Below are 63,008 nucleotides of genomic sequence, written 5' to 3' on the forward strand. Positions count from 1 at the left end.
CTAAATAGTAAAAAGCTGAAGATAAAGATGAATTTACACTTTCAGCATGACAACAACCCAAAGCATACCTCCACATCAGCAATCTGTGGGTGACCTAACAAGGGCTGTGCACAAGTTTGGAGCGCTTTTGCAAGAAAGAGTGGGCAAAGATCGACAAGTCAAGATGTGCTATGCTGATAAGACTCCTACCCAAAGAGAATAAATGTTGTCACAAGATGCTTTAACAAAGTATTAGTTTATAGTTGTGTGTATTTATGCAACCACATTTTAATGTAAGGTTTGTATTTTAATTTTCTTTCTTAAAGATTTTAGTTTGTTTTTCAATTGAATTGTACATATTGTAAGGTCACCTAAAGGTGGAAAAAGTATTGGTCTAATTATTTTACATCACAAACACCTGGCTTTTTAATAGGGATATGTATGTTTTTTTGATAAAAACTGTACACAAATGTACCTTCTTATGTAAAAATATGCACAAATGTATACAATAAGTACTCATGAGGGTAGCAAACCAGCTACAAGTACGGCATTTCAGTACATTCATTTCTTTAATAGTGTCAAAAGATGACAGCAATAATACCAAGTCATGCCTTAGCTGCCATGACAACCGCATAAATTATGACATCACTGTCTTTGAATGAGTCATACAGTGCAGGTCTGTGCAAAAATATGCTGCCCTGTGTGTGTGTGTGTGTGTGTGTGTGTGTGTGTATGTGTTAGAAAGCAAAAGAGAGAAAGCTGAAAAAACACTGATTAAAAGATACTGAATAGGAGGTGACGTATGTTACAAAACAATCATAAAATAAGCCACTGAAATGATGTAGCCACCCACAAATTTATTTTTCTATGTACCAAAAATAACACATCTTTTTAAATAAAGCTTTACAATTACAGTAATGAAAAGTAAAACACTACAGAAAATTAAACATTAGAGACATTAGAGAAAAACATAGCACATAAACTTAACAATAGTAAAATAAAATAGAAGCATATTGCACAACTGGTTCACAATTTTTTCCATTTAAGTATGCTGGCATATACAGTACATTTTACCCTCAAAACTGTCTTATTGTGTTATATATTTATTCAGAAAGTTATGTGTTAAGGATTAATAATCAAACTTAATGTATTACTTGATGCCAGGGTGGCACGGTGGCTATATGAGTAGCACTGTCGCCTCACAGCAAGAAGGTCCCGGGTTCGATCCCCAGGTGTGGTGGTCTGGGTCCTTTCTGTGTGGAGTTTGCATGTTCTCCCCGTGTCTGCGTGGGTTTCCTCCGGGTGCTCCGGTTTTCTCCCACAGTCCAAAGACATGCAAGTGAGGTGAATTGAAGATACAAAATTGTCTATGACTGTGTTCGATATAACCTTGTGAACTGATAAACCTTGTGTAATGAGTAACTACTGTTCCTGTCATGAATGTAATCAAAGTGTAAAACATGACGTTAAAATCCTAATAAACAAACTTGATGCCAATTTTCATGCACTGAACATGACAAGATTAGCAAGTGCTTTCTTTAAAACTAATGAGGCCTGCTATTATTTACTTCTGAGCTGCAGCTCACACAACAACACTAGGCAAGTCAAGGGACAGAGGGTACTAACAACCCCCTTTTGTACACATAAGGTTACAGATGTTCGAGATTGGATAGGAATGTCATAACTCCCAACAAGAAAGCCGGGCAGGCTTCTGGACCTACAGAACTAGAGGGTTATGGCATGTTTGGAAACTAAATTCATGATCTTTCAAATATAGTGTGATTAGGTTGAGAGGTTTGTAGATGTGTTTTATTGCTGAAGTATTATTCCACCAAAGCTGTAAAGAATATTCAGTTATAATCTGTGTAAATGTTAAAGCCCAATCAGAATAAAAATCACAGAAATAAGCAATATTTGAATACAAGCACAGGACTGTGGTCACTTGTTAGGTTTTGGTCTATTATTGAATCTTTTTGTCCTGTTGGCACTGACTGGGTTAACAATGTTATAATATTTACCACTGTGTGGCAGTATAACACAGGAGATACATGCTACTATTTAATGCAACGATATTCTAATATGTATCGTGGAGTGAGTATTGCAAAAACAATTCGACACTTCACATTGATTATACAAGAGAGTAAAAGCAAAGAAAGACCTTTAGACTTGAGCACTAAGGCAGACTGTAAGACTTTTTGACTAAGAACAACACCAGTGACAACAAAATGTTTTAATACTTTATGAACTGGTGTGAACTGCTTCTACAACAAAAAGCACAAAGACCTGGGTTGATTCCCACACATCTGTACACATCTGCTCTGTTATTCGAACACATTTACACTTGTATGCATGTGTAGACACAAAAACAAAACACGTCTGTACATAATAGACCAACAACAAAATAAAGAAAACATACCCACTCTGAGCTTACACATAATGAGACAGATATTGTTATAGAATGTATTTGTTTATACACAAATCCAGCAATGTTATGATAAAAAAGTGAATCTAGTAAAACATGTACATTTTACTACTTATACACATATTCTTGCTTTTCACTCGAGCAAAATTCCATTACAACTATACACCGATCAGGCATGACATTATGACCACCTCCTTGCTTCTACACTCACTGTCCAACAGCTCCACTTACCATATAGAAGCACTTCTACAATTACTTTCATACTTTTATGATGTTCTTCAATGGTCATGACCCCCACAGAGCAGGTATTTTTTGGGTGGTGGTTCATTCTCAGCACTGCAGTGACACTGACATGGTGATGGTGTGTTAGTGTCTTAGTGGATAAGACACAGCAATGCTGATGGAGTTTTTAAACCCATCACTGTCACTGCTGGACTGAGAATAGTCCACCAACCAAAATTATCCAGCCAACAGCGCTCCGTGGAAGGCGTCCTGTGACCACTGATGAAGGTCTAGAAGATGACCAACTCAAACAGCAGCAATAGATGCGCGATCATCTCTGACTTCTACAAGGTGCACCAACTAGGTAGGAGTGTCTAATAGAGTGGACAGTGAGTGGACACGGTATTTATCAGCGCTGCTGTGTCTGATCCACTCATACCAGCACAACACACACTAACACACCACCACCATGTCATTGTCACAGTAATTGTAAAACTACAAAGTGCTTCTATATGGTAAGTGGAGCTGATCAAATGGACAGTGAGTGTGGAAACAAGGAGGTGGTTTTAATGTTATGGCTGATCGGTGTACACTCTTCATTTGTTCCAGCAAGCTAAAACAACAGTGATAAATTTTTTAAACTTATGTCTTGGTGCTCTATACAAATGGAAGCATAATTTGCCAATATAACACAAATGTACTGCTAATTTATTTGGGTGATGTGTTTGGTCTTATTTGTGATCAGAAATGACACTGCCTGCACTGTAGGGAGTGTTAAACGCTAAACAAATGTAACGTTTCAGTACATATTGCCATATCTACAACAATAAGAATTGTTTTAGTTACAGAAATCAAACATGCAAACACATCAGTGGGCTATGTTGTCACTGCGGGTATAAAAGTCATAATAAGATTTATGATATTAGTTTATCAATTCAGTGTGATGTCCAGTAGCAAAATATAGCTAATGATTTAGCACATCCTTCCCTTTAGCCTTCACTCCTATTGCCACAGTTACTATGATGTCATGTCAACAAGACAGAGGCTGTGTTTCAATTCTGCCCATCCTCACTAGAATGGCACACTTGGGTAACAGATGTGGTATGACATCAGTGGAGGGAACAAGGGTGTAAGCATATGTTTTTAATATGCTTTCAAACTATTTGTGTTCAAGTCAACAGTACTAAGCTGTATTTGATTTATTGAAGTGTGTATCACATTGAGACACATTAAGATGAAACGACAACAAATAATAATTGGTATAATTACAACTTAGGATACTTGCATTAGCATTGACGTGTAACGTGATAGACATGGCATTAAAATCTGCCATATTAGGAGTGCCAACTTGTATCAACCACCCACCCCTTAACTTTTATTGCAATTTTTTGTTTTAAAAAGGGTTGTCCCATTCCTTACAACCCAATTTTGTGGATTTTACACCATTTGAAAATAAATAAGCTGCTTCACCCAGTCATTGCCTAAATGCAAAGTACTCGATTGTGAGTAACAACTCACTTGGCACTCCCTTACTCTTCAAACATCACATCATTGGGAAATAAATACATACGATCTTTAAGTAACAAAACAGACAAAAATATACTAGATGTCAGCTGGCCAGTTATTATTCTACTAAAATATCAATGTGAAATAAATAAGTTAAAGCATAAATAAGTAAAATGTCAGGTCGCAAAGCAACAGCACACATTCACATTATCTTTGTAAAATTAATAGAAGAAATAATTTAATAAGATTTTACTGCAGAACAGCTAAGCCCATCTCTTGATATATATTAATTTACTTCAATCTCCTTTTTACAATTGCACCATGTTTGTTAGCCTTAATTTTAAGATAAATAAGGCTTTTGGTCTCAGCCCAGCTGCTGAAGTCTTTAAATATATATTAATCTCAAACATTAGATAACAGGTTACTGAATATTACCTATTTTAATATTTACAACACTGCAGACTTCTTTACCCTCCCACATAGTCTACAGCACTTGTGTTTTTTATCAACAATACATTCTATAATGCACAATATTTCTAAGCATTTCTAATGATTGATGCTTTACTGGTAAGGAAAGCATATTGGCAATTGCACGAATAAATATAAAATAGACTTAATAGAACACACTTAGAATTTAGCATGAATTTAGCTGCCAAGGTTTAAAGGAACTGTGAATGAAAGTGTGTATTCATTGTTGTGTATCAAAGTTCCAATGAGTGTCCATTATGAAAAAGCATATTTTTAACATTACTTTGGCTCCCTAAAATAATTCTCAATTGCTTGTTCACCTAATTACCACATTTGCAGTGTACAAGTGATTACCACAGACAATTTTTTTATCACATTTCTATTCTGGAAAAAATACTAAAAGCGGTTTACTACAGTATATACTTAATTATTATAGAAGTCTAAGTGCAGTAGTTGGGCATATTTTAGTATGCTTTCATGATGTTTTCCTAAGGCTTTATATATGTAAAATGGGTGGCACAAAATTTCAGAAGAAACGATGTGTGATTATACATTAGTCATAACTGCATTTTGCTGTATTGCTTGACATTGTTTGATTAACACTGGAGAAACACTATTCATATGCTCGCTAGGGGTTGGAACTTAATCAAATGAATTAAAATTATTGTTTGGGTAATCACACATATGTTACAGTTTACTTAAATAAATATTAGATTAGAAAAATCTACAGTACTAATTTAATATTTTTGGGCTTTGGACTGAAAGCAACAATAACATGATATGACTGTCTGAATAGTGGAGGGATAATGACCTTCATCACTCTCCTCTGATCCTGCCCTGTTCTGTTCCTCCACCTTTTTGTCTTAGACCTAAAAGCTTTAAACTCTCACAACCTAATAGTTTTACTATATTTACATCTTGAAACACATCTACTTTTAATAACCTACTATCTAATAGTCTGTACATATTTTAACACCTCACCTTTCCCAATACATAGCTACACCCCCCACACATCTCCTTTTTGCTTTATTTTTGCATGTCACACTGCAGTAGAAGAACAATGGAAGGGTCACTCTTGGCTGCCTCTTTAAACTCCTCCAGCGTGATCTCATCATTGTGGTCTTTGTCCATCTTGCTGAAGATCTTGTCCACGCGCTGCTGAGGTGTCAAGCCGTCTTCATTCATGCGCATCATAATCACTGTACCAACCATCTTATAGATTGCCTAGAAGCCATGCCAATGTAAATAAAGAAGAAGTAATTATCTGGAGGTCAGATAATAAGAAGTTTTACATTAATACTTAAAACTAGTATTGGTAATTAAAACCTATGACCTTAATCTGTGACCTTATCATGAAAATTTATGTCTGAAGTATGCAACATCAAGATTAGGCATCAGTATTTTAGTAAATAGTGCTGTAAACTTTGGCCAAAATAACCAGAGAAATGTTTAGAATAGATGAAAAACACCTAAGCATATGGATGACTATATTGTGTTTTGGGCTCTCAGTGACACAGAAACATTGCACAGGTAGATGGAAGAATGGATTTCATTATATTTCGCGAAACAAGTGACGTCACGAACAAGATAACTCCGACCGTCTCTCTCTATATACAGTTGTGCTCATAAGTTTACATACCCTGGCAGAATTTGTGATTTTTTTGGCCATTTCTCTGAGAATATGAATGATAATACAAAATAAATTATTTTATTCATGGTTAGTGGTTGGGTGAAGACATTTATTATCAAACAATAGTGTTTGCCCTTTTTAAATCATAATGACAACAGAAACTACCCAAATGACCCTGATCAAAAGTTTACATAGTTTTGGCATGATAACATACACACAAATTGACACACACAGGTTTAAATGGCTACTAAAGGTACCAATCCTCACCTGTGATCTGTTTGCTTGTAATTCGTGTGTGTGTATAAAAAGAGTTTATGGGCTCCTGACAGACCCCTGCATGTTTCATCCAGTGCTGCCACTGATGTTGTTGGATTACAAGCTTGAGGAAAGCAAAATAATTATCAAAGGATCCGCAGGAGAACTATAGTTGAACTTTATAAAACAGGAAAAGGATATAAAAAGATATCCAAGGAATTGAGAATGCCAATCAGCAGTGTTCAAACTCTAATTAAGAAGGTGGAAAATGAGGGATTCTGTTGAAACCAAGCCAAGGTCAGGTAGACCAACAAAAATTTCAGCCAAAACTGCCAGGAAAATTGTTCGGGATGGAAAGAAAAACCCACAAATAATGTCAGCTGACATACAGGACTCTCTGAAAAAAAGTGGTGTAGATGCAAAATAAGGAGGCACATGAAGAAAAATGGGCTGCATGTTCGAGTTGCCAGAAGAAAGTCGTTACTACACCAATGCCACAAAGCAGCCCGCTTACAATATGCTAAACAGCACAGACACAAACCTCAACATTTCTGGAACAGTTATTGAACTTTTTGGCCACAACCATAATTGCTACATTTGGAGAGGAGTCAACAAAGCCTATGATGAAAAGTGCACCATCCCTACTGTGAAACACGGAGGTGGATCGCTGATGTTTTGGGGATGTGTGAGCTACACAGGCACAGGGAACTTGGTCAAAATTGATGGCAAGATGAATGCAGTATTTTATCAGAAAATATTGGAGGAAAACTTGCACTCATCAGCCCGGAAGCTGCGCATGGGACGCACTTGGATGCTCCTACATGACAATGATTCAAAACACAAGGCCAAGTTGACCTGTCATTGGCTACAGCAGAAAAAAGTGAAGGTTCTGGAGTGGCCATCTCAGTCCCCTGACCTCAATATCATGGAGCAACTTTGGGGAGATCTCAACTGTGCAGTTCATGCAAGACGGCCCAAGAATTTACAGGAAATGGAGGCATTTTGCCAAGAAGAATGTGCAGCTTTACCATCTGAGAAAATTAAGGGCCTCATCCACAACTACCACAAAAGACTTCAAGCTGTCATTGATGATAAAGGAGGCAATACAGGGTATTAAGAACTAGGGTATGTAAACTTTTGATCAGGGTCATTTGGGTAGTTTCTGTTGTCATTATGATTTAAAAAGGGCAAACACTATTGTTTGATAATAAATGTCTTCACCCAACCACTAACCATGAATAAAATATATATTTTTTGTATTATCATTCATATTCTCAGAGAAATGGCCAAACAATCACAAATTCTGCCAGGGTATGTAAACTTTTGAGCACAACTGTATATATATACAGTGAGTGGACAGAGGTTGGTGTTTTTTTTTTGGTGTTTTCTTTATATTTTGTAAAATTCAAAATTAAAATGGCCTCAAAGAAGTTGCGGAGGAAGCGTAGAGCTGAGAAAATGAATCTATTACATTTGTTGTTGTATAATTACTCCTGCCAGTAGATGTCACTGTGTATCAGACAGAGGGGACAGTAAGTGAGAGAGAAGAAGGAAGTCGCTGAGTAAAGTATTCTTTCTTTCGTGCAATTACACCTACAAAATACAACACTATTGAAATAAAGAAGGAAATAATAGATAAATATGTGTTATTGTTGTTTCTGGTAGATAAATTTTATAAAAAAAGAAGGAAATTTATTATGGTGTATAGTAAAGCACACGTACTGTACTGAAATGTGATGTGTATTTTATGTACAGTACTACTGTGTATTGTTGTTTATTATTGTTTATTACAGGAATGTCTATTCTATAATTTAAGATTTAAGGGAAAATATACAAAAAAGACCATTTAAGACAATAGAAAGGTTAGGTAAGGGGGGTTTGGGAGGTCTGGCACAGATTAATTCCATTTACATTATTTCTTATGGGAAAAATAGGTTTACCTAACGAATATTTTGACTTAAGAACAGCCCTTCGGAACCAATTAAATTCGTAAGTCAAGGGTCTACTGTAGTTTGGATTTAGCGCCATCTGATTTCCACCTTTTAGAATGGCTCCCACAGCCTTATATATTTCCACCCCTCAAATAAGTATGGTGTACCTTAATTATAAGCAAACAGACAGTATATCTTACAGTTTACCTCACATTTGTCTAAACATTGTTCATTCTCATGAATGAATAGATTAACTATTGACAATTACACATTTTTATTTACTTTTTAAACTGTGTAATAAAAAATCTTACCTCTATAATTTCAAGCATCTCCACGCGTGTAATCTTGCCATCTCCATCTAGGTCATACATATTGAAGGCCCAGTTAAGTTTCTGCTCAAAGCTTCCCCTTGAGGTGATAGACAGGGCACAGATAAACTCCCTGAAGTCAATTGTGCCATCGCCGTTCTTGTCAAAGGTGCGGAAGGCATGCTGAGCAAATTTGGAGGCATCACCGTATGGGAAGAACTATAACACGACAAAATCACCAGCATTAGTTATTTTTGACATATCAGCTGAGTCAGCATCTCTGCATTTCACTAGACTCTTAGCGAAGTTTATTACTTTCACGTGTAGTAAATTAAATTCTACAATGCTTCAATAGCTTTTTCCTGACCTTGACGTATAGCTGCTGGAACTCCTCCAGGTTAAGTATGCCAGAAGGACAGTCCTTCAGGAAGCCCTTATACCACTGCTTTAGCTCTGCCTCGTTAAACTCTGTGCTCTTGGTCAGGTCATCCAGAACTTCTGGAGCAAGCTTGCTGTTATGTTTTCCCATCTTTATAACCTCTCTGTGCACAAAAAGCAGAGGCATACTGTAAAAACAGCATTAAACAGCATTAAAAAACACAGAGAACCGAACCAAGGTTACTATGAAACAGTGGTTAATCATTCATTCATTATTCATTTATTGTTTGTTTGAACACCGCTTTATCCCAGTCAGAGTTGCAGTGGCAAAAGGCAGGAAACAACCATGACAGGTCCAACTGACCTGACTGCATGTCTTTGGACTTCTGGGAAGAAACCGGAGCACCTGGAAGAAACCCACACAGGCACACAAAAGGACCCTGGCCACCCGGCCGTGGGGAATTTAACCCAGGCCATTCTTGCTGCGAGGTGACAATGCTACCCACTGTGCCACCCTGTATAAAAACATCTTTTATACTGATACTGACCTTTGAGGATAGAACAGAAAATGACTATTCAAAAAATGTCATTTATCCAAAATACCACCCCCTACTATGTACACATACAAAGCTCACTTACGGCACAAGGTTTTGTTTGTTTGCTTTGTTTTCTTTAATAAATGTGTCACATTTCTAGTAGTACCAAGTACCATGATAGTTACAAAGCATTCAGAAACACAATTTACTTTTTCCCCCCCAATTTTCCTCCCAATCTAGTCGTATCCAATTACCTGATTGCATTATGCTTCCTCTCTACTGATGTTGATCTCCACTCCTGGTTGAGGAGAGCCGTGACTAACACACGCCCCCTCCTATACGTGCGCAGTAGCTGACTGCATCTTTTCACCTGCACGAGTCAAGTTTATAAGCGGATCAGCTTTTGTGTATGGAGAGCCACACCCTGATCAAGGCATTATTCCTCGACTCTGTGCCAGCCAGCAGAGGTCGTAATTGCATCGTAATTGCATGAGGTACCGGCTCTTGGAGATCTGCTTATGTTAAAATTGTGTTGGCTGGTTGATAAATCAAGAGCAGCCACCCACTGGTGACCATGCATTTCGCTTTATCCATCACTTTATCCTTCTCATGTTTTTTCTGAGTATGCCTCACATGGGTTATTTTATAATCAGGGCCAAAAGTAAACCAAAACATTCTAAACATGCAGAAGGCAACTAAGGCAACTGATAACATAAATGCTGTTTATTTACTATTTTGCATTATTATATGTCTATAGGCTTTAAATGAAAATGAAGCACAGATATACTTTATTTCAGGTGGTCTCATGCCATCAAAAGGTTCTGATTATCAACTTTAATTTCTACTACATAAATGCTACTAATTGTGGGTAGTACAGTGGCACAACAGGTAGTTTGGATGCTCTACAGCTCCAAGATCCCGGGGAACCGGATACAATCTACACTAGTCAATGTCTTTTAGATTCTCCTTTTGTGGCCATGTCAATTTTTTTATCTGAGTACTCCAGTTTCCTCTCACCTCGTAAAAAAATTGGACTGACTACATTAAATTACCAAAATGTAATGGTCTTATTATTAAGAATCGGAGGTAACACAATAAAAGAAAATGAATAAAACAATGTGATAAAACCACATTTTCTTATGAACAGCACCTACAACAGGTATTATCTAGCTTCTTCAGATCTTTCTTGATAGTCTGATAATAGACACACTTTACCCTTCCCCCATCCCCCAATTTACTGCTAATACAATTGCTTGAAAATGCTGTACAACACTGGCTGAATTCCCTGGGAAAAAAAAGAGTACCAGCTTCTGCACCAGAGGAAAACCAGACCGGATCCTGGGAATGAGGGTAATATATCATGCCTTCAAACATGGCATATTTGCCTGAGTAAAAGCCAGAGATATATTTGGCAACGTTTCTCAGAACTTTAAAAATGGAACACATAAAAAATAGGGTTCTGTTGTAATGAGTTATTACCCAGACCCTAAGCTTATTAAAGTTGATGAAATATTTAAGGAGACTAAATACTTGATGAGAAACTGTAATGGCTAAATGCACCAATGCTCTTTCACCCAAGCTGCTGGATCCCAGTTGCCAACGGCATATTTCTTTACACATGACAAGAGGCTATTTAGGTGTGATGATGAAGATGACTAATCAGAGGTACACATTCATCTCCCCTTCCCCCTCTCACCTTCTCTCGCTCGGTTGCCCTCCCTCTCTCTTTGACCTTTTTTTGGAATTTGTAGAGCTCTGGCGATTTCTTTTCATCTGCAAATAACTCTTATTTGCTGACCTTACACAAGAACATCTAATGATTTAATTTTTTATTTATTAGGATATTAATGTCAAGTTTTGCACTTTGGCTACATTAATGACAGGACAGGTAGTTACATGTTACATGTGATTCATCACTTCAAGTTCAATGTCAAACACAGTCACAGACAATTTGTATCTCCAATTCACCTCACTTACATGTGTTTGGACTGGGGCAGGAAACCAGGAGCTTCTGAAGGAAACCCACACAGAAAGCCCCAGACTGCTTCCCCTGGGAATGAAACCCAGGACTGTCTTGTTGTACTATGTATGTAGCACTATGTATTCCAGGATTGAGGTCTGAAACTCACTGACTGAACTCATTGACAAGTCAGCAACAATGCTCTGACTCTAAACAGGGATATGCATTTGTTTACAGCAAAGTATTATTTTATAACTTTCACCTCCTCAGATACTTTCTTCCTCTGTTCCACCTGCACTATGCACTGATATATGAGAAACACTAAGAAAATTCATATAATTGGGTCCTTAGTTAAATGTCTTGGGTTTACCAACTTTGTATCAATCAGAATCAGAATCAGAACACTTTATTGATCCCAGAGGGAAATTGCAGTTTTTTACAGTAGCACCAATTTATGTAAATATTTGCCTCCTTCCTGATTTATTTTGTCAAAATTATTTGTACCAGATCTTATTATACAACACCAACTGGCTCTGCATAAAAAAATAATTGTCCCATCAGCTTATAAATCAACCAATAAACTATTTGAATTTATAGTAAACTTAAACCACACACACCCTGGCTTGATCCCTGTTGAATCTAAACTCCACTTAAATATAACATTTACAGCAGTTAAAGGCAACAAACTGTGCCACAATCATAAGAAATTATGTAAGAGATAAGAAAAAAGAGCTATTAAAATACTGACACCAGCCACTGAAACAAGACCAAACCTATGGGTCTGTTGTGATCAGTCGCCACACAGTCACAGAGACTATTTATTAAGATTATAGAGGAATCATTTTGTAGATAGTTGATACAGGTAATTCATAACATTTAATCTTTAATAAATGGAAGTTCATTTCAGTTCATTTATATAACATTTTGTATTAGAATCTAAAACTTCTTATGTAACAACTATACAAAAAATAAGAAAATTCGAGTGATTTGTAAACTTGTCTTCACAGGTATGTAATTAAAACTTGCACAGAATAAAATATTTAAAGCTCTACCTCATGAACTATATTGAATTTACACACGTTCCAAAACAATGGGACAATAGCTAAGTAAAACTGGAATAATCTAAATACATACATTACATATGTGTGTATGCATGTGTGTACTCCACTAGACCCCTGAAGGTGTGCTGTGGTATCTGGCACCAAGATGTTAGCAGCAGATCCTTTAACTCCTGTACAGTGGGGCCAAAAAGTATTTAGTCAGCCACTGATTGTGCAAGTTCTCCTACTTAGAAAGATGAGAGAGGTCCGTAATTTTCATCATAGGTACACTTCAACTATGAGAGACAAAATGAGAAAAAAAAAAATTATTTGTAAATAATGGTGGAAAATAAGTATTTGGTCACCCACAAACAAGCAAGATTTCTGGCTCTCACAGACCTGTAACTTATTCTTTAAGAAGCTCTTCTGTCCTCCACTCGTTACCTGTATTAATGGCACCTGTTTGACCTCGATATCTGTATAAAAGACACCTGTCCACAACCTCAAACAGTCAGACTCTAAACTCAACCATGGCCAAGACCAAAGAGCTGTCGAAGGACACCAGGAAGAAAATTGTAGACCTGCACCAGGCTGGGAAGAGTGAATCTACAATAGGCAAGCAGGTTGGTGTGAATAAATCAACTGTGGGAGCAATTGTAAGAAAATGGAAGACATACAAGACCATTGATAATCTCCCTCTATCTGGGGTCCCACGCAAGATCTCATCCCGTGGGGTCAAAATGAACATGAGAACGGTGAGCAAAAATCCCAGAACTACACGGAGGGACCTGATGAATGACCTGCAGAGAGCTGGGACCAAAGTAACAAAGGCTACCATCAGTAACACGCCGAGAGGGACTCAAATCCTGCAGTGCCAGGCCCCTGCTTAAGCCAGTACATGTCCAGGCCCGTCTGAAGTTTGCCAGAGAGCATATGGATGATCCAGAAGAGGATTGGGAGAATATCATGTGGTCAGATGAAACCAAAATGGAACTTTTTGGTAAAAACTCAACTCGTCGTGTTTGGAGGAAGAAGAATGCTGAGTTGCATCCCAAGAACACCATACCTACTGTGAAGCATGGGGGTGGAAACATCATGCTTTGGGGCTATTTTTCTGCAAAGGGGACAGGACGACTGATCCGTGTTAAGGGAAGAATGAACGGGGCCATGTATCGTGAGATTTTAAGCCAAAACCTCCTTCCATCAGTGAGAGCATTGAAGATGGAATGTGGCTGGGTCTTCCAGCATAACAATGATCCCAAACACACCGCTCGGGCAACGAAGGAGTGGCTCCGTAAAAAGCATTTTAAGGTCCTGGAGTGGCCTAGCCAGTCTCCAGACCTCAACCCCATAGAAAATTTGTGGAGGGAGTTGAAAATCCGTGTTGCCCAGCGACAGCCCCAAAACATCACTGCTCTAGAGGAGATCTGCATGGAGGAATGGGCCAAAATACCAGCTACAGTGTGTGCAAACCTGGTGAAGACTTACAGGAAACGTTTGACCTCTGTCATTGCCAACAAAGGTTATGTTACAAAATTGACCAAATACTTATTTTCCACCATAATTTACAAATAAATTCTTTAAAAATCCTACAATGTGATTTCCTGGATTTTTTTTTCTCATTTTGTCTCTCATAGTTGAAGTGTACCTATGATGAAAATTACAGACCTCTCTCATCTTTCTAAGTAGGAGAACTTGCACAATCAGTGGCTGACTAAATACTTTTTGGCCCCACTGTAAGTTGTGAGGTGGGGCCTCCATGGATCAGACTTGTTTGTCCAGCACATCCCACAGATGCTTAATTGAATTCCAAGTCAACACCTCAAACTCATTGTTGTGCTCCTCAAACCATTCCTGAAGCATTTTTGCTTTGTGGCAGGGTGCATTATCCTGCTGAAAGAGGCCACAGCCATTAGGGAATACCGTTTCCATAAAAGTGTGTACATGGTCTGCAACAATGCTTAGGTAGATGGTACGTGTCAAAGCAACATGCACATGGATGGCAGAACCCAAGGTTTCCTAGCAGAACATTGCCCAAAGTATTACACTGCCTCCGCCGGCTTGCCTTCTTCCCATAGTGCATCCTGGGGCCATCGTGGCCTGGTCTGAATTTTTTTAAATTAAATTTAAAATAGTGCTTTATAAAGGTATGTTCATTATTGGTCTCAGAATATTGAACCCCCGTGTATATACAAGAAATACAGAATGGTTATAGTACCCAACCCTACCCTCACCAGCTAAGCTCATATTTAAGTTGCTTTGGATAAAGGCATCTGCAAAATACAACTAAAAAGTGTAAAAAATATTCTTGTAGTATAGTGTTAAACAGTGATGAAAGATTCTGAATGTTCAGAATAAGAAAATACACTCTTTTCAAAGGCTAGAAGTGAAACCTGATCATTGGCATTTATGTTTAAGACAAAATTGCTATGATTGCCGTGAATGCTATTAAATGGCATTTGAATTGTGCCAGAGGTACTTTTTCATCATGCAATCACACGCCAGTAACAAAAATAACAAACAACAGAGCAGAATAAAATATGTAAAGTACATCATAAATAGTCCAAAATAAACACATCATTTTTGGATTTACAATAGACCTCTTGCTTTTCCATGGATGGTGTAAGCTAAGGTTTGACTCCAAAATGGCTTTAATAAACTGTCGTTATTAGTGTCAAGAGAAAACCAGGTTTCTGTCAGCGCTGCTGCACTAAGGGAGCACTGCGGAGCTCTACAAATGAATGAATAAATGAATATATGAATAACAAACAAAACAAGACTGAACATGGAAATCAGATTAACTGCATAATTTTGCTTGAAAATGTGACTAATAATGGAACATCTATTCATTTCAGTGTTTTCAGCCTTTAAGTCGCTGACGTATTAGTTTGCTACAGGAGCTGATGGGGCTATTTATCAATATGTGCAGCCTGTTTTGTTAGTAAGATTATGGTAGGCACAGTGGGATTAGGCGTGCATTTGGGAAAGGAAATGCATTCAATGTAATACAATGCAAATGCAAAATAAATAGGCGCTTTCATTTTGTAAATTGATGGTTATCAGGAGTTGGGACTGGATTAAAGATCCAACTGTCCTGGAGGTCTGTGGTATCCAAGAAAAGGCTATGATGTGCTTTTTTAGAAGAGCCACCCAAAAACCCAACAGTGGCAACTAGGGCTGGGCGATTTTCACGATTAATTCGGTTAATTTGAATGAAAGTTTTCACCCGATGTTAGAAATGTGACAATCGCGATTGTTTACATACTTCATATTTTAATTAAAATACTAACATGTCACAAGGCAGAAACTGACCAGACGCTCGCGGAATATAAATCAAGGAAAGTTTAATATAAAAAAGGCAAAAACCAGTGAAAACTAAAACAGTAAACGGAAGACAACAAGTGTCATACACGGTAACGGTTAGATTCAGTAATAAGGAGCGCAAACACGATTGGCAAAACGAGACACACGAACAGAAGAGTTTAATTAAGATTCACTGAATCGAACACAGCTGAAATGAATCAAAACTCCGGAGCCGATGAGCAATATCAGGATTGGCTGACCGGGGACATGTGATAGTCACGTGACAGTCCGTGGGAGCATGGGAATTGTAGTCTATATAGTTAGAAGCAGATTTTAAGACCTCCATCCACCCCCCAATCACAAGAGGACAAAATCAAAGTTGAGCTGAGTGATTACTTGATGTACCCTAGTGTAGATACTGATACAGACTCACTTATATGGTGGAAACAGTAAACAGACTTGTGTTCCTTTTAAGAAACCTGTAAAGAACTTATATGGTTGTGCACTTTTCTTAATGTAAGGATGTTCTGCTGCACATTATTTAAAGTGAGTTGTTTGTGAGTTATTCTTATAAAGGATATAGCTAATTAAGATTTCTATTTTGTTTTAATTATTGTTAATTATTGTTATACAGTTATTGTTATAAAGTTTGAGTTCCTTAAAAGGATAATTAAAGGTGGTGCTGTTACAATTTTTGCACTTCTGAAGTCTTTTAAATTAAAATGTAAAAAAGAAAAAAAGAAATTTGAGTCTTTTTTCAATTGCATTATACAAGAACAAGCAAAAAAATCGAAATCGTAATCGAGAATCGGTAATAATTTTAAAATAAAGATTTTTTTTTTTTTTTGCAAAATCGCCCAGCCCTAGTGGCAACCTGGCAATGGTGGGGCTTGAGCCAGTCATTGCTAGTAGACTGACATACAGTGAATTTGTAAAGCATTAAAACCACTTAAATTTTTTAGTGTACAAATTTGTCAAAGATTTGAAAAGCAATGGGGTTTTTTTCAAATACTGTAATGCGTTGATAGTTTAGATGTTGAATCAATGAAAATGTGGGCTTGCTTCTAAAGGGATTACTAGTTCACCGATCTAATCATCGTCCTGGCACCAGCGCTAAAAAGCAGTATGATCAGTGAGATAAAATAGATACATCAATGAGGCATAACATTATGACCACCTTCCTAATATTGTGTTGGTCCCCCTTTTGCTGCCAAAACAGCCCTGCAACTGTGATGCACTGTGTATTTTGACACCTTTTTATCAGAACCAGCATTAACTTCTTCAGCAGTTTGAGCTACAGTAGCTCGTCTGTTGGACGGGCCAGCCTTCGTTCGCCATGTGCATCAATGAGCCTTGGCCACCCATGACCCTGTCGCCGACTCGCCGGGACCTTTGGACCACTTTTGATAGATACTGACCACTGCAGACCGGGAACATCCCACAAGAGCTGCAGTTTTGGAGATGCTCTGACCCAGTCGTCTAGCCATCACAATTTGCCTAGCCTTGTCAAACTCTCTCAAATCCTTACGTTTGCCAATTTTTCCATCTAACACATCAACTTTGAGGATGTTCACTTGCAGCCTAATATATCCCACCCACTAACAGGTGCCGTGATGAAGAGATAATCAGTGTTATTCACTTCACCTGTCAGTGGTCATAATGTTATGCCTGGGTCTTCTAAACAATAAATCTACTGAACTCCCCCTAATAAAAATACTGTATCAATATATTTTTAAATAAAAACAGCTGTTGTTTAAAACCATATTTGAAATAGTGTACATTTTACAGAACCAAAGTATGAAGTTTGCATACACGGGATATGAGAAGGGGTCTATTACCACTAAGTTCCGGGTTCAAATCTCAGTGGTGTTGTCAGCCAGTCGGGCGACTATACAGACATGACTGGCTACGTCTGGGGGTGGGATGATGGATGCAGTCTGGTGTGGGATGCAGTCTAGGGTATTCCTGCCTTGTGGCCAGTGTTCCCTAAGTACCCAGGCCCACCACGGCACTGACCAGGATGAGGCGGTTGATGAAAATGAAATAAAAAAATTTTTTTTACATCAATTGTAGCTTAACTTAAAGCATAACTCTTTCTTTCTCTATCTCTCATTCTATTACGTAAAGATAAACAGACTATGGCCTTTGACATTCCTGCCACGTCAGAGCTGCTGAATGAGATAGGAACTCAGGACTCTATGGCACTGCACTGGATTAATTTTACTGCACCAAACAAAAGAGACAGAAGACTCATAAATCACACATCACAGAGACACATAAAAATATGTTGAAAAAGAAACAGAAAAGGAATCATTTTTGTTAGGACTGTTATGACATCTGCTCACTGTATGTGACAAAAATAAAATATGACTCAATCTTAGGCTGTTATAGACTTCCATCTGAAGCATAACCTTTTGCAGGCTGTAATAAAAATTATTAAGAGCAATATAGAAAATGACTAGTCATCATTAAAAATGAAAGCTTGGCATGAAGGCTCAAACAGGCAGCTCATCAAGGACAAACTTATAGACTTGCTACTTGTAGGCAAGAGCCACAACTGGTAAGCCACATTCCAGAAAAGCTGGGACACTTTACAAAAATACAACAAACACTGAAATCTGTAGTTGGTTAATTCACTTGAAACTTAATAATCCTAATTGTTACAAATAGTCACATTTATTGATCTGCAACACACTCAAAAAAGCTAAGACAAGGGCATGGGTATTTTGAGAATTGAGGATACTAATTGTTGCAGTTTTATTCAAGGCTTGAGCTGCTCAACAGTCCGCACTCGTCCTTGTCTGATGCACCATTCATTTTTAGTAGGAGACAAATCTGGACTGCAGGCAGGCCAGTCAAGCACACACACTCTATGTCTACAAAGCCACGCTGTTGCAACTTGTGCAGAATGAGGCCTGGCATTGTTCTGCTGAAACTGACATGAAGTTCCTGGAAAAAAGGCATCATCATGTCTATAAGCCTCCTCAACAGTGGTACCTTTTACATATCTGCAGATCACCCATGCACTCAATCAACCTGATGCCATCACAGATGTTGCTTTTTGAACTTTTAATTGGTAACAGTCTGAATGGTCTCTTTCATCTTTGGCATGTAAAATCTTATGTCCATTTGTCCTAAATGACACATGGTTTGTCTGTTCACAGAACACATTTCCACTGTTTTTCAGTCTATCTGGGATGCTTTGGGCCCAGAGAACCTGCCAGCATTTCTGCAAAATTAATATTTTGTTTCCTCTTTGCATAAAACAGTTGGTTGTTGTAGTGGTGGACTGTGTTCAATAGGGGTGGGTTTATAAAATCGATTTTTCGATTTTAATCGATCTTTATTTGAACGATCCGATATCGATTCATATAAATGCGAGATCGATTTTTTAAATACGCCCCTTTTTACGGTGCACACGGAAATCTATTACTATTGTTACCCCCTTTAATTTCGCGTGACCAGCCACTGTTTTTTCATGCAACGAGATCTGACCTGCACATCAGTTTAGCATGGCAGAAGCTCAAGTTATGACCACTACACAACTTTTTGCACTGATTTTCGCTCGGCTCTGGATTCGGGAGGAACTCGGTGTTCGCTCTGCGATCAAAACTCGGCTCTCAATCAATGTGAGAAACAGCGAGGGGAAACACAGGGGAGAGGTTGGAAACAGGTGGTGGAGCGCAATATAGTTTCTATCAGAAAACATCAGCACACGCGAGATCGTTCTCTACAAAACAAAATATTTATTAACCTCCAACTCACTACAGAACGATCCATGCTGCTCGTGTTGCCAAATCCACTCAGATTCATTTATTTCATCAGCGCACAAACTTTGATTGCTCGCTACTTGTTGATGTGCATGTTTGGACGTGGTATCATTAAACCTTTCATCACTTCTCACGTGTGTTTTCGTGACAAAACGTAGTTTTGGAGACCAGAGAAGCTCGCCTGTGATTCTCCCTGGTGATGGATGGTGTAGTGTAAAACTCCCCATCGCCGATCAGTCGTGTAGTGTGAACATTACAGTGACCACGTGTTAATCAGAGTGTCGTGTAGTGTAAACTTGGCATAAGCTGTACAACAGCCAGGTGTATGTTTACATTACATTTACAATGTTGTAGCATGTCAGACAAATGGAAGAAAACAGTAACATTCATTTTTTATTATTATTTCATTTGTCTGACATGCTACAACATTGTAAATGTAATGTAAACATACCCCTGGCTGTTGAATGTTACTGTTTTCTGTTTTGGATTAATTATTTATGTAAACAAAATACACAAATATTTTTAATAATGAGTGTTCTTTGTACAATTATCACATTCGTTCTCTGAACATCTGTACATATGTAAACAAAACCTGTTAATGTAACTCAAATATGCCTAAATGTGTCGAATCGAAATTGGATCGAAAATCGAATCGAAAATCGAAAATCGAATCGAATCGGGACCTGGTGAATCGGAATCGAATCGATCCAGGAAATTGGTGGCGATACCCAGCCCTAGTGTTCAATGACAGTAATTTTCCAAAGTATGCCCAGGCCCATGTGGCCCATGTAGCTATATCCATGACAGTAGCATGGCAGTTTCTCAAACAATATCGCTGGGGGACTTGAAAGTTACACACAATGAGCAGTAGTTTCCACCCGTGGCCTTTTTACACACCAAGATTTTCTGTGACTCCCTAAACATTTTCATGATATTACAAACTGTAGATGACTTAAATTCTTTGGCACTGACTGACAATTCTCTCACAAAGTTTGGCACAAAGTGATGAAACACGACCTATCCTCGCTTGTCTAAGTTTTGGAGGATGCTTCTTTTATAACCTATCCTTTTACCAGTTAAACTGCTAATAGAACCTTCCAGAACAATTACTTGTATGATTTCTGTCTTGTGCTGCCTTTGTCCCAACTTCTCCTTTATTGTGTTGCGTGTATGTGCGTGTGTGTGTGTGTGTGTGTGTGTGTGTGTTGCCCTCTGATGGATTGACACCCTGTTCCACTTTTACCCAAATCAGGATAAAGCAGTCACTCAGGATAATTAAACAAATGCTTTGGATAAAGTAACATTCAAAAAGAATGTACAACAAAACTGATGACTTGGACAAATAATGTATGAAGTTATCTGGATATAGGCATGGAACACTGTTAAATAAAAATAGATATAACACAAACACGAGTCAGTTTTAAAGTAAAAAAATATATTCAGTGTAGGCAGCACAATGGTGAGACTGCATAGCTATGAGACTGCACACTATACTCTTTTAGCCAAGCAAAAGTCAGTCTTAGATGTGATTAGATTTGGAGTCATCAGAGTGTAACAAAAATCCAACACAAGGTCACAATGGTACAGAATATAATGATATAAAATAGATGGAATTCCAAAAAAGACTTGCTGATTCATCTGACCACAATACAGGTTTCCACTGTGTGATGGTCCATCCTAGATGCCTTTGAGCCCAGAGAAGTCGACGCCGCTTCTGGACATGGTTAAGCTTCTTTTTCGTACAGTAAAGTTTTAAGTGGCATATTTGCATGTAACTCAATATTGTAGTGCTTGACAAAGGTTTGCCCATGTGGTTATATCAGCTATTATTGAGTGGTGGTTCTTGATGCAGTGCCGTCTGAGGGATAGAAGATCATGGGAGTTCAGCTTAAGCTTGCGCCCTTGCCCTTTATGCACTGAAATTCCTCCTGATTTCTTGAATGATTTAATGATATTATGCACTGTAGAGGGAGAAATATGCAAATCCCTTCCAACCTTACTTTGAGGTTCATTGTTTTAAAACATTTCAATCATTTTCTCATGCATTTGTTGACAAACTGATCCTCTGGCCAGTTTGTAAATTTGAAAAATCCAGTAAATTCAGTAAATCCCTTTTTTGCAAACTTTGTTTTGTGATTTTGACTTTGAGTGGATATAACTGCTAATTAGTCTGTTAATCTACATTTAATCATCCATGACAAAAAAGTGAAAACATATTTTTAGACTTTACACAAAAATGACAATTCAAATTACATATACTGTACAATGGCTGGTATAAGATATATTTCAACCTCTCTATGTTCAAATTCTTTACTTATTCTAGTAAAAAACAGAAAACAGGAATAAATAATAACAGCAGTAAAAATTGCAATCACCACATACTATGTTACTCACAGTATAACATACTGTAAATGTAACATGAATATACCATATAAGTTGTTTTGTAACTTTCTCTAAAAAAAGTAGTTTAGTTTCAGTGTGTCATAAAATTCTCTACTGGCATATAAGGCATAACCAATAGAGGGCATAAATAATGCAGCTTTTAGTGTTAAAGGTCAATCATGCTTATCTAAAGGCATTGGGGCAGATCGATGACTGTCAGACATCATCATCATCCACTGGAAGAGCTTTTGTTTGCTGTACAGTGAAAACAAAGACCACAGAAAAAGGTTTCTTTAATTATAAATGAATTAATTTAAGGGGAATGAATGAACTATTATATTTGCTATATCAATAATGGCTTGTAATTGCTGCAAACTTTTCTGTGTAGGCCAGAGGCTGAGGATAACTTCTAATATTAAAAACACACAATACAAACACTAACTGATGGTTTAAAGTCGAGTTAGAAATAGTACTCATTCACATCAGTTTGACAGATAATGTTTTCTCGGTTCTGTCAGTACATTCTGACCATATGTATTCTGGTGTAATACATAAAGACATAACACATACACAACAATTCCTGGCTGTGTTGGCACGCCCCAGTTCCCACTGCATCATTTTAAATTTGAAGCTTTAAGCCAGTACTGTATCTGTAGTAAGACATTTAATGACGCATTGCAACAAAAACACAAGAACCTATCTATGAAGATGCCAGATCAGAAGTGTAGGTTTACTTCACATCTACATTTTGTGCCAAATGTATGTGGACACCTGAGAATGAACTTGTTGAACATCCCATTCAAAAAGCTAGACCTTCATTTGCAAAAAGACTTATTACAAGATTTTATTTGTGGAACTGCACAGTTCCTTTTAAAGTAATTATTTTTTTTTTTTATGCATTTTCTCCCCATTTACCTCCCAATTTAGCACAGTCAATTTGTCTTTCGCTGCTGAGGGATACCCGATTGCATCCAAGGAGAGCACGTCGCTGTACATGCCTCTTCTGACACGTGAACAGTTTCGCCCCTGCATTCTGCACAGGCGTCTCTTCCACCAATCAGGGTCCTTACACAGCGTATGAAGATCCCACCCCACACAAAGTCCGGCCCCCACCCTGCAGATATGGTGGCCATTAAGTATCTGCTGTAGGAACTGCCAATTGTGCCAGCCCAGCCGACCTCAGTTTCAAACTGAGGAGTTTAGAATCTCGGCGTTGGTGTGCTAGTGGAATATCCCGCTGCACCACCTGGGCACCCGGGACAAAGTAATTCTGAAAAAGAACAGCATCCTCCCCAAACCATTGCAATTTAAAAATAAATAGATTTTATAATATATATTTTCTATTTTTTATATTTTCTAATTGTTGTAGGCAAAACACATAAAACCAAAAGTGGGGTGCACATAATTTTGCTTACTAATGCTATAAAAGCAGCCCTAATGAAGTTGTGAACGAATGATAAACTGCTGATACAAGTCCATTACACATTTTGTGCTGCATTTACCCCTTAATTAAACCAAACAAAAGTTACACAAAGCCATGCTTGTACTGGCCAAAAGTCAATAAAAAGTTTTTAGCCAAGGCAAAACAGCAAGACCACTGCGGGCACCAAGCACCCAGCCTATGTAAACAAGATGAATAACTGTGTGAGTCAGCATGAAATTTCAGGTACAAACTTGCCTATTAGCTCTATAAACTTAAGTGTAAACCACCCTAGTAGGTATTATAGTGACCAGTAGCCTATGCTGTTGTCTAGGTTTACAACCCTGAATCAGAAAAGGTTTGGACAGTATGGAAAATGCAAATTAAAAAGAAAACATGCAGTGTTTCTTACATTTACTTTGACTTTTATTACATACACAAGATATTTCATGTTTTGTCTGATCAGCTTCACTTCACTTGTTAATATACATCCATTCCTGCATTTCAGGCCTGCAGTGTAGGGCCAGTAAAAAAAAAAATAATGATGTGATTTCAAACCATGATTAATTAATGATGATTAATTTTTCAATCCCCTAGATTAAGATAAAATAGGTGCTGCATTTACACATATGTATAACAGCACATGTTTATAATGACACATTTATAATAGTAGCAGGATAATAATAAAAAAAAGTCTACAGTCTGCATTATTAATTACAATAATATATTTTTTTTTTTTTGTGAGTGTGTGTGTCTTTTTCTTTCAAAATGTATGTCTGTTTCCATGTCTTATTGCTTGGCATCTTAACATGGAAGACACCCAGGCAAAATAATAATGCAGTAGACACCTTTGCATCACAACAGTCCTGTCCCCAAGGGTGACAACTAGCACTAAAGCATCATGTGATGCCCTAGGACTGAATGAGGAAAACTACATATGGTATATGATGGAGGAATAAAGGTATTATGAATGTAGCTGCCAGTAAACATCCACCCACTTAACACTATATTTAAAAATATAGCAATGATGACTTATGACGTATGTTCCCAGCTTGTGCTTAATAATGTACATACATTTACTAATATCAGGTCTTGCACAGCATAATAGGGGTGGTTGACCAGTTCATAACAACATAGTGAACAGGTGGGTTGCACCTGATGCCTAAATTCCCTTTTGGCAATGAGTTAAGACTCAGGGGCATGGAATAATGTAATTAGGTTTGGTATTCAGGTAACTACAAATTAAGAAAACATTGCACTGCATTTGAAAATACTTTAATTAGTGCTGGGCGGTATTACAGTACATTCGGTATACCGCCTATACCGCCTGAGCGCTGTGCAGATTAAGCTCACGAGTTAGCCGGTAGTGTTAGCATCACAGTGTTAACAGATGAGAGAGGTTTCCTCAAAATGGTGATGCAATATGTGCCATGATGCATTTAAATGTATTTAACCTTAAACATAAACATATGTAGGTAAAAGAAATAAAATGTTTACACAATTGAGTCTACAGTATATATATATATATATATATATACTGTATATATATATATATATATATATATATATGTATATATAGAGATATATAGAGAGAGAGACGGCCGGAGTCAACTTGTTTGTGATGTCAAGTGTTTCGTGAATTTCGGTTCGTAACCCAAAATGTTCGTATGGTAAACTGTTTGTAACTCAAGGGTCTACTGTAGTGGCACTCAGGTGGCACAGTGGTCTAATACACTAGTCTACCACCAGGTTTGAATCTCAGGGGCACAGACATTTCAAGAGTTTACACAGACATGATTGGCTAAGTTTGGTGGAGGGGGGCTGGGGGTGTCCAAACCCCTTGATGGTTTAGTTAGTCCAGGGTGTTCCTGCTTTGTATCTAGTGTTCATTTTTTTTTTTTTCATTCTAGAAACCCCTAAACCTATAATATGTGCCATAATGACAAAGTTTTTAAGTTGGTAATTAATTAAGTGTTTATTAGGCCAATGTTAAATGAACCTTTTATAGATGTTCCAGTTCATTCAAAAGGAATTTAGTGTGGTTAAGGTCAGGGCTCTGTGCAGGCCACTGGAGTTCCTTCACAGCAAACCTGCAAAACCATGTGTTTATAAACCTTGATTTGTGCACAGAGGCATGCTCATACTAAAACAGAAATGTGCCTCTTCCACACTCTTTCCACAAAATTGAAGATATATACTTTGTTTTATAAAATAGATTTTTTTTTAATTGAATTTGAACAATGGTGGCAAACATTATACAAAAAATATGGGTGAAATTACAAACCCCATTTCAGGAAAAGTTGGGACATTTGTAAAATGCAATAAAAACAAGAATCTGTACCCTTTACAGAGCCTTTATTTAACTGAAAATGACAAATAAATGACTTTTAATATATTGGTTGACCAACTTGATTTTATTTTGTACATATAAAGAAATTTAGAGGCCTAAAACACACTCAGTTTACACAGTGTATTTACACAATAAACAGATGAATTAGTAACAGATGAGGGTATCATGGTTGCAAGGGACGATCCACCAAAGGCTCAGTTTTTGCAAGCAAAGATGGCTCATCACTTTGTGAGAGAATTGTGAGTTCAATTAGTTCAAAAAGAACATTTCTAAAGACAATATTTCACCATCTATCATATATAATATTGTGGAAAAAATAAGAGAATATGAAAATATCTCTATACATGTAGGTAAAGGCTGAAAACCACTATTGAATGTGCATGACCTTTGAGTCCTCAGGCAGCATTGCATGAGAAACCTTCATGCTACAGTGATAACTATATTCACATAGCCACATGGAGTCAAGAGTACTTCAGAAAACATTGTCATTTAACATTGTCATTTAACACAGTCCACCATTGCATCAAGAAATACAACGTGAATATATTTTATGCAAAGTGAAAGACATGCTTCCAGGTTTCAGGAAAACCAGTGTCAGGGTCTTTGAACCAAGGTCTCTGAGCAAAAGACCATCCAGACTGTTATCAGCAAAAGGTGCTGTCATAATATGTGGGTGCATCAGCGCCCACTGCTTGGGAGACTTGCATATGTGTGAAGGTATCACTGACATGGTGTATATTGGGATTTTAGATAGACATATGCTGCCATCACATCTTTTGAGGAAAGGTCCATGGTTATTATAGCAAGACAATACCAGGCCTCATTCTGAACATGCTACAAATGCAAGGCACTTGAAGCTTAGATTCAGTGTGTGTGTGCTTGATTGGAATGCCTTTGTGCCAACATTGTTTAAGTGTGTTGGGCATCAAATTCTAAATTTAAATTTACAAAAAACAGTGAAGTTGCTTAGAAAAAGAATTGTAATCTTAGTACTTTTGCAATTTTCCTAAAAGGGGGCATGTAAATAAGAAATGTTAAGTCTCACCTTTGTCAAGTAACATTAACATTCTTTAACATTCACATTTAAATTCATGTTGGTGTTACAGGACAATATATTTACAGTTCTTTATCTGTTAAAGTACTTACTTAACATGTTCATCACTATTAAGTGTCTAACCCTATTTTGGACAGATTCTGAATTTCAATTTTTGTATATTTTTGCTGTGTCCCAGAGGGTTTCTTTCAGGCAGTCTGGGTTTCTCTTAGATTTCAAAAGCAGGAAATTACCTATACAGAGACTACATTTATCATAACTATAATACATTTTGGTGTAAAAAATTATGACTGAGAAAATGAAACTTGATAGAGCCTAGATTTGCAAAGTTTTTTCTCTTCTGAATGAAGAGTGCTGCCTCCTGCAGTTTAAAAGAGCAGCATTCTTCCTCATCAACGTCACAGTATTATGGATTAGATACAGTGCAGTAAGCAAAGTTTAATTGATTACAGTTGTGCTGAGTAAACTGAGATAAGTTTTTGGTGGTAAGTGCTTAAATGTTATGTAAAATAATACTTTAACTTACCAACCTTCTTAGCAGCACTGACATGTCAGTGTATTTTCTGTAAGGTTTAAGATACTTCCCACTAGTGTACACTTAGCCAGTTGCACCTTTACACACGACTGTGAAAACACATGGCTACTGTCAGTACTCTGTTTTATCCCAGACAAAAGCAGGCAGGCAGTGCCAGGTGTCCTAGCTCGCTGGGTTGAGCACACAGTGCCAGTTGATTGATTGCCTAAATGTGTTGGTTCTCATTGAGATGGATTGCAGTTTCAAAATGACTGAACTCTAAAAGATGTAGGTAGCCAGGAAACTCAATACATGAAGAACAAGGGCATGTGTGAATAGAATCAACAGCGTACACTTTGTTTTCTTGTCCTCTGTTGGTGCATGTTTAAATTGTTTTGTTCTTTTGATCTAATAGAAACCAGAGACCTTTATCCCTTTCTTTGCACCACTGCCTGTTTTAAATGTGAATATAAGACACGTTTTATAATGAGCAAGATATTGTCAAACACATTTAGCAGCTGGAGTCATCTCAGTGTGCCCCAGGTTATGTTTGGACATCCCAGGCACACTGTTCTTTGTGCACAACCTAACGTTACATTACATGCCTCTGACAGAATCTGGAAAATGAAAAATGACAGAACTAATACACAGAAATCGGATTCTCTTTGCCATGCCGCATTCAGTGTTGGCATGGCTTTCCACTGACATGCTTGCTGTGTCTGAGCAACAATCCGGGTGGTATTTTCAGTGGGTGGCTTTTAGCTCTGCTTCTATTTACAGCATATTGAGCTTAACGGAAACTAATTAGATGAGATTTTTTCATTGTTTGCTGTCACAATGCAGAAACAACACATTTATCCTTTTAATGACATGCTAGTGGCATCCTGGTTCTCATAGTAAACCTTGAGAGAATATTTGCTTTACTATTGCTTAAAAAGTAGCAAACTGATGAATTACCAATGGTGCCATTTAATAATGAACTGAACATCTAGTTGCTGCTTATGATACTAAGGGTGTATTTATACTTGTCAGCTTTGGTTTGATTAAACGTACACTGGTGCATATGCTTTCTATTTGAACTCTGGTGCACCTTTCTGTAGGAATTTACATCTGGCTGGTAAAACGAAGGGGTGGGTGTATGTGGCTGATGTATATGGTTCATTGTTGTCCAAATGAGGTTAATATGTAAACAGTGAAACCCATTCTTTGCTGCTAAAGTGTCTGTGCTGTACGTGTATTATTAATGTAGTGTGGGGTTAAAACTTAAATATACAGTATTACTATTTGGTGTTGTATAATTACTCCTGCCAGTAGCTGTCACTGACAGAGGGACAGCAAGTGAGAGAGAAGAAGGAAATCAAAAACCTACAAAATACAACGCTATTGAAATAAAAAAGGAAATAATAGAGAAATATGAGAGTTATTGTTGTTTCTGGTAGATATATTTTATAAAAAAAAAAAAAGAAGGAAATGTATTATGGTGTATGGTACAGCACACGTATTATGGTACAGCACAGGAAATGTGGTGTTTTTTATGTATAGTGAAGTACTACTGTGTATTGGTGTTTATTATTGTTTATTACAGAATGTCTATTCTATAAATTAAGATTTAAGGGAAAATATACTTGTATTTATAACAAAAAAAGACAATTTAAGTGGTTTGGGAGGTCTGGCACGGATGAATTCTATTTACATTATTTCTTATGGGAAAAATAGGTTTAACTAACAAACATTTTGACTTAAGAACAGCCCTTCGGAACCAATTAAATTCGTGAATCAAGGGTGTACTGTATTGTTTATTAGCTCAATTTAACATAAAAGATTAGAACATAAATAGAAACTGTGCACTAAGATTTATAGAAAATGTGATATTTAAGTTTGTTCCACGTAAAGGAGATAATAACCTATTTTCAATCAGAAAATTAACAAAAGCTGGAGTTAAGAGTATTGGTGCACATCACTATTAGCACCTGAAGCTATTTAGCTTTAGTCGTTCTCATTGTGGTCAGAAAAATAAGCCCTTTTCTTCATTTTCACCAGGCAGTTATTAATGTATTCAATATCCCTCTATTTCTGGCCAAGCCTTTATATAACCTCTTAGATAAAAGTGACACAGTGATGAGTCCATCTATTATCAGCCCATTTGATAAGAGGTGGATGAGAGATGTGATGATCTCACCATACAGGGGGACTGAATAGCCAATCACAGACATGCTCAGTTTGATCACATCCAGACCCACATTTGCCAACAGAGTTTTCTCACCCAAGAACATAAGAGACTATTTTATCAGCAGGGACCACCTCTACAGTGAGTGATTAAAAATAGTACTGTGTACAGAAGTGCACATTCTCCTGTGTTGCTAATGAAAACACATACAAGGACATGTACACACAAACACACACCCACATACACACACACTATATACACCTGCAAACAGACACTGCTGAACAAGAAGACACTCAGTGCATCATGCTTTTTTAAACTATTTAATTTTATGATTCATTCATTTTGTCAAAAAACAACCTACATAACAATGTGAGCAAATACACAGATCAGGCATAACATCATGACCACCTCCTTGTTTCTACACACACTGTCCATTTTATCAGCTTCACTTACCATATAGAAGCACTTTGTAGTTCTACAATTACTGACTGTAGTCCATCTATTTCTCTTTTCAGCACTGCAGTGACAATAACATGGTTGTGGTGTGTTAGTGTGTGTTGTGCTGGTATAAGTGGATAAGACACAGCAGCGCTGATGGAGTTTTTAAACACCTCACTGTAACTGTTGGACTGAGAATAGTCCACCAACCAAAAATATCCAGCCAACAGTGCTCCATGGGCAGCGTCATGTGACCACTAATGAAGGTCTAGAAGATGACCAACTCAAACAGCAGCAATAGATGAGCGATCGTCTCTGACTTTACATCTACAAGGTGCACCAACTAGGTAGGAGTGTCTAATAGAGTGGACAGTGAGTGGACACGGTATTTAAAAACTCCAGCAGCGCTGCTGCCTGTCCACTCATACCAGTTAAAAAGTATGTAGAGAAACAGATAGACTACAGTCAGTAATTGTAGAACTACAAAGTGCTTCTATATGGCAAGTTGAGCTGATAAAATGGACAGTGTGTGTAGAAACCAAAAGGTGGTTTTAATGTTATGGCTGATCAGTGTATGCTCAGGAAGTCTGAATAAACAATAGAATTGCCAGTGTTGAACTGCCACTAGATAGTATTTGGGTCAATGACAAATTATTTAAAAATATTACAATGAATTTGTTATGTTCTGTGTATCTGCAATTAATATTCGTTTTATAACCTTCATACTGGTATGAATATAAAAAAATAAAACATCCCACTAAGGAAAAAAAAAAATGATTATAGTCACTATAATGATTATAAAAAATTGTCTACATTGTCCATTACATTGTAATAATGACTGACACAGCCAAACCACATGCTACATAGTATTTAAAAAAAATAAGTACAATTTATGAACAACCTAGTCGTATCCAATTACCCAATTGCATTACGCTTCCTTTCTATTGATGTTAATCTCCACCCTGACTGAGGAAAACCTAGACTAACACACGCCCCCTACGACACATGTGCAGTTGCAGACTGCATCTTTTCACTTGCACAAGGTGAGTTTATATGTAGATCAGCTTTGTGCATGGAAAGCCACCCTGATCACATTCATATACATTCATATTCATATTATCGTCTTAGTGTCTTAGTGCAGGCGCCATCAATCAGCCAGCAGAGGTCGTAATTGCATTAGTTATGAGGAATCCCCCTCCGGCACCCCCCTTGAACAACAGCCAAGTTGTTTGTGTAGCCAGATGGCAGAGCTGAGTTTCAAACTGACAAGTTTGAAATGTCAGCTCTGATGTGCTAGCATGTTTTACAGCTGCACCACCTGAGTGCCTGGTTTTAATGATTTTAAAATTTGACATGTTTAAAAGGTTTTAGACAAAATATCATATTACCTATTTTATTTATGATTGTATATGGCTAAATAACTACACAGTAGATTTCTATAGTTTATATTATCTGCATATATAGTTGGGAATTTGTAGTACCTGAGAATTTAAAAATGAAATGCAGCAAAACATTATCATCATAACAAACTATTAATAATGCTTTTACACCAATAAGGTTTTTAAAGAATATTGTAACACATTTATCAATTTAAAATAGCAAATTATGTATGTGTTTCACCCTCTACTATACATAATATTGTGGAAAAAATCAGGAAATTTGGAGAAATCTCATTCAGGGAGAGTCGTGGAGGGCAAAGGCTAGGAGCCACTACTGTATGTGCATAACCTTCAAGCCTTCGGTTGGCATTCCATAAGAAACCATCATGCTCCTCTAATAAATACAGTAACATGGGCACAAATGTACTGTGGAAAACTGTTGTCACTTAACACAGCACTTATCTGGGCCCAAGCTCATCTCAGACAGAGCACAAGACAGTGGAAATGTGTGCTGTGTTCAGATAAGTCCACACTTCAATTTATTTTTGGGAAAAATGGACATCAAGTTCTCTGTGCCAAAGACAAAAAGACATTTGCTGTCATAAGGCCACAGTTATTCCAGCAAGACAATCCCAGGCCTATTCTGCCTACAGTCCAGATCCGTCTTTGATTGAACCACAGACTGTTGAAGACTTAAGTCTTGTAGCAATCAAGAAGGAGCAAAATTTCACTTTCAAAACTTCAACCATTAGTATCCTTAATTCCAAAATGATTAAAAAGTGTAATTGATACTAAAGATGATGTAAACAGTTGTAAACATGCCTCTGTCCCAACTTTTCTTAGTGTGTTGCAAAATACAATGGAGGTGAGTACAAACATTGTAAAAAAGAATTAACAAATTACAGAATCTTGCTTTTACTGCATTTTGCAAAATGTCCCCTTTTTTTGATAAATGTGGGTGTTTACAAAATTAGGCTTAAGAAAAACAATGAACTTGACACAAAACATAGTTATGCCATCACATGGCTCTGCAACATGTCATAATAGCAAAGGTCTCTGATCCCATTTCAACATCTAAAGGTCCTTGATTGCATATGACTCAATTAGGCTTATAATTTTTTCACGCTTTTTATTAAATAGTAAATCTATTTGAATGCACACCTTTTTGAGTTTTCGTCATTTTTTGTTTGTATTTCTAAGTGAAAAAGGTTGCACATCCTCTACATGGAACAAACTACTGCACATTTATGCACATTTCTGTTTATTAGCTGAATTTGTACAGGACAATGTCATTTTGAGGTTTGTTTTATGTAAATGATGTGTTACTAAAAAAATCAACCAAAGATGTAATTTGGCTAGTGATGTAAAAGCTCATGTCAACCCATGTTGTAGATATTGCATCGGTCCTACCTCTCTATTGTTTTCAACAGATGACAAACTGAGAAAAAACATCTGTATTATATCAGAAGGAAAAACGAGATGCACAGTGTATTTGATCTGCTTCTATTCTAGTGTGTGTATTTGACTGATATTTACTACAACATGATCATAACATAAAATGCACCTTATAATACATGCACATAATAAATAAGCAGTTTAAAAGAACTCACCCAGATGTAATTGGTGAGGTGTCGCGGTGTCTGGTGTGTATGTGTAGCTGTATAAATCAGATAAAGCAGAAATACACCGGAGCTCACTGCTGAACAGGACAGACTCACACACACAGTCACCACTCACTTCCTCTGCCCGCTTGCTACGAATGAATGAAGCGCGCATCTCTCCTGCTATGCATTTGCATAAGCACCGCCCATGCCCTACTCCGATTGGACCAAATTTACCAAAGGAAAGAAAAAGCAACATATGATTTGATGACCTAATGTCAGTCAAACGAGGTGAAACAATCGTCAGTGCATCTGGTACACGACCAGTGGAGATAACTGCGTGTAAACAGTGGAAGCTGTCTACAGCTATTTCAGACAAATAACAAGCCAGTCTTGACTTATGTTTGTTTCTAACTAACCATACATTTGCTCTAACTCAAACTGTTGCTCTAACTCAAACTGTTGCCTTTTAAACAATTATATAAGGATTACTTTTAACTGTTTTTGTAATTAGGGTAATAGTGATTCTGCCTATCCATTAACAATTTGCACACATGGGTGAATATTTAATATTGACTTTTTTTTTTACACTTACATTTCCAGCATTTAGCAGATGCTTTTATCCAAAGCGACTTACAGTATGCACTCTAAGCAATTGAGGGTTAAGGGCCTTGCTCAGAGACCCAACAGAGGTAACCTGGCAGTGGTGGGCAACTTTCTGATTACTAGTCCAGTACCTTAACCGCTAGGCTGCAACTGCCTATCATTGCCATAATATAAGGTCATGAACTTGTTTGACAGGCCAATATTTTAGATTGTTTAAATTGTTAAGTGTTTATGGGTCAATTTGTGCACAATCTGTAAAAAGAGTAATTTTAGAGTCAGGCACTGTTGGACGAACAAACTCTTCAAGTTATGTGTTTATGCCTTGTACACATGGTAGGACCAGAAAGGGGACCTCCCCAAATTATTGCCACAAAGTTACATGCATATAATTCAATATTATTCATATTATAATAATAATAATATCCAATTTATAATAATAATTATTAAATATTATTATGATAATATTATCCAATTTCCAGTTTGCACTGCCATTATAATTGCACTGGTTTTACACAAAGACTTTTAATCTGCATTATGTCACTTTACTGTCTAGGTTGTTAATATTGGGACCTTTTTTTTCAAATTTTCATAATTTCAGTACTATATTTTTCATATTTTTATGTGTCAGTGTAAATATATTTGCGCTTTAGTGTGTTTATTCTATTATATTCTAGGTTTATTGTTTTTTTAATTAATGTTTAGTGTTGCACCACGGGTCTGAGAGAAACACAATTTCAATCCTCTGTATGTCCTGTACATATTGCAGTATTGACAATAAAGCAACTTTGACTTTGACTATTCATTGTATGTTGCATATGCTGTTTCTTTAGTGATCTTGTATTTGTATCAAAAGAAATAATAATTAGAACAAAAAATAGAAATAGAAAAGAAATAAAGCACAACATATGGTATTTTATCATCATTATGTTGTTATGCTCTGGTGGTGCAGCAGTATGCTAGTGCACTACCTTAGAGATCCAAAGACATAAGGTTTAAATTTTAGTTGTGCTATCGGCTGGTTGGTTGTCTGCATGGACATGATTGGCTAATGTTACATGTTTTAGTGGGAGGTGCACCTGTCCATGTAATCTCAGACCAATCCCAGGCCCGAATAAAAACAGGAGAGTTGTGGGCATAAAAACTGTGCCACGTCTGGTACGTGAATCAGATCTGCTTTGCCAACCCCCTACATATGAACAGAAGAAAAAACATTAGAATGTTGTAAATAAACTGTTTTTAGAATCATTATGTAATGAGGCAATAATATATGTTTTGTTAAAAAAATAGACATCAAATGTAGGACTTATATAGCCCTAATGTCACTAATGACCCAAGACATGCATTTATGCGTAAACATTAGCTGACAGATCCCTGCCTCTCTCTGTGTTTTGTGTCACAGTTCTGTTGTAATGTCCTTTGAGCCACTTACCAGCAGGAAGTGTATAATTGCTACAAGACCTCACCTTTATGCACATTCTACAGAGCCATGGTGATGGAGGCTGGGAGGGTATATTGGCTGTTGCCATTGACACACTATCACAAACATAAAGTAAGTCAGATGTTTAATGAACCTAAATGATGAAATGAACATCTTTGCATATATATTGGGGTTTTACTGTGTTGGTTTTGATTTGTCATCCTGAATTTGCATACAGTGGGGGAAATAAGTATTTGATCCCCTGCTGATTTTGTAAGTTTAACAGTCTATAATTTTTATGGAAGGTTTATTTTAACAGAGAGAGACAGAATAGCAACAAAACATCCAGAAAAAAAAAACATTAAATAAAAGTTATAAATTAATTTGTATTTAATTAAGGGAAATAAGTATTTGATCCCCTACCAACCAGCAAGAATTCTGACCCCCACAGACCGGTTATGTGCCCATGAGGCACACAAATTAGTCCTGTCCCCGTATAAAAGACTCCTGTCACAGAATCAGTTTCTTCCGTTCAAATCTCTCGACCCCCATGGGCAAGACCAAAGAGCTATCAAAGGACGTCAGGGGCAAGATTGTAGACCTGCACAAGGCTGGAATGGGCTACAAGACCATCAGCAAGAAGCTTGGTGAGAAAGAGACCACTGTTGGTGCGATCATTCGAAAATGGAAGAAATACAAGATCACAGTCAATCACCCTCACTCTGGAGCTCCACGCAAGATCACACCTGGTGGGGTAAGAATGATTCTGAGAAAGGTGAGGTCAGTCCAGAATTACACGGGAGGAGCTTGTCAATGATCTCAAGGGAGCTGGGAGCACAGTCACCAAGAAAACCATTAGTAACACACTTCGCTGTAATGGATTGAGATCCTGCAGTGCCCGCAAAGTCCCTTTGCTCAAGAAGGCTCATGTACAGGCCCGTCTGAAGTTTGCCAATGAACACCTGAATGATTCAGAGAAAGCTTGGGAGAATGTGATATGGTCAGATGAGACCAAAATTGAGCTCTTTGGCATCAACTCCACTCGCCGTGTTTGGAGGCAAAGAAATGCCCAGTGGGGATGGTGTTCTTGGGGTCATATCCAGCATTTCTCTGCTCCCAGCTCCCTTGAGATCATTGACAAGCTCCTCCCGTGTAATTCTGGGCTGACCTCACCTTTCTCAGAATCATTCTTACCCCACCAGGTGAGATCTTGCATGGAGCTCCAGAGTGAGGGTGATTGACTGTGATCTTGTATTTCTTCCATTTTCGAATGATCGCACCAACAGTGGTCTCTTTCTCACCAAGCTTCTTGCTGATGGTCTTGTAGCCCATTCCAGCCTTGTGCAGGTCTACAATCTTGTCCCTGACGTCCTTTGATAGCTCTTTAGTCTTGCCCATGGTGGTCGAGAGATTTGAACGGAAGAAACTGATTCTGTGACAGGAGTCTTTTATACGGGGACAGGACTAATTTGTGTGCCTCATGTGCACATAACCGGTCTGTGGGGGTCAGAATTCTTGCTGGTTGGTAGGGGATCAAATACTTATTTCCCTTAATTAAATACAAATTAATTTATAACTTTTATTTAATGTTTTTTTTCTGGATTTTTTTGTTGCTATTCTGTCTCTCTCTGTTAAAATAAACCTTCCATAAAAATTATAGACTGTTCAAGTCTTTGTAAGGGGGTAAACTTACAAAATCAGCAGGGGATCAAATACTTATTTCCCCCACTGTATATCCAGGGTTTAATGAGTCAGGAAAACACCTCATGTTCTAGTCAGCTTTCGAACCATCTCAGATGGTTTGAAAAATAGAGGAAACATGTGCTGTGGTTAGAGGAGTCCACAGTTTAGCTTGTTCTGGGAAAAACAGCTGTTGGGTACTCTTTTTTCTAAAATATAAAGAGAACCATCCTGACTGTTATCAGTAAAAGGTGCAAAAGCCAACATCTGTCATGATATGAAGGAGCATCAGTGCCTAGGGCATGGGTAACTTGCATATTTGTGATGATACCATTGACGCAGAGGCGTATATCGGTATTTTAGATAGGTATTTTAGATTATTTCAGCAAGATAATGCCAGGCCTTATCAGAGTCAGAGTCAGAGTCAGAGTCAGAGAGGTTTTATTGTCATTTCAGCTACATACAAGTACATATTGAAACGAAATAGCGTTCCTCTAGGATCACGGTGTAACACGGTACAAAAAGTGCAACACAAAACAGTGTAAATACAAAACAGTGTAAGTACAGGGTGGGCCATTTATATGGATACACCTAAATAAAATGGGAATGGTTGGTGATATTAACTTCCTGTTTGTGGCACATTAGTATATGGGAGGGGGAAAACTTTTCAAGATGGGTGGTGACCATGGCGGCCATTTTGAAGTCGGCCATTTTGGATCCAACATTAGTTTTTTCAATGGGAAGAGGGTCATGTGACACATCAAACTTATTGAGAATTTCACAAGAAAAACAATGGTGTGCTTGGTTTTAACGTAACTTTATTCTTTCATGAGTTATTTACAAGTTTCTGACCACTTATAAAATGTGTTCAAAGTGCTGCCCATTGTGTTGGATTGTCAATACAACCCTCTTCTCCCACTCTTCACACACTGATAGCAACACCGCAGAAGAAATGCTAGCACAGGCTTCCAGTATCCGTAGTTTCAGGTGCTACACATCTCGTATCTTCACAGCATAGACAATTGCCTTCAGATGACCCCAAAGATAAAAGTCTAAGGGGGTCAGATCGGGAGACCTTGGGGGCCATTCAACTGGCCCACGACGACCAATCCACTTTCCAGGAAACTGTTCATCTAGGAATGCTCGGACCTGACACCCATAATGTGGTGGTGCACCATCTTGCTGGAAAAACTCAGGGAACGTGCCAGCTTCAGTGCATAAAGAGGGAAACACATCATCATGTAGCAATTTCAAATATCCAGTAGCCTTGAGGTTTCCATTGATGAAGAATGGCCCCACTATCTTTGTACCCCATATACCACACCATACCATCAATTTTTGTGTTCCAACAGTCTTGGAGGGATCTATCCAATGTGGGTTAGTGTCAGACCAATAGCGGTGGTTTTGTTTGTTAACTTCACCATTCACATAAAAGTTTGCCTCATCACTGAACAAAATGTTCTGTGTAAACTGAGGGTCCTGTTCCAATTTTTGTTTTGCCCATTCTGCAAATTCAGTGCACCGATCTGGGTCATCCTCGTTGAGATGCTGCAGCAGCTGGAGTTTGTAAGGGTGCCATTTGTGAGTAGCTAATATCCGCCGAAGGGATGTTCGACTGATGCCACTCTCCAGTGACATGCGGCGAGTGCTACGCTGTGGGCTCTTGCTGAATGAAGCTAGGACAGCCACTGATGTTTCTTCATTAGTGACAGTTTTCATGCGTCCACATTTTGGCAAATCCAACACTGAACCAGTTTCACGAAACTTGGCAAGCAGTTTGCTAACTGTAGCATGGGAGATGGGTGGTCTCGTAGGGTGTCTTGCATTGAAATCTGCTGCAATGACCCGGGTACTGCGTTCACCAGACATCAACACAATTTCTATCCGCTCCTCACGTGTTAACCTCTGCGACATGTCAATGGCTGTAAACAAAGAGAAGCTTGTAAATAACTCATGAAAGAATAAAGTTACGTTAAAACACCATTGTTTTTCTTGTGAAATTCTCAATAAGTTTGATGTGTCACATGACCCTCTTCCCATTGAAAAAAATAAAGTTGGATCCAAAATGGCCGACTTCAAAATGGCCGCCATGGTCACCACCCATCTTGAAAAGTTTTCCCCCTCCCATATACTAATGTGCCACAAACAGGAAGTTAATATCACCAACCATTCCCATTTTTATGTACAACAATAAATACAAAAAATCCTATAATAAATAACTACAAAAGATATTCCTAATTTTCCCTAATCTAAACAAGTAATTAGAAGACAGGACTAAAGACAAGTGTTAGTACATGATGGTGAATAGATGGTACAATGGTTCATGAGGTAGTGACATGTTGTACATTAGCAGCGTAAAATTGGCAATGGAGCCTAAAAAGTAAATAAGGTGAAAAAATACAAAAAGACTTTTCAATATTTGAATAAACAGTAAAATTGCCAATGGATATAAGGTGCCTAAGAAGTAAATAAGGTGCAAAAATACAAAAGGACTTTTTCTATATCTGAATAAACAGGTAAAAACAGTCTAACATAGTCAATGCAGTTCAGTGTGTGGCAGCACTGTATGCATTACAACTGTAGCATTGCATCCAGTGATTACGGGGAAGCCAGACCTGCTGCAATGCTGACCATGATAAAGCTGGGGTAAAGGATGAAAATGAAATTAAAAAATTTAACTAATAAGCCCCATAAAATAATCACGGTCATTAGTTAAAAACATGGTCTCTGTTCACACATCTATTAGAAGTCCCCATGTATAACATGCCATAGCAATAAAGAGTTCTTCTACTTAAAAAGACTTTCCTGCCCATCTCCAAGGACATCTCTCTCTCTCTCTCTCTCTCTCTCTCTCTCTCTCTCTGTCTTTCCATCTGCAGCTGCATTCCCACTGTACACCAACAGCCCTCCATTATAGGGGAAATAAATTAATCACCGTCTAGAAAACAGGGATTTGTTCTGCTAGCTAATGACGAATGCTAATGATTAAGCAGATATAGGACAGTGGTCACACATGCAGAGGAGTGTCCAAGCTGACTGATATTAGGGGTGTGTGGTCTAGACTGTGTGTTCAGTCTGGGATAGATCCGGACTGGCGAAAGCCACATGATCTGATCTCTTCTTCCATACTTTAACCTTTTAAAGTCTTTGACATTTTATTTTTATATCCTTTGCCATTTTTAAACCCATGATAACAGCAACGATCCCAAAATTATGTCTATATAGAGGATTTTAAATCCAAAATAGGGTTACATTGTGGCAAAGCTGATAGAGTGGTTCCTGAAGACCTAGGTTTGATCGTTGTCTCCAGTCTCCAGTAATTTAGGTGTTCGTGTTCTCCTCATGTTCATGTGGGTACTGTAGGTTCCCTCCATGTCCCAAAAACAGACTGAAGCTGGCTCAACATGGACCTCTTGGAATCTCAAGGTGTGGGTAGAGTGATAGAATGATCTCCACCTTCGTTAAGGCTTCAACGAATGTTGCCATAGTGGCCAATTGGACATGTTGCTGTAGAGCCTCCGGAGCTCCTTGACAGAATGCATCTAGCACCAGATCTTGCTGGGTTTCGGCAGACCAAAGTGAGCAGATCCACCGCCAGAACCCCCAGATACACCAATCACTGGAAATTGCACAAAACAACACATACAATATACACTTTCTGGTGGAGTCGCCAGTACAAACAGCAGAAGAATATGGAGTGAGGAGCATGGTCTGTCTTACATACTGAGGCTCTCTGTAAGATTCCCCAGCTGGCTGGTTTCAAAGATGAGACTGGAAGATTAACATGTCTCAAAGGAGGCTAAACTACAGCCCTCCTGGGTCAGCTTAGGTGTTGTGAAAGTGGAAGAGGTTGCCAACTGTGAAATTTAGATTACTACAAGCTATATACACAGCAAGCATAACTACAATGAAGCTGCATCCATGTACATATGTCCCTACTCTACTAATTACATACAGTTATTACATTAAACAATGAAAAACTATTCTTGTATAATTGTTATAGCAGAAATGAATCACTAAAATCTAATTATTTTTTGAACAACTACTGTTAAGTAAATTTATTACAGTATTTTTAGGATGAAGTGGGCAGTAAAATGAAGAAGAACAGTTAATTCAATTAAATATCCTAATAAAAAAATCATCTGATATTCATGTGATGCAGCTTACAGTTAAGATTAGTGTAGTTATATCATAGTCAACACATTTCCCTTCAGGTACATTTCAAATAGGACCAAAAGACCATCCCTTATTGTGTGCCTTAGGCTACATGTGCATATTATACACTCTTGTGATATGATGAGATACATTAACTAGATTAATGAATCCACTCTTTCTCTAAGAGATGAATGGTTAAACCCCTTTGTGAGCTGCCTCTTAATCATAGGAGCACAGTTAAAAAAAAAAAGTCAGGTCTCTGGAAATTGAATAACAGATTAGATGAGAGGTGCGAGGTCCTTTTCTGTATATTTATGGGCACAGATTATCTTCATGTATTTATACACTTTTGTTAAATAACTTGTTTTTTTTGGGACACACTGTACTCTGTACTGACCCATATTGCCAATAAGGTTCAAATAGGATAAAGTATACACTGATCAGCCATAACATTAAAATCACCTCCTTGTTTCTACACTCACTGTCCATTTTATCAGCTTCACTTACCATATAGAAGCACTTTGTAGTTCTACAATTACTGACTGTAGTTCAGATTGGTGTATATGAATAAGAGAACATAAAAACATAGAGGTGGACTTGACTAGTAATCAGAAGGTCACATCTATTAAAATAATAGTGCATATAATTACGAAATTTTGAATACGTCTCTAATTTTGTAAATGTATTAATTCTTCATTCATTGTTTGACTATGTCTGCCATTTGGAGTACCCAGCCAGACAAAAAAAAGATCATGACTCAAGGCTCCAACATGACCTGCTTGCTGACATTATTTAAATTCACTTTTGCGCACTTGCATTGTTACTTTTTTAATTATGCTAAATAATCCACTTTTGCTTAATTAAACCCAATACAATTCTAGATTTTTTTACTGTAAATGTTTAGTTTTTGTGTCATTCAGACTTGCAACTGGCAAACATGAATCCACTAATATTGGGACGGTGGTAGCCTAGTGGATTTGGGCTATCAATTAAAAGGTTGAGAGTTTCAATCCCGGCTCTGCCATGCAGTCATTGTTGGGTCCTAGAGCAAGGCCCTTATTCTTCTTTGCTCTAGGGGCACCCTGACAAGCTGGGATATGCAAAAAAATATTTAATTGTACTGTACACCTGTATATGTATATATGACAAATAAAGACATTATAAATCCCTCTTATATGAATTTATGTTTTAAACACACAATTTCCTGTACTTTCTTTACTGACACTGTGTTGTTGTTTTTTTTTCTTTTATAAATTACTACAATTGAAGAATATTTTACCTGTTTTTACCTGTGCAAAATCTTGTTGTGTGGTAATGTTTTAAATCAGCTCTTCCCAAAGTTTTCAGCCTATCGTTTCAGTTTTTGTTCATACACAAACCCCTTTATTTTGGGGGGTTCAAGATTTGCTTTAATTGTACAAGGTTTTGTCTACAGCAGGTAATATACACACCTGCTGTTGGTCCTTCTATCCCTGTGAACTCTGATTGGAGTGTGGTGCTTGACTTTGATGCACTGATTATATTGTTTTTTCTTACTCTTCAAATCTTGGAAGCTTGAACCTTTCTAACTTAAGTAAGTAATAACCTTGACTGAACATTTAAAAGGACTGTTATGATTTGAAAATTTTAAACAAAATCACATGCTATACCTAACGTTCTCAATTATGCTTCCTTTCTTGATTATTTCTATTTTTGCAGATGGGCCAAACCTGCTGTTTGTTTGTTGACCTTTAAATGTAACAAAAGAGAAAGACTACCTTTAATAAAAAAAAATACAAAAAAAACTGTACTACTTTTTTATTCAGGCCAAAATTAATGTAAAGATCAGTATGTGTCTGTTTTCCTTATTACATATACAGTACAGTGCTGTAAAAGTGTTTTCCTCTTACCCAATTTCTTCTGTTTTTGCTAGTTTGCTAGATGTTTCAGATCTTTTAATATAAGATAAAGGCAACACCAGTAAACACAAAATGCAGCTTTTAAATGACAATTCCATTTACTGAAGAATAAGATTATTAAAAACCTCTATTACCCATGTGTTGTGCAACCCTTGGCACTCACAATTATTATCAAACGTTTGTAATAACTTGCATTGAGGCTTTTACATCACTGCGGGGGGTATTTTTGCCCACTTTTCTTTGCATAATTGCTTTTATTCAGCTTCATTTGATGATTTTCCAGCATGAGTTGCCTGTTTTAGGTCTTGCCACAGCATGTCAGGACTTTAACTCAGCCACTCCAAAACCTTAATTTTGTAACAATCACAGAATATTATTCAAAAGTTTTGGGGTAATCTAGATGTTTTTGGCAGATGCAAGATGAGCCTCTGTGTACCTTTTGGTCAGCAGTAGTTTGCAAGTTTCAACTCTCCCATGAATGACATTTTCACCCAGTGTCTTTCTTATTGTGGAATCATGTACATTGATCTTAACTAAGGTACGTGAGGCCTGCAGTTCTTTAGATGTTTGTCCGTGTTTTTTGTTACCTCCAGGATAAGTTATCGATGCCTTCATGGTGATAGTATTAATAGGTCGGCCACTACTGGGAAAGATTAGCACTGTTCCAAGTTTTCTTTTTGGTGGATATCAGCTTTCACTGTAGTTTGCTGGAGTACTAAAGCTTAAGCAATAACATTGTAACCCTGGCATCATGTGCTGCTTTTTGAGACCTTCTAGCCTGCTTTACATGCAGTTTAAGTGATATGTAAGTGATGTTTTTGATTTACCATGTATGGCAGTAATCATGCCTGGGTGTGGCTAATAAATTGAACCCAATTTTCAATTGAATTTGGTTTGATTTAGTATCTAGTGGGCAAATACTTTTTCACATAGGTCCAGAAAGGGCTGAACAGCATTTTTACTTCAATAAATGTAATCATCATTAAAAAAAAAGTTTGTGTTTACTTGAGTTATCTTTGTGTAACTTTAAAGGAGGGCAAGTTGTAGTCTAGTGGTTTAGGTACTGGATCAGCAATTGAAAGGTCGCTGGTTCAAGCCCCGATACACTGATATGGCATAACATTATGACCACCTACCTATTAGTTTGTTGGTCCCTCTTTTGCTGCCAAAACAGCCCTGCAACTGTGATGCACTGTGTATTCTGACACCTTTCTATCAGAACCAGCATTAACTTCTTCAGCAATTTGAGCTACAGTAGCTCGTCTGTTGGATCAGACCACACGGGCCAGCCTTCGCTCCCCACGTGCATCAATGAGCCTTGGCCGCCCATGACTCTGTCGCAGGTTTACCACTGTTCCTTCCTTTGACCACTTTTGATAGATACTGACCACTGCAGACCAGGAACACTGCATAAGAGCTGCAGTTTTGGAGATGCTCTGACCCAGTTGTCTAGTCATCACAGTTTGGCACTTGTCAAACTCGCTCAAATCCTTACGCTTGTCCATCTTTCCTGCTTCTAACACATCAACTTTAGGGATAAAATGTTCACTCGCTGCCTAATATATCCCACCCACTAACAGGTGCCGTGATTAAGAGATAATCAGTGTTATTCACGTTACCTGTCAGTGGTCATAATGTTATGCCTAGCCGGTGTATGCAACAATAGAAGAAATTGAGAAAGGGCAAAACACTTTCACAGCACTGTACTGTTCTAACCTTTGAGATTTATAAATAAGGGAGGAATTTGTGTACTTTTACCACCTCTGCTTCAAGTTCTAGTCAAAAACGACTTGGTTTTTAGCATGGCCTATATGGTGTGACTCTAACTCACTGAGCTTGGACTTTTCTCAGACCCAATAAAAGGGATCAAAGCATTTTGATACTGTAACATTATTAATGCACATTTTTATTATTATTATTATTATTGTTAATTATTATTAATGCACATGCTTTAGTAAAAACACATTGACTTGTTATCTGTGTGTAAGCATTCCTTGTTGTCGCTTTGTATTTTTCCCAGCATACACCGATCAGGCATAACATTATGACCACCTCCTTGTTTCTACACTCACTGTCCATTTTATCAGCTCCACTTACCATATAGGAGCACTTTGTAGTTCTACAATTATTAGCTGTTCTTCAATGGTCAGGACTCTCCCAGGACCACCACAGAGTAGGTATTATTTGGGTGGTGGATGATTCTCAGCACTGCAGTGACACTGACATGGTGGTGGTGTGTTGTGCTGCAGTGTTAATTTCGTTGTTAATTTTTTCATGACAAAAACGAGACGACAACTAAATAAAAACTACAAAAAAAGGATAAAAACTATGACGAAATGAATTGACACTTTCGTCAACGAATAAAAACGAGACAAAAATGTTTGGCAGGGACGACATCCAATAACTGATTTAGTTTTGTGGAAGGTAGGGACAAGTTAGAAAGAGATCCAATCATAACTACTTTAGCGTATGTGGAGGGGCGGGACAAGCCGATTAGCCATCCAATCAATACTAATCTTTTGTGGTACCGCGGTAAGAGCACACTCGCACATATTTGATCTAAACCCGGGAAGACCAGACTAGCCTGTGAACTGTCTTTACTCATGGAACTAGGTTAACTCCACAATGTCAACAGGGAGAAACAGGAGAGCCGATATCTGGACACATTTCTCATTTGATGTCGAGAAAAACAAGACGATGTGTAAACCATGTGGGGCGACGATCTTGGGTAAAAACACAACAAATCTGAAACATCTGGCACCGCTGGCAGTATAATGGCAATATAATGTCACAGCTGCTTTTATGGTACCCAGTTTTATAAAGAATGTAATATGCAATTTGTTATGAACAATGCATATATTTTTCATAAAGAGCAGGCCTACTGGCCATTAATATTTTGTTATTGTTATGCTCAATAAGCAAGCTCAGGTAAATAAAGATGATGTTTGAAATAAGTTAAATCTGGTTTTGTGTGTATTGCACATTCAAACATTAATAATATTCCATAACTGGTTAAAAATTTTTCATTTTGTGTAAGTGTATATAATGACTTAAATAATTTAAGGGAACTGATAAAAAAGCATTTACATTTTACACCCTTTATATTTATTTTAGGGCGGCACGGTGGCTAAGTGGGTAGCACTGTTGCCTCACAGCAATGTCCTGGGTTCGAACCCCAGGTGGGGCAGTCCGGGTCCTTTCTGTGTGGAGTTTGCATGTTTTCCTCGTGTCTGCGTGAGTTTCCTCCGGGTGCTCCGATTTCCTCCCAAAGTCCAAAGACGTGCAAGTGAGGTGAATTGAAGATACTAAATTTGTCCATGACTGTGTTTGATATAACCTTGTGAATCAAATAAACTTGTGTAATGAATAACTACCGTTCCTGTCATGAATGTAACCAATGTGTAAAAACATGACGTTAAAATCCTAATAAACAAACAAACAAACAAATATGTATTTTAGTCGACTGAATCGACTGTAGATTTAGTCGACTAAAGTCTTATGATAATTAGTCGACTAAAACTAGACTAAAACTAAAACAATTCAGATGACTAAATTACGACTAAAACTAAATGACATTTTAGTCAAAAGACTATGACTAAAACTAAATCAAAACTTGCTGTCAAAATTAACACTGTTGTGCTGGTATGAGTGGATAAGACACAGCAGCGCTGATGGAGTTTTTAAACACCTTACTGTCACTGCTGGACTGAGAATAGTCCACCAACCAAAAATATCCAGCCAGCAGCACCCCATGGGCAGCGTCCTGTGACCACTGATGAAGGTCTAGAAGATGACAGTAATTGTAGAACTACAAAGTGCTTTATATGGTAAGAGGATCTGATAAAATGGACAGTGTTTGTAGAAACCAGGAGGTGGTTTTAATGTTATGGCTGATTGGTGTAAGTAGGAGTCTTGTTTAGCACAATTAGATGTGATAATAAGTCTCAGTTTCCTCTGTACATTCCCCTGGTGTGAAGAAGGACTATTGTCAGGCATACTGTCTGATGTTAAAATAGCATTTTAATTAGGTTACAAACAAGTTGACCATGACTACTCACAGCTAATTCCATAAAGACACATTCCTCCTCTTTCTTATTTCTGCCCTCCTGTTTCCTCTATGTTTCCCCTTGGTACCTCACTCACATTCTGTTTCCCTGGATGTAGCACCCATGATTGAGTTGCTATAGTAACAGTACAGGCCCTTCGGGGATAAGGAAGGGCTTGTGACAACCTATAGGTCCCATTTCCCTGCCTTTTATTCTTTAGAGAGATGCAAAAGCAGACAGAGATTGCCACTGTTTTTCTTTCTCTGTGAGGTTATACCTAACGACTGGCTACACATCTGTTTTACAAACCTGTATTCCCTCAGTATATTTCACATTCCTCTCTCACTGACGTTCTTATGATACATTACCTGACAAAGACAATGTCAAACAAAGTCTCCTAAAATAAAAGGGTGTTTTCTCAAACAACCTCTTATTTTCAGATTTTGGAGCATTTTTTTTGCAAATAAATAAAACATATAAAAGTATAGTGGCTCAGTGGATAGTTTTTGTGCTATGCAGCTCCAAGGACCTGGATCAAGTCTTAGCTTTCTTTACTGCCTGTGTGGAATGTGTTATCCCTGTGTCTATGCAGACTCCCTGTAGGTATTGGTCTTTCCATTATGTTCCATTATGTCTTAGTTCCTTAGAACTTTCCATTATGAGAATATGCTATTCTAAATTGTGTTACAGTGTATAACGGCGAGTGACTGCATTATTGACTAGGATAGACTGAAAGCATGGACCGGATTAAATAGGCCCTAATTCCACCATGACCACCATGATCTTAACATTTCCAGATATGCTCTGTCCCAAGACTTACCACTACAGTATACTACATTATAATAACTAATCATGTCTTTGGAAAGTCTTTGACCTGTACAATCTCACAACAGAACATCACAGGGTTAGCTGTCATATGCTTTAGTTTTTTCTGTATGTATTTGAATGTCATGTGCCCATTCCTTGATATGCTAGGCCAAAGGGGTTATTAATATTTTTTTGGCTGTTCCCATATTCTGGGTGGCACGGTGGGTCGCCTCACAACAAGAAGGTCCTGGGTTCGATCCCCAGGCGGAGCGGTCCGGGTCCTTTCTGTGTGGAGTTTGCATATTCTCCCTCTGCGTGGGTTTCCTCCGGGAGCTCTGGTTTCCTCCCACAGTCCAAAAACATCAGTCAGGTTAATTGAAGACACTGAATTGCCCTATAAGTGAATGGGTGTGTGTGTCTGCCTTGCAATGGACTGGCGCCCCATCCAGGGTGTTACTGTGTGCCTTGCGCCCATTGAAAAGCTGAGATAGGCTCCAGCACCTTCCCCACAACCCTGATTGGATAAGCGGTTAGGAAAGTGAGTGAGTGTTCCCATATTTAAGTTCACCACAGCGGATAATTCTAGTCTGCCCACCTGATTTGGTACAGTTTTTATGCTAGTTGTTCTTCATGATGCAACCCTTCTTATTTTATTCTGGGCTTGGGACTGGCACAGAGAGTGTACAGATTAGTGCATCTATCAATGGCTGGGCTGTATGGCCACCCCCCAGACATAGCCAATTATGTCTGTGTAGACACCTGAACGGATGACAGCACTGCTTAGATTAAAACCCTAGATCTCAGAGGTAGAGGGCTAGCATATTTTACCACTGTACCCAGTCGCCCACAGGTTGAAGGAGTAAAATAACATTTAAAAACAATGTATGTTTATTTTAATAATGTTAAAAACAGTTTTGAAAAAACAGTTTGTTCATGTTTCTTGAAATTCCAGAGCACTACTCCTGCCACACAAACCCCCAAACAATCTAAATGCTTGGAATAAGATGAACAAGTGATCCTCAAATGGGCCATTAGGAGTGCAACAGCTGTTTGTTTTTTCTTAATGTGCCAGTAACAGAAGGTGTGTTTGTGTGAAATTGCATGTGGGTCTGTGTGTGTGTGCAGGTTCAAGCCCAAACCAGGTGGCTCAAGGCAACCTTGCCAGTGTTGTTTGTGTGTATATGTGTGTCATGAGGAGGAAAAGAGGTTGCCTCACATTAACACTTCAAAAGCACAAAAGCCCAGTGTGGAGATTAAAGCTCAGCATTCAAAGCCCCTTAGGTGGTCAACAACACACATGAGTGTGTGTGTGTGTGTATGTGAGTTTGTGTGTGTGCATTTGTTTTTAGACAGTGTGTGGTTTCTTACTGTAAGACCTGATGAAAGGAAATATATATTCATGGGATAATCTGTACATATAGTAGTCACAAAAACAGTTGTTGTTTGATGTGCTTATCACCCTAGATAAACCAAAATCATCTGTGTTTATGTCAGTTCTTAACCTTTTACTAATAGGGCCACAAAAGGGCCGCAACCGAGGACTAAAGCTGAACTTGCTGGCCAATCCAATGCACTACTACATACAAATAATATACTTTAAGTACATGCATATTTTTAGGACAAGAAAATGACCCACAAGCATAGGTTAAGAACCATTGGCTGCCACACAGGCAGTATTACTGCGACTACTGTCCCAAACAACATAAATGATTATTTATTAGGATTTTAATGTCATGTTTTACACACTTTGGTTACATTCAAGACAGAAGCGGTTACTCATTACACAAGATTCATCAGTTCACAACTTAATGTCAAACACAGTCATGGACAATTTTGTATCTCCAATTAACCTCACTTGCATGTCTTTGGACTGTGGGAGGAAACCGGAGCTCCCGGAGGAAACCCATGCAGACATGGGGAGAACATGCAAACTTCACACCAAAAGGACCCAGACCGGCCCTCCAGGGGATCAAACCAAGGACCTTCTTGCTGTGAGGTGACAGTGCTACCCACTGAGCCACCGTGCCACCCCCCAAACAACATAAGTAAGTTGGAGCCTAATTCCAAATGTAGTGGCATTTTATTAATATGATCTGCCCTTAAACTTAACTGTCCAATAATTATTATTATTATGCTTATTATTATAATGTATATAGTACTATGCACATAGACATAATGCCATATATGTAAATAGCTAGAGTTATAATTATATATTAATCACAGGTAAGTACGTTTACTATTATTTTCTGGGGTTTTTTGCACAATGCTAATATTTGCACTTCTGGTAGATGTAACTGCATACTGAGCAATGACAATACAGTTGAATCAATCAATCAATCAATCAATCAATCTATCTATCTATCTATCTATCTATCTATCTATCTATCTATCTATCTATCTATCTATCTATCTATCTATCTATCTATCTATCTATCTATCTAATAATATATAAACAGCATTTCTCATACAGTCGAAGTCAAAAAATACATACACATACTTGTTAAAGTACAAGTATGTCACAGCAATTTAAGAATTCTTCATTTTTCTGTTACTTAATGATTGAAACTCACTTTTCTGTCCACAATAAATAAATTACCTTTAAGTGCTATACAAAAAATGACTACACTTCTTATACAGGGTAAACAAGAATAATTCATAGCAAAAGATCAAAAAACAAATGCAAATGTTAACAAGTGAAATACTGAAACTGAAAAATGCAAAAGAAATAATTGCTCTTAATACAAATGTATAACAAGAGCCTGGAAAGAACAAGAGAAAATTTATGGTAACGATACGCAAAGCAAATGAACAGAACATGACACAGATAAACACAATTAGGCAAAGCAATGAAAAGAAGGGAGATAGAAAAAGACAAAACAGTAATGAAAGCAGAGGACACAGGTTGTTGCCATAGGAATCACAGTGCAAAGCAGGAATTGCATAATCATTACAGCTCATGTGATCTTGTGTTCCCTCTGCTCAGTGTGTTTTTTTATGGGTGCATTTAAAGTAGCCCTATTTATAAGGGCAGAGCAAAGTCACCAGCTGTAGTTAATCAGAATCACTAGCAAGGAATTAGTAGATCATGTCACAAAATTAAATGGAACAAATTAATTTATTTAATAACATATTTTGCTGTAGTTCTATTTTAACCTGGCATATATTTAGAAAACCTATAATATTTATTTATTTATTAGGATTTTAACATCATGTTTTACACACTTTGAGCGCCTAGGTGGTAAAAAACACCCTGACTGCTACCCACCGAGCCACCGTGACGCCCGAAAACCTTCAATAAAAAACATTTGTTTTGCACATAGAAGTACTGTATGTGTTCCATTTATTCAGTTACCAAAAAAACTGTTTTCTGTTATAGAAACATTCATTCATTCATTCATTCATTCATTCATTATCTGTTTTACCACGGCCTTCTCATATTCAGGTTTGTGGTGGGTACAATTCACTAGGCAAAAGGTAAAAATCACCCTGCACAGGTCACCAGTCCATCTCAAGGCAAACACATACAATGCCACTCAGTAACAAAAACGGTTGGAAAAAATAATTCAAATTCTAAGACTGTCACGACAACGTTGTTCCCAGTGTATGTAAACTTTTGACTCGGTCTTGCCCAGTGCAAATCCTGGTCTTGTCTTGGTCTCTGCTGATATTGTTGAATACATCACTACTATTTATTTTAACAGATTCAGAAACAGGGTTATGATTTGCAATATGTACTCCTCTGCCTTTTAGTTTTTTATAGAAATACAGACTTCTGCCAGCTTCTTGTAAAGCTAGTTATATCATTTCCTGTAGGTGCAAAACGTTCTGTATTATTTATATCTATTACTGCTGTTTTATGTGAACTAGCTATGTCACATTTATACAAAAACAGTGCACATGTGGATTTCACTTTTTCTGATTTTATGTCAAATCAGCGGCACGGTGGCTCAGTGGGTAGTGCTGTCACTTCACAGCAAGAAGGTCCTGGGTTAGATCCCTAGGTGTCTGTTTTCCTAGTGTCTGTGTGGGTTTCCTCCGGGAGCTCCGGTTTCCTCCCAGTCCAAGTGAGGTGAATTTGAGATATAAAATTGTCCATGACTGTGTTTGACATTAAACTTGTGAACTGATGAACCTTACTACCGTTTCTGTCATGAATGTAACCAAAATGTGTAAAGCATGACGTTAAAATCCTAATAAATATGTAAAATCATTATACATTTGTTTCACCACACACAGTCTGTAAAATAGAGCTGTCTATGTGTCTGTGACACACACAGAACATGCCAAATGAACATTAAGGCACATTCAGATGTGTGAGCCATCATAATGCTATGACTCAGCCAGTCTGTACTTCAGCACTACACCGTGCTTCTTTGTCCACTGTAGAGTGAGACACATACTTATACACTCATAAACACAAGCATCTGTTTCTCTGGCCTTCTCTAAACAATAACTACAGAGGCTCATGGCCAGCCATAACAAAAGTATACTGGTACTTATCAAAGTTCAAGTTGCTAATCATTCAAATGTCCTCTTTTTTAGACATCCATCATCCCTGAAGCTGGGCAAAACCCACGGCACTGTTGTCAGGGTGATGCCACACTCACAAGCATACTTCATATACCAATGAAGCAACAGCATTCACCTCAGATAATTTATCTATCACTCAGCTTGACCATTTGGAGCTATTGATTTACTGACCACAGGAGGAAAAGGGAGGGGAAAGAGGGACAAAAGAGAAGAACAGAAAAGAGGGAGAGACAGATCCTATGTCAATGATGCTCACTTTCAAACACCGCCGGAACTATTTATAGACAGTCGAAGTGAGGAGGGTGAGGGGTGGAGGAGTGGGCCAAATCCACAGTTTATGGAGAGCAGAGGAGAAAAGGACAAAGAAAGGGTACAAGAGAGAAACATGAACTTAGAAAGCTTTATAGATACATTCTGAGATATAATCAGTCCTTCTGAAGAGATAAATGACTTTTCCCAATGTTTTCCCATTACAGGATGACATTTCCAATAAACAGTTAATCACCCCAGGTCAACAGTAATTATATGCTATTATTATAAAACAGAAACATCTGAAAGCAACAAATCCTCAGCACCTACAGCTGAGTTTCAGCCTGTATTGGGAAGCTACAAACCCCATTTCTGAAAAACTTCTGCAGCAAAATTGCAGCAAAATTGGAATCTGTGACTTCTTAATTCTCTCAAACCTTTATTTAACTGATAAGAGTACAACTGGTAACTATACACATATAAACTGATAACATGTTAGCACTAACCAGCTAAATTTTGAACCTCAAATCAGAAAAAAAACTAAATAACAATGTGATTTCAAACAGGTGATGTCAACAGGTGATTTTAATCATGATTTGGAACAAAAGGAGTATCCTTGAAAGGCTGAGTCCTTGAGAAGCAAAGATAGACAGAAGATCTCCAGTTTTCAACAAATGCATGAGAAAATTACTGAAGTGTTTAAAAACAAAGGTTGCAGGTATTTGCACATTTTCCCCTCTACAGTGCATAATATCATTAAAAGATTTAAGGAATTTCAGTGCATAAAGGACAAGAGCGCACGCTTAAGCTGAACAGTCGTGATCTCCAATCCAGATTCAGACGGCACTGCATCAAGCACAGTCATTCATCAACAGGTGATATTACCACATGTGCAAGAGATTACTTTGGCAAACCTTTTTCAAGCACTACAGTACAGTGTTATATGTATTTCAGATCGTTTTTGGAGGAAACGGATGACGTGTGCGCTGAGGCAAAGTAAAAAAAAATCCAGACTGTTATCAGCAATAAGTCTAAAAGTCAGGGTCTGTCATGTAAGATAGTCTGTTAAGTAACACTTCTGTGATGGCAGCATTAATGCAGAAAAGTACATTGAGATCTTAAAGCAACAGATGCTGCCTTCAAGAGTCATCTTTTCCAGAGACGTCCATGCATTTTCAACAGGACAATTCAAAACAACATGCTGCACACATTACAAAAGCATGGCTGTGGAAGAAGAGGGTACGGGTACTGGACCAGAGTGAATGTAAATGTGCGTTTTTATTGGCAGTTCCATACTGTCCCAACTTTTCTGAGTTGGGTTGTGCTTTATAAATATAAACACATTAGAATTTGATGTCTGCAACACACTCAAAATGTTTGAACAGAAACAAGTTCATTTCCATTGCATCACTGTACATCTCTGCAAATAAAGTTTGGTGGATGTGGACTATTGATTTGAAGCTGTTTTAATGACTTGGGCTAGGATCCGTATTTGCTCAGACAGAAAGTCCAAATCCTATTGCATATCAATTACATTAAAGATATCTCGGGTGTTCTAGAGTACTTGGCGAACTCTAGTGGTCAAGTAGTGTAAATTAAAAATAATAATAATAATAATAATAATTATTATTATTATTGTTATTATTATTATTGTTATTATTATTATATTTTATTATTATTATTGTTATTATTATATTATATTATATTATTATTATTATATTATTATTATTATTATTATTATTATATTATTGTTATTATTATTATTATTATTATTATTATTATTGTTGTTATTATTATTATTGTTATTGTTATTATTATTATTATTATATTATTGTTATTGTTGTTATTATTATATTATTATTATTATTATTATTATTGTTATTATTATATTATTATTATTATTGTTATATTATTATTATTATTATTATTATTATTGTTAGTAGTAGTAGTAGTAGTAGTATAGTGTTGTTGTTTGTGGTGGTGTTGCATGCAGCATGCACCTGTTAATTGGGTTCTGTTAACAGTTAATCTTCTTCAGGTACAGATTTAGTTGTTAAAACTGGATTGTTAATACAATGTGTTTTAAATAAAACTGCACCTCTTGTGATGTAAAAATCACTCTTCCCTGGGCACACTGCACCCTGCAGCAACCCCTATTAAAATGAACAGGAGCTAATACTCACTCTAGTTCTTATAATAGCTCCATGGATTGAAATGACAGAATATAATGTGTCCAGTTATCATATCATACATATTTACAGACCCGGCCATTCACTGTGTGGGTAAAATATTTTTGTGGTTTCTTGGGCATTAAATCAAAACTATACTACACTATTATACTATTACTATTATTTAAAACATTTTATTTACCTAAATTACACATGCAGGGGTACATACCACCCCTTACTTCATACCACAGGTTACTTCAACTCCCAGGTATGAGCAAGACAATAGAATTATATGCAAAAAAAAAAGGAAGGAAAGAAAGAACACCACTGCAACACAAACAGGAAATGTTATAAAGGTTTTTCTTTAGCTTTATTATACTTTCATTTTTTCATACTCTTTCTCTCCAAATGTCTTTTTATCCTTATCTTCCTACCTCTCATGCCCACCCATGGCTCTGTATCACTTTGGCATCAGGGATAATGGTTGCTATAGCAACCCAGCAGAGTACTAACTCCACAGCTTCACTGAACAATAACACAGAGACCTGTTGGCAAATTCATCACTCACACACACAGACATGCATACACACACACACACACACACACACCACACAGACACACACACACACACACACACACACCACACAGACACAGAGAGAAAATAAGCAAGACCTGAAACAGATTAACATAAAAACATGCATTTGTTCATATGACAGACTGTACTTTTGCTATGCCAGAATAAATGACATTCATTCTCTAGTTTACTCCGATTGGTGGGAGTGAGTTTTGGTGATTGTATAACACTGTTCTATTTTTGTGGTTTCCAAAACTGGTTGCTACACTTTTGGGTGTGAGGACATCTATAGAAGGATACTGCAGACAGCACGATGAATGTAAATGTTCAGAACTAATCACACCATAAAGGTGGATTTAACATTGTGAAAAAGCATGTGCTGGCATGTACTTCTTCTCTTTAGTTATTCACTTGCAACCAGGAAAATGAAAAAAAAACCCTCAGAATTGAACAATTTAGAACAAATAAAAATACACACAATGACAACTAATAATCAGCAGAACCTTATAACACAATAAAATGAAAGGATAGAAAATACCAAGTGCCCTTTTGGATAATATTCCTTTGATCCCCATGGGGGAAATTCAAGATACACTTTTACTATTGTACCTAATCTACAGGGATTTCTTTAAGCAAATGCAGAACTTGTGCAGGGGAAGTTAATAAAACAACATTTGTTATATTTACTTGATAGTTCCCCTGAACCTTTATTTAACAGACAAAAGAACAAAAAACAAAAATGTTTTGGCTGAATAAATTGTATTTTGTAAACATGAACAATTTTAAATGTAATGATCGCAACACACTTATTAGAATATATAAGGGATGTTTGCCACTGTGTTACATCATCTTTTCTATTAATTACACCATTAAATTCTTTAGTGAACTGAGGATACTGATTACTGCAGTCTAGAAAGTAAGATTTCTGCCCATGTATGCTTAATACAAGGCTTCTGCTGCTCAACAGTCCATGCTATCTGTCATCATATTCTCCTTTTGATGATACATTACCAAAAAGATTGTGGGCAGGTTGGTCAAGCACGTTTTAATTTACTTGAGGGCTGGCATTGTCTTGTTGAAATAACCACGGACCTTCTAGGAAAAAAGCATCTTGATGGCATCATATGTCTCTCTAAAATCCCAATATATGCCTCCATCACACACATCTAACAGTGGTTTCTGCTCTTTTCTTCTTGGACATGAATACTTAGACACATAGTGGTCCTAATTACTGGACTGCATGTACTGGACTGAGCGCCAATTCACTGTACTACCTAAAATAATTTGTAAAAAATATTTAGAAATCAAATTTAGGAGATTTAGTCGTTTTTGGTTATTTGTTTTGTGGCGACTTTGTGGCACCAGTCTAAGGAATGTCACACAAAGCATCAGGTAGCGCTGGTTTAATTCAACTGTGGAAGCTAATGAAACACTGCCCTCTACTGGTGTTATGTTTTAGGTACAGCAATTTTAAATGAAATTAAAATAAGCAGGGTGGCGCAGTGGCTAGCTGGGAAGGGCTGGGATTCTTCTCCCAGACCGGGCAGCCAGGGTCCTTTCTATGTGGTTTGCATGTTTTCCCTTCTCTTCCCACATGGGTTTCCACCAGATGCTCCAGTTTTCTTCCACAAGTCCAAAGACATAGAGTAAAGCCAATTGAGTGTGTGTTTGTGTGTGCGCGGCCTGTGATGGACTGGGGACATGTTCGGGTTGTTTCCTACCTGCGACCCTGACCAGGATACAGCAGTGGTAAAACAGACAACGAACGAAATGTAAATCATAAAACAGTATCAGGGCACATAATGAAAATGGGTCAGTACAATATAAGAGTTTTTAAAGTTTAACAACTTTTGTCTTTTTTTGCATCTCTTTTGGATGTTGCTTTTCTGGACAATTTAGGTTCCCTGGGGGCTTCCCAAAAGCCTCTGTTTTCTCAGAGCCCCCTGCTATGTAATATCAGTGATAATAATGGTAATTAATAGCAATATGATATGGTATTAGCTTAAGGGTTAAGATACTTGACTAGCAATCAGAAGGTCGCTGGTACAAGTGTCACCACTGCCAGGTTGCCATGGTTAGGACCTTGAGCAAGTATCTAAACATTTACATTTTCAGCATTTAGCAGACATGACTTACAGTGCTGTGACAGTATAGAATCTGAGCAATTGAGGGTTAAGGGCCTTGATTGACCAACAGCAGCAACCTGGCAGTGGTGGGGCTTGAACCAGCGACCTTCTGGTTACTAGTCCAGTACCCTAACCACTAGGCTATGGCTTGCCCTCAAACCCTCAAACCCTCAAATGCTTGGATTAAACAGAAGTTGGTTTGGATAAAATTGTCTGCTAAGTAGACCTTAACTGTATACAATTTATAGAAGTGGTTGCTAAGTGATGAGAAGTTTGCAGGTCCATACCCAACCACCACCGAGTTGCCAATGTTGGGCCCCTGATTGCTTGAACCTTAATTGCATGATTGTATCTGTCACAGTCCCTTCAAAAATAAGTCTGCTAACGTCATACATGGAAATGCTCTAAAAATGTTATACTCCAGACAAAAGAATTGCTACAACGTCATGCATGTGTAATAGGCACTAGAGGGGGGTAGAGATCAGTGTTTAAATGTTTGATTCCTTTTTGCCATTACCAGCTATTGGTGACCAGTATTACAAAAAAAGCGTTAGAACTGCTAGTCAATAATAAAGTATCTATCTATCTGTCTGTCTGTCTGTCTGTCTGTCTGTCTGTCTGTCTATCTATCTATCTATCTATCTATCTATCTATCTATCTATCTATCTATCTATCTATCTATCTATCTATCTATCTATCTATCCATCCATCCATCCATCCATCCATCCATCTGTCATGGCTGTAAAATGTTGACTGTGCCCAATCATATCCACAAAGGGCTGGTATGGTTGCAGGTTTGTTTAATTTGAGCATAAACTATAACTGATTCCACTTCTTTAATCAGCTGGATCCAGTAAAGCTCACTACAATATTTAATAGTGGGTCCATTTAATTGAAGAGCTAAGATCAGAAAAGGAGGCAAATGTAATATATGATAAGTAGTATTAAATAAACTGAAGGCTAGATGTCTAAAGGTGATGAGGCACACATGAAATCTGCACAGTCTGTGAATGCAATCTGGGCTATAATTGCATTTGGCATTAGCGTTCAGTTTACTAAAGTTGTACAGCATCAAGTAAATTCCATCTTGAATACCCTGCTGTGTAATGGTAAAATAGTCAACCAAAAAGCTGGAAAAAGGTTTCACACTAAAGATAAACTGCAAGTTTATCATTGTCCTATGATGGATTGGTATTTTTCCCAGCATGTGTTCTTAGTAGGGCTCTGGGTCCACCAAAAGCCTGACCTAGGTAAATGTTTACTAAAAAATATTCAAAAAATAAAAATTACCTGGCAGAACACATTAAATGATAAAATCAAACTGTATTGCTTTCTGACTTGAACCCACAGGGAAAGAATATGGTATGAGAAGGGAGAGATATGGCCCAATTTTAGTCTACATCTGCTGCAAAACTGTGCCCAGTCGTGTGTGTGATTTAAGTGTGTCTGTTGTGTGGAGTTTGTTGCGTTAAGTAGAGCCCCAGCTGTACGGTGAAGACTAAAACTCAGCTTGACTAACTGAATAGAGACATCTGCACACAAGCAGAGGGACTGAAAGAGAGTTGGAGAGCATGGACATCTTTGTAGAAGACACTGTGTGATGTCTTTGTGGAGAGGTAAGAATTTAAATGTGCCACGTGGAAGTGGAGAGGGGCTCAAAGAGCAGTACTGAGTGCCAGGCCTGCCTGAGAAGAGGTTGGCACACTGACCATGTCTTTCCTCTCAGACTTATACAGGGACACTAATGGAAAGCTGCCAGTATGGCCTCCTTCTGGGAATGTAAGCTGCCAATTTAAACCTTATCTATGAATAGCCGTTAGGTGTTAGCATGTTTGTGTAAAAGTAAAAACAATGGATAGACAGACAATTTGTAAATGTGGGTAAGTGGGTCTCAATTCATGGCCATTTGAATTTAGTACCCTATTTGCCCAAAAAAAAAAAAACATGTCATTTGGATTACCTACCTGGCCAGTGGGGGCTCAGTGGTTTAGGTACAATAGTGACAATAAAGATTCTTTTCTATTCTAGTGATCAGAACATCATTGGCTCAAGCCCTACCATTGCCAAGTTGCCACTGTTGTGCCCCTGAGCAAGGCCCTTAATCCTAAATGGCTCAAAGTAAATTGCTCACATTGGATAAAAAAGTGTCTGCTTAATGCTGTTAATGTAAATGTTAGTTTTTGGAGTTAACAAACAAGGGCAAACAGAGATGTGTTTATTATGACATCACAATATATTCAGAGACTGATACTATGCAAAAAGATAAAATCAGTTTATTTGTTATTTTCTTTGTCATAAACTCCCATGAGGCACACAAATTAGTCCTGTCCCTGTATAAAAGACTCCTGTCACAGAATCAGTTTCTTCCGTTCAAATCTCTCGACCACCATGGGCAAGACCAAAGAGCTATCAAAGGACGTCAGGGACAAGATTGTAGACCTGCACAAGGTTGGAATGGGCTACAAGACCATCAGCAAGAAGCTTGGTGAGAAAGAGACCACTGTTGGTGCGATCATTCGAAAATGGAAGAAATACAAGATCACAGTCAATCACCCTCACTCTGGAGCTCCATGCAAGATCTCACCTGGTGGGGTAAGAATGATTCTGAGAAAGGTGAGGTCAGTCCAGAATTACACGGGAGGAGCTTGTCAATGATCTCAAGGGAGCTGGGAGCAGAGAAATGCTGGATATGACCCCAAGAACACCATCCCCACTGGGCATTTCTTTGCCTCCAATCACGGCGAGTGGAGTTGATGCCAAAGAGCTCAATTTTGGTCTCATCTGACCATATCACATTCTCCCAAGCTTTCTCTGAATCATTCAGGTGTTCATTGGCAAACTTCAGACGGGCCTGTACATGAGCCTTCTTGAGCAGAGGGACTTTACGGGCACTGCAGGATCTCAATCCATTACGGCGAAGTGTGTTACTAATGGTTTTCTTGGTGACTGTGCTCCCAGCTCCCTTGAGATCATTGACAAGCTCCTCCCGTGTAATTCTGGACTGACCTCACCTTTCTCAGAATCATTCTTACCCCACCAGGTGTGATCTTGCATGGAGCTCCAGAGTGAGGGTGATTGACTGTGATCTTGTATATCTTCCATTTTCGAATTATCGCACCAACAGTGGTCTCTTTCTCACCAAGCTTCTTGCTGATGGTCTTGTAGCCCATTCCAGCCTTGTGCAGGTCTACAATCTTGTCCCTGACGTCCTTTGATGGCTCTTTGGTCTTGCCCATGGTGGTCGAGAGATTTGAACGGAAGAAACTGATTCTGTGACAGGAGTCTTTTATACAGGGACAGGACTAATTTGTGTGCCTCATTGGCACATAACCGGTCTGTGGGGGTCAGAATTCTTGCTGGTTAGTAGGGGGATCAAATACTGACATGGTTGTGGTGTGGTAGTGTGTGTTGTGCTGGTATGAGTGGATAAGACACAGCAGCACTGAGTTTTTAAACACCTCACTGTCACTGCTGGACTGAGAATAGTCCACCAACCAAAAAATATTCAGCCAACAGCACCCCGTAGGCAGCGTCCTGTGACCACTGATGAAGGTCTAGAAGATGACCAACTCAAACAGCAGCAATAGATGAGCGATCGTCTCTGACTTTACATCTACAAGGTGAACCAACTAGGTAGGAGTGTCTAATAGAGTGGACAGTGAGTGGACACGGTATTTAAAAACTCCAGCACCATTGCTGTGTCTGATCCAGTCTTACCAGCATAACACACACTAACACACCACCACCATGTCATTGTCACTGCAGGGATGAGAATGATCCACCACCCAAATAATACCTGCTCTGTGGTGGTCCTGACTATTGAAGAACAGGGTGAAAGCAGGCTAAAACAATATGTAAAGAAATAGATGGACTACAGTCAGTAATTGTGGAGCTGATAAAATGGACAGTGAGTGTAGAAACAAGGAGGTATTATATATATATATATATATATATATATATATATATATATATATATATATATATATGACAAATTAATGTCCATGGTTGTAATGACTCACAAGATGATTGTCAGGAGGAGAAAGGTAATTAGTACAGGTAGCTAGGTTACCCTATATGAGGTTGTTGCTTTAATAATACAGTACAGGTCTTAACCTACCTCAGGAAATGTTCTACATGCTATTTGTGTTTATAGGTTACAGAGTGTGTGTGTGTGTGGGTAGTTCATATGTGTGGTTTATTAGTGTATGGGTATATATGAGTATGGTATATAAGTTAAAAGTGAGAAAGACAGTCGAAAGGAAATAGAGTGATGTAACTCTGGACTTTTATTCTTGCTGTTTATTCTTTCTAACCCTGACAAACTGCTTCCTCTTCTATGTGCTGCAGATAGCAGATGTACACACAAAGGCTCAGTCACATCAGCTGAGTACATTTTTGACAAAGCTTTAAAGGTGAAGCATCCAGAAAGTATGTACAAAGAGGAAGCTGATATTTTGAGTTTGTATTTTTAGGTTGTGTAAATGCACATGTGTGTATTTGGTTTAGTAAGACAGGAAATATTAGCTTGTACTGACCATAATAAGCCAGAGCTTTCAGTAAGAGTAAGAAGGTCTTAGTTGCCCTGTGTGAAAACAGCATTGCCCCTGAATGTATTATCTGATTGTACCATCTTTAGAAATTCCAGCTACAACACTTCAGATGACTGGATATTAGAGTCTTAGAGTTAAGGCCATTGCTCAAGGGCCCAACAGTGGCAACCTGGTAATTGTGGGGTTTGAACCAGCAACCTTCTGCTAACTAATCTAGTACCTTAACCACTAGGCTCGCTCAGGGGCTCATCAGTGGCAACTTGGAAGTGGTGGAGTTTGGACCATTGACCTAATCTAGAATCATAATTATTGAGCTAAAACTGCCCTCACAGAAGAAAAACTATTTTTACTTTTAAGGTATATTACTAACTGTTGTGGTTTGAATCACGGTCTTATTGCATAACCCAATTTCACTTAAGCTTTATTTCAAGGACATTTTTTGGTAAAGAGCAGAATTTATGTTACCATCAGTTATGGTGTGTCACTCTTCCCATAAAGCCAAAAAGCATCCCCATTTTATCACACTACCACAACCTACCACAACCCCTGCCCTGGGACAGTGGTAGCCTAGTGGGTAGGGCTTTGGGCTATTAACTGAAAGGCTGAGAGTTTGAATCCGAGCTCTGTCATGCAGCCACTGTTGGGCCCTTGAGCAAAGCCCTTAACCCTCTCTGCTCCAGGGGCGCCATACAGTGGCTGACCCTGCACTCTGACTCCAACTTCCAAACAAGCTGGGATATGCAAAATAAGAATTACGTTGTACTGTACACGTGTATATGTATATATGACAAATAAAGGCATTTTACCCTTGGTATGTTATTTTGTTCAATTCTTTGACAGCACTTCTTCAAAAATAACCATGAATTCCAAACAAACTAAACTCATCAAACCATATTTGAATATACAGTATATATATATATGCCTTTATCTGTCATATATACATATTCAGGTGTACAGTACAACAAAATTCTTTCTTTGCGTATCCCAGCTTGTTTTGAAAGTGGGGATAGCGCAGGGTCAGCCATTATACGTCGCCCCCGGAGCAGAGAGGTTTAAGGACCTTGCTCAAGGGCCCAACAATAGGTGAATGGCAAAGCTGGGATTCGAATTTTCAACCTTTCAGTTGGGAGCCCAAAGCCCTACCCACTAGGCTACCACTGTCTCCACACATGCAATACTTATCATAACT

At 37.9% G+C, this 63,008-nt stretch overlaps 1 protein-coding gene across 2 annotated transcripts; it reads right to left on the reverse strand.

Annotated features, from left to right (window-relative positions):
• Positions 1-5,269: 5,269 nt before the first annotated feature.
• Positions 5,270-33,115, reverse strand: hpcal4 (hippocalcin like 4). Of its 2 annotated transcripts, XM_062990725.1 has the most exons (4): positions 33,023-33,115; positions 9,089-9,263; positions 8,725-8,940; positions 5,270-5,821 (listed from the first exon to the last, which is right to left on the reverse strand). In XM_062990725.1, exons 2-4 carry the CDS (start codon positions 9,248-9,250, stop codon positions 5,624-5,626), a joined length of 576 nt encoding a protein of 191 aa, XP_062846795.1. In that variant the 5' UTR covers positions 9,251-9,263; positions 33,023-33,115; the 3' UTR covers positions 5,270-5,623. The 2 variants fall into 2 exon arrangements, with proteins under 2 accessions (XP_062846795.1, XP_062846796.1); XM_062990726.1 differs by lacking the exon at positions 33,023-33,115 and having other exon boundaries at positions 9,089-9,281.
• Between the last annotated feature and the right edge of the window lie 29,893 nt (positions 33,116-63,008).

This window comes from Trichomycterus rosablanca, chromosome 2 (genome assembly GCF_030014385.1).
Source record: "Trichomycterus rosablanca isolate fTriRos1 chromosome 2, fTriRos1.hap1, whole genome shotgun sequence".
Lineage (NCBI taxonomy): Eukaryota > Metazoa > Chordata > Actinopteri > Siluriformes > Trichomycteridae > Trichomycterus > Trichomycterus rosablanca.

Excerpts from the sequence above, each read along its gene's own strand:
- hpcal4 (XM_062990725.1), bottom strand. The coding sequence starts at position 9,250 with ATGGGAAAACATAACAGCAAGCTTGCTCCAGAAGTTCTGGATGACCTG. Across the intron at positions 8,941-9,088 it reads TCCAGCAGCTATACGTCAAG|TTCTTCCCATACGGTGATGC; the intron begins GTCAGGAAAAAG and ends GTCGTGTTATAG. Across the intron at positions 5,822-8,724 it reads AGATGCTTGAAATTATAGAG|GCAATCTATAAGATGGTTGG; the intron begins GTAAGATTTTTT and ends CATGGCTTCTAG.